General features: G+C 38.4%; 4 protein-coding genes across 8 annotated transcripts; 3 read left to right on the forward strand and 1 right to left on the reverse strand.

Annotated features, from left to right (window-relative positions):
• Positions 1 to 15,120: 15,120 nt before the first annotated feature.
• Positions 15,121 to 21,387, forward strand: LOC147863373 (putative WD repeat-containing protein C2A9.03). 2 transcript variants are annotated; one of them, XM_087321038.1, is made up of 10 exons: positions 15,121 to 15,255; positions 15,984 to 16,165; positions 16,532 to 16,702; positions 16,815 to 16,901; positions 18,871 to 19,008; positions 19,105 to 19,221; positions 19,301 to 19,392; positions 19,479 to 19,584; positions 19,726 to 19,812; positions 20,611 to 21,387. In XM_087321038.1, the coding sequence occupies exons 2-10, from the start codon at positions 15,992 to 15,994 to the stop codon at positions 21,022 to 21,024; spliced, it is 1,386 nt and encodes a 461-aa protein (XP_087177164.1). In that variant the 5' UTR covers positions 15,121 to 15,255; positions 15,984 to 15,991; the 3' UTR covers positions 21,025 to 21,387. The 2 variants fall into 2 exon arrangements, with proteins under 2 accessions (XP_087177164.1, XP_087177165.1); XM_087321039.1 differs by having other exon boundaries at positions 16,535 to 16,702.
• A 2,051-nt stretch (positions 21,388 to 23,438) lies between these two features.
• Positions 23,439 to 36,605, forward strand: LOC147863374 (uncharacterized). Its single transcript, XM_087321415.1, has 7 exons — positions 23,439 to 23,707; positions 24,220 to 24,355; positions 32,686 to 32,767; positions 32,990 to 33,165; positions 33,698 to 33,835; positions 35,859 to 35,995; positions 36,193 to 36,605. Exons 1-7 carry the CDS (start codon positions 23,590 to 23,592, stop codon positions 36,462 to 36,464), a joined length of 1,059 nt encoding a protein of 352 aa, XP_087177541.1. The 5' UTR covers positions 23,439 to 23,589; the 3' UTR covers positions 36,465 to 36,605.
• A 906-nt stretch (positions 36,606 to 37,511) lies between these two features.
• On the reverse strand, positions 37,512 to 51,784 carry LOC147863375 (flowering time control protein FCA-like). Of its 3 annotated transcripts, none has more exons than XM_087321048.1 (21): positions 51,551 to 51,784; positions 49,618 to 49,679; positions 46,062 to 46,140; positions 45,057 to 45,139; positions 44,896 to 44,947; positions 44,746 to 44,813; positions 43,891 to 43,957; positions 43,525 to 43,604; positions 43,375 to 43,439; positions 43,230 to 43,289; positions 42,976 to 43,141; positions 42,038 to 42,133; positions 41,195 to 41,638; positions 41,052 to 41,096; positions 40,476 to 40,646; positions 40,061 to 40,402; positions 39,587 to 39,634; positions 39,455 to 39,505; positions 38,521 to 38,601; positions 38,395 to 38,437; positions 37,512 to 37,942 (listed from the first exon to the last, which is right to left on the reverse strand). In XM_087321048.1, the coding sequence occupies exons 1-21, from the start codon at positions 51,729 to 51,731 to the stop codon at positions 37,935 to 37,937; spliced, it is 2,292 nt and encodes a 763-aa protein (XP_087177174.1). In that variant the 5' UTR covers positions 51,732 to 51,784; the 3' UTR covers positions 37,512 to 37,934. The 3 variants fall into 3 exon arrangements, with proteins under 3 accessions (XP_087177174.1, XP_087177173.1, XP_087177175.1); XM_087321047.1 differs by having other exon boundaries at positions 49,618 to 49,682; XM_087321049.1 differs by lacking the exon at positions 41,052 to 41,096 and having other exon boundaries at positions 49,618 to 49,682.
• A 12,562-nt stretch (positions 51,785 to 64,346) lies between these two features.
• LOC147863376 (protein IQ-DOMAIN 17-like) lies at positions 64,347 to 70,065 on the forward strand. Of its 2 annotated transcripts, XM_087320992.1 has the most exons (6): positions 64,347 to 64,363; positions 65,541 to 65,756; positions 66,071 to 66,304; positions 66,906 to 67,139; positions 67,827 to 67,958; positions 69,180 to 70,065. In XM_087320992.1, exons 2-6 carry the CDS (start codon positions 65,628 to 65,630, stop codon positions 69,951 to 69,953), a joined length of 1,503 nt encoding a protein of 500 aa, XP_087177118.1. In that variant the 5' UTR covers positions 64,347 to 64,363; positions 65,541 to 65,627; the 3' UTR covers positions 69,954 to 70,065. The 2 variants fall into 2 exon arrangements, with proteins under 2 accessions (XP_087177118.1, XP_087177117.1); XM_087320991.1 differs by lacking the exon at positions 64,347 to 64,363 and having other exon boundaries at positions 65,512 to 65,756.
• Positions 70,066 to 72,089: the final 2,024 nt, after the last annotated feature.

Below are 72,089 nucleotides of genomic sequence, written 5' to 3' on the forward strand. Positions count from 1 at the left end.
CTTCCTTTGCTACGTTGGATGCAGCTACATATTCAACTTTAGTGGTTGAAGTGATCGTGCACCCTTGGAGTTTCGACTTCCATGAGATTGCTCCATTGCCAAATTTAAACCAGTATCTGATTGTTGATTTCTGATTGTCGAAGCAGCAAGTGAAGTTTCATTAGGTGTATCCGACTACACCTGAAGTCTTGTTTAGGCCGAGTAGGATGCGATGGATCTAAACACATACTTTACCGTGTTCCAATGCAACTAGTGGAGATTATGCATAAATCTCTTGACGACTCCTACGACATGAGCTAAGTTCGGCCATGGTGTGACCATCGAACACATCAAGGAGCCGACAACCAGTGTATAAGGTACCAGCTTCATAGTTTCCCCCTCTGGATCGGATGTCAGCCAGTCTCTCTAAGAAATCCGAAGGCTAATCGAGAGAGGGGTCTATAGACCCACTTGCACGGAAGAACACATCGATTTTTTGGTAATTCGACCAAATCCTAAGTCTTCTTTTGCTGGATGGAGTTCATTTCAAACTCCATCGGTAGATGCCATGTGCTCGGCAATGTCTATAAAGAAGATTCCTGGAGAATATCTCTCTAAGGGCTACCATAGTTTTTCTAATTTTCTTGTTATGACCGGGCGTGCCAGATCAGGTATCTCAGTGAGATGGTCTAGAGCTGAAACTTTCGGTTGGAGCCGATTCAGTGTAGAGGATTTGTTTATCCATGAAGGTGACCTCGTGTTGTCGGTTGGGATGTTATGAAGGGTCTAGACTTCCGAGAAAGTTACCCTTCATACTTCAATAGGCCTTTTTTCCGTCTTGTGCATGACCGACTCATTGAAGACAACATCCAAACTTCGGATGATCTACATGTTCTCTGGGTCCTAAAGTCAATATCTAATTTCGCTATCTGCTCCATAGCCAAGGAAAATCATTTCCTGGACCTTGGTTTTAGTTTTCGGCGTCGTGTTTCGGTACGAGGGCGTATGTGTCACATTTGAAAATCTTCAACTTGTAGTAATTTGAATTCCTACTGGTCCATAGTTCTAGAGGTATTTGGAGTCCTAGAGCCCTATTGAGCGACATATTGATTATGTGTACTATTGTAAGTAGAGCCTCTGTCCGGAAGCCATCCAAGAGTCCATAGTGTTAGAGCATAGCGACGATTCATTCCGTTCTACTCCGAACTGTCAGCAATAGTACTAAAACAGAGAGAGAATTACTACTAGAGAAGGGAAGTACTATTAGTACTAAGAGGACGGGACTGTGTAAGACTCCCAAGAGAGAGGAAAGAGAAGAGAAGAGAGAGAAAGAGAGAAAGTGAGGACGAGAGAGAGAGATGAGGATAACATATGATATATTATAGAAAGAGTAAGTACAAGATGGTTATGAGGCTTAAGACTGGCATTGAACCAATTTGGTTCAACATAATGCCTAGTGCCTTCTTTTATAGTGTTCTCAGGAATAATCCTGAAGCTTCTAGAATATTCCAGAGAAATCTGGAATATACATTAATTTCCTATAATAAAACTTAAATGAAAATAATATCTTACGTATTACAATAGATGGTATAATGGTCAAGAGCTCGACCCATATAACATAAGGTCATGGGTTTGAGTCTTGCCATATCATGACACTATCTCCCCCTTAAGACGAAGAGTGGAACGAGTCGGGATTGATTGCGGACCGGGTTTGTTCGGATACTTTCGGTGGAACTCAGCAAGAAGATCCAGAGCATTAGCGATATGCTTGACGGGTTCCCAAGTACATTCGCTCGGACTATAGACGAGCCTATCGACCAAATAATAAAGTTTGGAATCGAGGACGGCAGCAACTTCATACTTCGGGCCGACTTCCAACTCAAGTAGGGGCGGCGATGGTGTAACACGATCGGGAATAGTGTTTGCTTTATAAGGTTCACGAAGAGAGCGGATGTATCTGAAGATGCGGAGGGAGATCAAGGCGGAACGTGACATCATTAAACTTACTAGTAATACGGAAAGGACCGAGTCGTCGATAATCCAACTTGTCGCACGGTCGAGTAGTCTTGATGTGACAACGTAAGAGTCATACTCAATCTCCGATGGCAGAAGAGGAGGGAAGCCGATGACGATGCGCATAAGTCTTCTGTGTATGTTGAGCATGACGAAGATGAGTAGAGAGATCCATCTGGATCTTGCGTAGCCTCTCCAAATGATCCGCAACACGAGGGTTGGTAGGTAGCTCCGGGGTGTCGATCACCGACCAGCCAGGATGAGAACCGGTATAAGCGTAAAATTGGGAGACCCGAGTCGAGGAGTGGAGAATCTTGGCCCAATCGTCCTGTTGATAACTCAGAAAACACCGGAGACATTGTTCCAACGTTTGGTTGGTTCGTTCTGCCTGCCCATTGGTCTAGGGATGGTAGCCGAAGGAGAGGTTGCAAGAGACCTTGAGCATCTTGAAGAGATGCTACCAAAATTTGGAGACGAATTGAGGTCCTCGGTCACTGATGATATTGTCTAGGAGGCCATGATGCCAAAATACCTCACACATGACAAGGGCAGTGGTTTCCTCGCTAGTGATGGCCTTAGTACACGACACAAAATGTGCCATCTTAGTATATTGATCAATGACGGTTAAGATAGCATCGAACCCCTTCAAGACCGTCAAATCTGTGATAAAATCAAGACAAATAGACTGCCACGGCTTACTTGGAATCGGTAAGGGTTCCAACAAGCCATATGGATGGTGTCGGGCCATCTTTGCTCGGCAACAAGCATCACAAGTCCAAACGTAGTCGTCGACAAAATGTCGCGTATGGGGCCACCAAAAAGATCGTTGAACGAGATCCAATGGCTTAGTACTACCGAAATGTCCCGTCGTATGGTGTCGTAACAATTTTGAACGACTTGAAGGCAACAGGAGCAATCAAGGACATATACAAGCTCTTTAAAGAATAACAAACCATCATGATATTTGAATTGTCGGTAGTCCATACCTGGTTGTTGAGATTGGGAACAAGATGCCCGAGAGGTATCAATGTGCGCCAGAATGTCTTGAGCAAAATTGTTTGTCTTCAAGTTCGCACGTATGGCATCGGTAATCCGGGAATCCATTGGGGTGTGAAAAATCCGTGTTGTGTGCAATCGTGTTGGTCCCAAGATTACTTGGTTTTGATTATCAAACGCTGGATCACCAGGACGACGTGCAAGATATGAACGTCGTGATAGCGCATCTGCTTTTCCTTGTTGCTTCCCCAGTCGATATGTGATTTTGAAGTCGAAATGCGTGAGGAATTGAGCCCACCAAGCTTGCCGTCGATTTAGCACTCGAGCATTCTAGAAATACGCAAGATTTTTGTGATCACTAAAGACGACGACCTAATGTGGAGAGCCTCTAAGAAATGCCGCCATTGCACAAAGGAATCCACGATGGCTAATAACTCCTTGTCATGTATTTCGTAGTTGATTTCCGCGGCATTGAATTTGCGTGAATGGAAAGCCACATGATGTAACTCTTCTTTATCTCCTTGTTGAGAAAGGATGCTACCGAGGGCGAAATCCAATGCGTCGGCCTCCATGATGAATGGTTTTTTTGTATCCACATGAGCTAGAATAGGAGCTTATGTAAAGGCTTTCTTAAGATGCCGAAAAGCCATGTCCGCTTCATTGGACCAAAGAAATTATTGTCCCTTCTTCGTAAGTTGTGTGAGAGGTAAAATAATCTTCGAGTAATCCTATATAAACTTGCAGTAAAAGTTAGCAAAACCTAGAAAACATTGTACATCTCGTACCGATCGTGGAATTTGCCACTCTAGCATAGTTTGGACTTCAGCTGGATCCATGGAGATGCCCTTTGAGGAGATGACGTAGCCTAGAAATTCCACTTGCTTGCGGTCGAAGCTACATTTTTCTAGCTTGGCATAAAGACCATTCTCGCGGAGTCGTTTTAGTACTAATAGTACATGAGAATCGTGCTCTTCCTGGGTCTTTGAATAAATCAATAGATCATCCAGATAGATGATCAAATAGATATCCAAGAGGTCTCTAAATATATCATTTGCCATGTGTTGGAAGACTGCGGGTGCATTGGTTAGACCAAACGGCATAACAGTATATTCGAAATGCTCATACTGCGTGCGAAAGGCGGTCTTCCATTCATCTCCCGGTCGGATCCGCACGAGGTTATACGCTCCTCGTAGATCGATTTTTGTAAAAAACTTGGCACCATTAACTTGCTCTAAAAGACTTGATATAAGAGGAAGTGCATACCTATTCCGGATGGTGACTTTATTCAAGCCGCGGTAATCAACGACGAGACGAAGTGAGACATCTTTTTTCTTGACAAAGAAGATGGGTGCACTAGCCGGAGATTTCGAATGATGAATAAACCCGCTTGCCAAGTTCTCCTCTATGTAGGCTCGAAGGACTTCTAACTCGGTGGGTGACAAGTTGTAAATTGGTCCCCATGGTGGCTCTGCTCCTGGTTGTGAATCGATGGGACAATCATAGGGACGATGATGAGGAAGAGTACAGGCTTTTACCTTGTCAAATACATCGGCATAAGGATGATATTTCGCCAGAAGTTGCACTAAGGATTCCTCCTTAATAGTGTTGGAAGGATGTACTGATATTGCAAATAGGAACATTGACTCCTTGTGTCCTTCTTCGCATAATTGACGTAGTGAAATGGTCGAAACTCGATGAGTAGATTCTTGGGGTTGTCGATGTCGGACTTCTCTTGTTCTCCAATCTATCTCTGGATTATGTAATTCAAACCAAGGTAATCCCAGGACAATGGGATGCTTGGGACTACTAATTATATTAAATGCTACTACAGACACAAAACTACCTAGGACAACTTGAATGGGTTCTGACTCTTCTACAATATTCCTGGAAGCAATGGGACGACCATCAATGACTACTACAAATGTGGGGCAAGGAAGTTTTCTTAAGGATATCTGAGAAGCTTGGGCAAACTTTTGATCCATGAAACAGGAATTAGCTCCAGAATCTAGAAGTGCTAGGACGTGTACTGGGGGAGTACTTTTAGTACTAACCATAACTTGGGCTAAGAACACATTGCTAACTTGCTTGGAGGGAATGGAACCACTAATGGGTTGTACAGATCTAGGGTTGTCCAACCAAACGGCTCCTATTTTGGCTGGATTCAATCATTTAACTCTTCATCTAATTGACTAAGGATTTCAAATTTGTTTGAGATACTTGGGCTATTAGTACGATTAATACTATCAAACACTCCTAAGGGAAGAATTGACTCGGGTTTAGTACAGGCTACGATTTGATTTACCTGTCTTCTTGGCCTATGGGGACAATCGATTGCGATATGCCTTGGTCCACCGCAATAAAGACATAATCGGTTTGCACGTCGTCGTTGATTTTCTTCTTCCGATAACGGGCCACGTCGACGCATGGTGTCGATCTCCATCGGTGTCGGAGTATTTGCTTGAGGTATGTCTCGTGCATATGGTTTAGCCGCGACTGAGGCGTAAGTGGGCTCCGGCCTAGAGCGTGGTATTTGTAATTGACGTTCCAAACGCCGTTCAAAAAGGCGGTTGTCACATTGGACCGCTCGACTTATTGCCTCCGTAAGAGACTTTGGTTCTTCGGGGAAGGTTAGAAGTAGATCTTTGACATCGTTTCGTAGGCCGTAGCGAAACTCCTCCATTAGTGCCTGATCATCCTAGGGGATTTCTGAAGCGAGTAGACGGAAATCCACCGCGTAGGTAGAGGTTGGACGATCGCCTTGATGTAATCGTCGGATTTTGTTGATCGTCGTCCGGATGTTGTCTGTATCTCCAAAGCAAGCTTTAAACTCACTAATAAAGTTTTCAAAGTTATTAAGTAAGGGCGATTGTTTTTCCAGAAGCGGAGCAAACCATGCCAAGGCTGAGCCGCTAAGCAACGTGCCTATGAGGCCGACTTGGGATGCATCAGTGGGGTATCGAGAAGGATGCATTTGAATGACTAAGCGTACCTAATTGAGGAATCCCCTAAATTGCGATCGCGTTCCATCAAATTTCACAGGAAGTCCAATCTTGGGCTCTTTATGAAATCCTTAGGGACTTGATCCTTGTTGTTGTTGTAACGTTGCTTCGAGTTGTTGCACACGTAACGCTAACTCCCCATGTTGTTGCTGCATTTGCTGTTTTTCTAGGGCGATTTGTTGAAGATCCCCTAACAACCGTTGGTTTTCTTGTTCCAAGGCAATAAATTTTTCTTTTAGAAACTATAGCTCGGAGAAAACAGATTGGTATTCTTGGGCGCTAACAGAAGCCATTGTATAGAAAAAGGATAAGAGGATGAGGGAAACCAAAAGAAAGACTAGAGAGGAAATTTGGTTCAAACTGTCAGGAATAGTACTAAAACATAGAGAGAATTAGTACTAGAGAAGGGAAGTACAATTAGTACTAAGAGGACGGGACTGCGTAAGACTCTCGAGAGAGAGGAAAGAGAAGAGAAGAGAGAGAGAGAGAGAGATGAGGATAATAGATGATATATTTTAGAAAGAGTAAGTACAAGATGGCTATGAGGCTTAAGACTGGCCTTGAACCAATTTGGTTCAACATAATGCCCAGTGCCTTCTTTTATAGTGTTCTCGGGAGTAATCCTGAAGCTTCTAGAATGTTCCAGAGAAATCTGGAATATACATCAATTTCCTATAATAAAACTTAAATGAAAATAATATTTTATGTATTACAATAGATCGTATAATGGTCAAGAGCTCAACCCATATAACATAAGGTCATGGGTTCAAGTCTTGCCATATCATGACACAGACTATATGGTGTCGTATATTCACGTTGAATGCCGCACTGCCAGCAAAATCTGATGAATACTTTTTATTTGAACTCTCCTCAGTTGTTGATCTAAAAGCATTTTAGCTTCCGTCCGGACTGGTTTTCCACCAAGGCGAGCAATTTTGGAAAGATCGAGAACACTCAGTTTTTGGTTCTGGCCGGATATGCCCACACCTTTCGAGACGAATTGTCGATGAAGTTGATGAAGTAGGAAGCGCCGCCAAGAGATTGATGTGCCATTGGGCCACAAATGTCCAAATAGACCAATTGAGAGGATTTGATTCTCTTGGTGTTGTCATCGGGTGTGAAGTCGCGGCTTGTTTATCGTATCGGCAATGCTCACAAAATTGGTGGTCGAAGAAGGAGAGTTTGGGGATATATCCGGCTCTAGATAAATGCGTCATGTCGGCCTTGTTGAGGTGTCTGAGAGGTCCTTGCCATAATGATGACACATGAATATCAACTGGGACAAGTTACCCTCTCTGAGTGTGACGTATAACGAGTACAAAGAATGTACTTTCAGACCTCAAGTAAGCAAGAGGTTCCCCCAGTGGAGTGTCCAGCATCCTGATGAGAAGCCGACACATATGCTATCTTCGTCAAGTTCTCCAATCGAGATCATTGGTCTTGAGAGCTCAGGTACATGTCAAAGATTATGTAATACCAATGTAGAACAACCCGAAAGGTTGAGCTCGATTGTGCCAATTTCAATTATAGCACAATGTAGTGAATTTCCAACTCAGACTAAGTCGAAATGGCGGGTTGAATATTGTGAGGGGTCACATGATCGGAAGCACCTGAATCCAAGAGCCGCGTGTTCGATTCCTTACTTGTCATAAGCAAAAATTATGATTCAACTGAGTTCTCAATTAATAGTATGTTCGGGCCGTCCGTTAATACTTCTGTTGATGAGCCAACATAGTTGACCTCCGCTTGCCGACTACCCTTCGGATCAGCTCGTTGAGCTTTGTCATTCTTTGCTTTAAGGGTGCAGTCGTCGGCCTTCACAGGTCCAGGCTTTTTGTAATAGTTGCATATTCAACTTTCTCTGGACTTGCTTCGACTTCGCGGATTACTCGACGGTCAAGAATAACTTCTTCCCATGTTGTTCGGTCAGTCAACCGAACTTTGTACTACAAAAGCATCCTTGGCCGAATCATTAACAAATGATCTCCTCTAAGCATTTTTCGTCAAAATTGAGCTCTTTGATTCAGAGTAGCTTACGATTGTTTTGGATGTGTTGCACACAATGGTGACATAGGTTTCCCAAGATGGAGGCAACCCGCTCATCAATACAGTTATAAAATTTAGCTCATCTTCTATGGTGACTCCCTGAAGTCGACAATTGGGAACTCAAATTCCCATATTCGTTTATATGTGCCTGGACCAAATTAGATTCTTTCACCTGAAGGTTGTAGACGCTCCAAATCAAACATATATTTGTTGCGAATACCTTCTTTTCATAGGTGTTCAACAGTGTCTTACAAAGTTGGAAGGCTATTAGACATGATTGCACTGTGAAGTGCACCGACTCCGACAAGTGCATCTGAATGGTGGCCTAGACAATCTAATCTAATTTTGTCCACTCATTCGGCGTATACTCTTCTGGAGGGTTTCCGAACTCGATTAGATCTATCTGACCTTTGACAATCAAATAGTCATGCATTTGTCCCTTCCAGAAGTTGAAGTTCGACCCGATCGAACTTCCTTAAACTCATCTTGGATGAGACAGATGTTGAGTCAGCTTGGGAAGCTTTGTCCGGAGTCGGCTACAAACAATGGTAGAGTGCATCCTGCTAGTTCACCCGAATTCGTTCTAGCCGGATTTGGACACGAGCCATATCGATTTGTGTTCGGTCTAGAGTGGCTACAACAGATTTTATGCCTAGCCGAATTGGGCCCGAATTTGTCGATTTAACCAATTAGGTTTCGTGGGGTGTTGAACTAAACCTGCCCGAAGTGACTACAACGGTTGGAGAGACATAACCAATTGTTCTTCCCAAATAACGTCTAGCTAGATTGGGCATGGTTATTGTTGATCCAATTCCTTATGTTGGTTTCAAAGCCGATCACAGATTATATGCCATTTGTGCCTTTTCTAACGCCGATCCCGTACCGAGTGGCTCAGCATGTGGATGGAGAATGCCAATTGGCCTATCCGGATGCTGCCTAGCCACAGATGGGGTTCTACTTTAGGCCTGATCTTCTTCAAGTAGTTACAATGAGCGAGTGAACAATGTTTGGATGACCTATCCTATTGTCATCTAACCTATGAACCACGATTGAAACTATTTTGATAAAAAGTTTAGAGATCTTCAAGGGGGTGAAGGAAAGAGTATTGTTAAAGACAGAAGACGGCCGACAACAGAATACTAAACCGAGCTCTAATACTAGATGTTATGAGTGGCCATCAAATGCGGAACAAAACCAACACTCTATATGATGACGATCTTCTAGTTGATGGTGAGCAAGATCAGGAAGAACAGATTGACTAGAGAAGCAAAGGCTACTATAACAACAAACAAGATCAAGATTCAAGTGCAGAGAGAGAGAGAGAGAGAGAGAGAGAGAGAGAGAGAGAGAGAGAGACAAATAGGCACAAACTGTGTAATTGTATTATTATCAAGAAGTTATAATAGCAACAACTCTCCAACTAGGTTACAAAGTTCAGTTTAAATACAAACTGAACTAGGGCAACTAACCTTTCCAATATTTACAAATATGGCCTAGATTTAGTTTGTGTTGAGAAACAAGTCCCTCCAGATGAGCCGGATCAGACGAGACGAAGGGAGGAATCGAACCGAATGGATCCAAAACGGGTTCGGCCAGATCCGGTATGAACCAACAAGTAGGAACATATTTGTACATATGATCAGACGTGACCGTTGAGGTCATATTTGTAAATAGCCCATAAGTTATATGAGTATAAATATAACTAGGGCAAATAGTGTTTTATGAGGTTATTATTGTTATTGTTGTAAAGACAAATAGTGACAGAGAGAGTGAGAGAGAAACAGAAAGTATTTCCTATTGTAACCGCCAGTTGGCGAAGACATAGAGGTCGAGGTCATTGCCTCTGAGACTCACATTGTATCCTTCCTCTCATAGTGATAGTTGGAGTCTGTGGGCTCTCGTGGTTTTCTCGATTAGGGCTTTTTACACATAAACATTTGGTGTAGTCTCTATTGTCTGTGCAAGTGCATTGCTATTTTCTGTTTATTTCTTCCACTGTGTGTTCGAGACTTGGTTATGGCCGAGTGCTATTCCGCTCTGTGGGCTCTCGTGGTTTTCCCGATTAGGGCTTTTTACACGTAAACATTTGGTGTAGTCTCTATTGTCTGTGCAAGTGCATTGCTATTTTCTGTTTATTTCTTCCACTGTGTGTTCGAGACTCGGTTATGGCCGAGTGCTATTCCGCACAATCAATGTGAATACGTCCATTATGTACCCATATTTGACATCCACAACTAAAAATCCGGTTGAATAATGCGAGTTGCTTGTGATTTTTACAAAGGCTCCATGAATGAGGAAGTGGCCAATAAACATGGTGAAGAACTGAATGGTTTTCTAGAAGTCCTAAATGTGCATATGAAATAACACATTCAGTAAGGCAAGGATGCCCACTTGCCTTGTACCTATTCATTTTATATGCAGAGTCTCTATTAGCAAGTTTACAAGTTGTTGAGCCACGGATTTAAGGCCTGCGATTTCCAATGCATGATAAAAAGTTGATTATATCAGCCTTCACTAATGATACGATGTTGTTTGTCAATAGGATGCAAGAAAACTTCTGTAGATGTAAAATCTTATTAACAGTTTTTGTAGAGTTTTAGGGGCCAAGATAAATTGTCACAAGTCCAAAGGTTGGTTGATTGGAGGCAAATCTAAGGGTTGTAGATATAAAAACTATAGTCACCAAAAACTTCAAAAATCAACGGATCTAAACAAGGACTCAGAGATAATTGCTCTTGTTCAGTGGTTGGCAAAATACACCCACAATGTTTTTCGATAATTAACATTAGAGTCCCTTAAAGTTAATGTTAATCCATCATAATACAAACACTGAACCTTCTCAATCTCACATATGAGCCACCTCTTAGCACAATAAGTACCTCTCTGTGTCTTCATGTGTGTGTTCTGGTATTGCTTGGGGAACTGCCAATAAGTTTTTGCGAAATTTCGAGCGTGACTCCTCTTTTCTTACGATTTTGTTGCATCCCATTTATTGACCTCTTTCTCGCATATTGGTTGCCGTCGATGCACTGAAACTATACAACTTATTTCATAGAGTTGTCATTTGTTGTAGACAATCCTCAACATAAACCCTGTCGATTGATCCTAATCATTGCTCTAGCCATTTCGTAGCTTCTATAAGCTTATGTATTTGAGACTTCCATGATTCCTACCTCTTCTACTTTTGCGTTCATCCCCACTTTTGTTTCTACATTCATCTCCATTTCTACGTCTGCATTCATCTCCACTTTTGCTTCTCCATTCATCCAGCGTAGGTCACATGGATTGCATGTACACAGTGATGTACAGAAATATATTGCCCTGTCATGCTTATAAGAGTTTGTCTATTTGACACTTCACATAGTTACTAGTTTTTATGTTGGGTGTTCACTTCACATCTATGGTGTCAAAACATGGCTTTGAGGGGTGTACATGGTTGGAGTGCTTCAATACCAAAGGGAATATACAAGACATTAAATGAGCTAATGCAGATGTTGAGAGCTCTACAACAATGGTATAATTTCAGGAATGGATGCCAATTAGAGTGTTTACTAGATGCAAGAAACAATCGGAAGTAGACCCAGACAACTGCAAAAACGATGTAGCTTCTAAAATCTAGGTATTGGAAGGTATAGGCCTAAAGAACTTGATGTGGGACCTAGTAGAACTAGGATGGAAAACTCCACAAGGTACTATTCAGTTTTTTCAATATTCGTCTAAGCTTGGCAACAATATTCTACGACGCAAGAACATGGAGCAAGAGGGCATTCCTAATAGGTAGACCAGGGAAGAATTGGATGACAATTTCCTAAAACTATATGGAAACAATTCAGGGCCACAAAGATTGTAGAAAAAATAAAAGCATTCTTATTGTTATGTAGCCACTGATCTCTCAGTAGGCGCTTGGTTGCAGAAAAGGGGAATTGATGGGAAATGTAGCTTGTGCTCTTTTGGAATATATAAAGATTACAATATATTTTTGTTGTTCATGATCATTATCGATTTTAGAGGAGTTCAATGATAAATAGAGAGGAGTGTGCCATATAGGGTGATGTGGTAGATAGAACTATTGAGTGTCTATGATTACATTACTAGTGTATATATTGGATTGTAAATACACTTTACTTAACTAATGGGAAGCACCCTTTCTTCGGAAAAATAAAATAAAATCTAAAACACCAATGGGTAAAAATTAGAAAGTTTCATTTTATTATTTTCTAAAAAAACTAGTTTTTGTTTTCTTTTTCCCAATTTACCATTCAAATATTAACTCATACATTTGGACTCACATATCATGAATCGCGGTAACCTATAATGTACCTCCCAAAACACTGAAGCTAAAAATAAAACCTTGGTCGTATGTGTCTTTGTTAGCAAACCTTGCCAATTGTTTATTCCTCTCTTTCTCTCTCTCATAAGGTTTTCTTGTCTTTACAACTTTTATTTACTTACAAGTGTTTATTTTATATGTGTTTGGATCAAGTTTTAGTTGATGATAGTCCATGGCATGGCTGAATTATAGAAAGTGATTCTCTCTCCGATTAAAAAATGCACTCATTAATGGTTGATTCGTCAATGTCACGATATGATGACCAATTGCTCGTCGACTTCACAAGGAGATACCTTTTTCTTTATTAATGTAATGTCGTGGTTTAGGGGAGAAACGTGAAGTGGTAATCGTTGACAATCTTATTGATAAAATAAATGAATCAAATTTACATTCAAGTCGGCAGACAACTTAAGATAACATTGTCTCTACTTTCTACTTTCAATATTCTATATTCAATGATTGTAAGGATGAAACTTTTTCCATTCTCCAATCAAAGACCATGTATATGAAATATAGTTTCCATCTATAAATGGAAGTATTATGTTCGACTTAGCATTGACATTAACACTTAATCAAGTTGAGATATTATAAATTATTTACTTTTATACCAACGGGTGATTTATCTCGGGGAGTATGTGAAAATTATGTTCACGTATCCACAAATAAGTAGAGGTATGCATCTATGTGTGTGTGTGTACATGTGCAAAATATTCATTGTGTAAATATGCGACAGTTGCGAAAACTTATCATAAGGACTAGTGTACAGTTCTAATGCTTGTACAAGTTTGTCATAATAGCCACAAACAATGTACACACAAACCTACCATGAAAGACCCCAACAATGTATAATTCTAGCAGTTGTCTGGACTTGGTACAAAGGAAACCTACATGATGTGTTCCACATCACATATTACATCTAATTATTAAAAGGCTTCCTAGATAGTTTGGTGACGCACACCACATTTTACCTCCTCACACACATATATGAATACATCCTCATGTGTTATGATAGTGTTCAAACTTTTCAAAGGACTCGTGGATAAGATATATCCAAAAACTTTCATTATAAAGGAAGCATGTACATAATATGTCCCATGGATCAAATTATTCGATTAAAACACATGTAATGTCTTTCATAGACCATAAATTGTTTAAAAATTAAATATGCCTAACATCTTTTGTGGAGGCTTTGGGCATTCTCTTCTAGGTTCAAACCCTTTAACACTTGTCATTTGCCTCAGTTAGCGAAGTGCTTATTAATGATATTAGTTCTAATCAAAAGCTTGCTATTGTCATTGAAGAGGATTTTTACCTGTGATAATATGTGTTCAGTCCAAGATTAGTGGCAAGTAGACATAAACTTTTACCAATTAGAGGTTTCAATGACTAGGTGATGTCCTTTTATTCCACACATGGTTTAGATGTGGCATCAATGGCAATCATACATTGGCTTTCACCGATTTGATGTTCTATTTATATGCATAAATATCAATATAATAAATCGCAAGGTTGGATCAATGGAAGACATACTTCGACTTTTCTCTGAGTCATGTACAACATATGGGATCAATGGTCCTTAAACCCAACACATGTGTTTTCCACGTATCACCAATATAAAGAAAACATTGACTGTTATGGGCTTGATCTCACATGGTCATCTACTCATAGCGAATATGTACAATTTTGAGGGAGTGAAGTCTTACATACAAGCACGATCTTTATCGACTATATGTCTCATTGATTGGGATCAAAAGGCCCTAAAATGTCATTTCATGGTTTACACATGCGGTGAGGGTAAAGCGAGCATCATAATTTGCCGAATTGATCCCATGATGCATGGTCAGGCAATATACCAACAAACCATCATGGTAGATAAAATGATGTTGATGCGATTCCAATAGGGGGTGCAAACTCCAAAACCAACACTATAACTATTCAAGGTTCCTTTTCATGTTTTTTTTTTCATATACCTTGCCAAGAAAACAAACAAACCGAGGGAGGTCTCCAACCAATCACACACTTCCTTCCACAAGTCCGCCCATGTGGATGGAACGAATTGCAGATATCGCGCACACTCTTGAGTTCATGCGGAGGTTACATTTTCACATAGAAGGAGAAACCAAAGAGGAGAGGCATTCATCCAACTAGATATGAGGAGAAAGAAAGAAAGAATTAACATCTTCTAACACCAAAATTGGCCCGTGAGACAGTTGGTTTACAACAAAAATGGGGTATTTACCCATTCATCGAAAGTAAAAATAAAAAATAAAATAGAACTTAAGCTAAAGAGTTCTAGTAAAAAAAAAAGAGCATGTACGATGGCTTTATACTAGGCCTAGTTTCATTTCCATCCAAGTCTCTCGAAAGAGAAGCGGGAGGTCAAAGGGTTTCGATGTGGATGGTGGCCCGTGATCAAACACGATATGCTTCTTTCTTTGTGTTACATAACTAAAACATCGAGTAAATACATTCATATACCGTATACGTATACATATACATATATATATATACATCCAAAACTACATAAAAGGAGAAAGGATAAAATGATATGCTTCTTTTTTGGTAGATAACTAAAGCATTGAGTAAATACATATACATATACATGTACGTATACACATATACATATAGACACACATATACATATACATATACATATACATATACACACACACACACACACACATATATATATATATCATATATGTATGTATAATGTATCAGTATGTATGTATGTATTATAAAGTGGTAATAATAACTTGCCGACAATCAATCACCCCCTTCCCCTGTTCCTCCTCTGTTCCTCTCAGATCGCTGATTCTTCTTCTGCAGCACACACGCACAATCACAGATATTCGCCGCATCGATCTCCAGACTTCACAGCTCCCTCCCTCCCTCTCAGTCATCTCGTCCGCCTTCCAGGTTAGTTACGGTGGAAGATCAGGGCCGGGGTTTAGGTTTTAGTCTGTTTTTTTTTAAGATCAGGGTTAGTTTTAGGTGTAGGCGAAATCAGGTTTAGGTTATGGGGTCCATGTTAAGGTTTGATTTTATTTTTATTTTTGTCCAACACATCGTTAAACAGAGTGAATTTTTTTTCTCCAAGGTCAGGGTTACTGTATCGAGAAAACAGAGTGAATATTAGGATTAGGTTTTATTATTATTATGAGGACATCAAAGAAACAGAGTAAATTCTCCCCAAAGACGAGGAATGAGTTTAGGGTTACAATCAGGGCGTTCATTAAACAGAGTGCAGTTTTGCTTCTAAGATTATTGGTTTGCTACCGTATAAAAATAGAGTGAATATTAGGGTCAGGATTGGGGTTTCCTGCTACCATATCAAAAGAAATGGAATGGATATCCTCTTCTTGCATCAGGGATAGTGCATTAGCACGGTCAAAGTTAGGGTGCATTGTTCCTCATGAGTTTAGGATTATCTGTTATCATACAAATAAAACAAACTGAAGTTTTTCTTCCAAAGTTAGGGTTGGTGTCTTGTGGTTTCGATATAAAAAAGCAGATTGAATGTACCTTGTTTTATCTTTTAAGGTTATGCGTTGTGATTTTTGTCACCATAATTGGAAAATACTGAGTGATTTTTTTTCTTCTTTCTTTTTCTCTGGTACTTCTGTACATGGTCTTTTTTCCAGAGAATTGGCTTTCAATGGCGCATATTCAGAGGGCTGGTTATGATCATGCCATGCCAGATGAATTTGAATTTGCAGATTTTGATGAAGATGAAGATGAATTCTCGGAAGATATGCGAGAAGATCAATTTGGGTCTGATTTTGATGATGAATTTGATTCGGTGAGCATACTTTCCTTTGCCTCTTTTGGTTCAAATAATCTATTATAACTATATTCCTTGTTATATGTGATCACCACAAGAATGTTTTTTTGCTGTCTTATTTATTTGTCTATGTAACTAAAATGATAGAATTACTTGTGTGTATATTAGTATATTCAACCCTGGAATCAGCATGTGTATATACAGTTACTAGGACATGCACATACCAATTCCATGTATAGGTTGTTACAAGTATATCTTGGTAGATGTAACTGAAATACATGTGCTTAACAAGGATCATGCATATTCACCTTTTATTTATCTTGGTTTATGTATTCAAGGATTATTCATAACGTTAGGACTTACATATTAAGTTGTAATGCATAGCAGAGTAGCAGATTGATGGATACAACTGCTGCTCAGGCAAGGCGAGGAAAAGATATTCAAGGGATTCCTTGGGAACGCTTAAATTTTACTAGAGAAAAATATAGGGAAAGCAGACTTCAACATTATAAAAATTATGAGAATTTAAGTGTCCCACACGAAGAGTTAGAAAAGGTCAGATAATTTATTTGACCTTCTTCCACTGAGCATTTCATCTTCAAAATAGTTCATGGGTTAATGATTCAACAATCAAGTATCATTTATTGATTGTGAATCTCAATGACAGGAATGCCTGCATGTGACCAATGATTGCAAGTTTTATTCATTCAGACACAATACGAGATCAGTGAAGTCCACAATTGTACATTTTCAGGTAACCTCTTCACGAATTCTGTTATTATTCCTGATGACAACCGTTGGGTCAGTGAGTTGATAACTCTTCTTGGGCCATTTTGAATTATATAATGGCATTTAGAGATAGTTCCTAAACAGTTTACTCGTTGTGATGAATGGAAGTGCAAATAATTGATATGTTTGGTTCGAATATCTTCTGTATCATGCCCAATTAATGGTATGTTTTCATGTTCTGCTGCTCTTTGCAAACCCTTTTAGTATTTGCAACGTGATAAATCGTGTCGCTGTTCTTTTGCATTAATAGATGACATTTAGAGACAAGGGTGAAATTTAGAATTTGAAAGGCAAATTTGAATGTGGAATGGAAGTTTACCAACATACAAGCTATTTGTAGGATAAACCCAGGCTCGCCGTACCAATTAATTGCCCATATACATAATCTGGAACAATTCCAAGTACTTCTTTGGCTGCATTGCAGTAGTAAGCCGCATATAACTCTCGTTATTGCCATGCCCAATCTCTGAATAAGGAACGAAGTCCAGAAACATTTCTTGTTAAACAAGCCAAGAGGTTTCCATTTCTAGCTCTAATTTATAATGTTAGTAATTGAATCTATTCTACTATATGCAAAGGCCTATATGTTGGCTTGACATCACACAGAGACTTCATGGTGAATCTAAGATTCCCATGGTCAGTTGCTTAGTTGAGCTCATGTAAAGAGGTCATATAGGAGAGAATGTTGTTGAAGCATTACCATAGTTTGATCAAGAGAAGATGAAGTCAATATTGCTTGATAAGAAGTGTTTTAAGCTGTCATAGATGCGCTTGTAGTTGATTGGCACTTTAGCAATTGGCAAATCCGAACAGTTATACAACACTCGAGAGCAAAGGGTCCGAAGAGAGAAGTGAAAGAAGGTGATTAACTTCATTCTTTTTTCATTGCCACCATTTACTTAGTCATTTGGCACTTAACCCTTATGAAGTTGCGATGGACAAATTACGACTCCTTTGTAGAAGTCTTAAGTCACCAGAGCTCAGCTGTAGGCTTTAGCTAAACAATGTCACTTTGTAAATACATAGTAAAGAAGACCAGAAAGAAAGATATATTAATTCTTTTTAAGAGACCAAAATGGCCAATAAGACCAAACACAAGATTACATCTTATGTGTCGGCTCGTTTTTGAGAACAACAAACCAAAATAAATGTTATATTAATGTCTTTTAGGAGGCCAAAATGGTCAATAAGGCCAAACAAGTGGTTACATCTGAAGTGTTGTCTCGTCTTTCAGAACAACAAACCAAAATAAATGTTACCAAGTAAAAAGAAGTAAAACCAGATAAAAAGAGTCTAAAGAATCTTGTTATCTGTACATGTAAAATTTTCAAGTCTGATATATTGTAATTTTTGTCTTTGAAAGATCTCTAGCATAGGTTGATCCAGAATGAAGAGGTAATGGCCTTTATCTGTCGATGACAATTGCCATCAAAGAATCTGGGCATTGTTTAATCTAGAAATGTTTATTGACGCAATACCTGGAGTAGTTTTATTGCTCTTTTGAAGCTGAAAATGGAAAACATTATCTTCTAGAAAACTTGAGTTTTCTTGTAAGTTTTATTATCAGTTCCATGTGTAGCTATTCTTCTTGTAAGGTGCATCTTTCTGGATGAGCCTCAACAGGGCTTAATATTGATATTTTCTAGCAATCAGATGCTTCTTTGCTCAGGCTGTTTCTGGAATCAGCTTTTTTTTTTTGTTTGAGAAATTTCCCTTGTTAATGGAACTCTTACATTTTTTTCTGGCTTATTTATACCCAGATGACATCACAATGTTAAATGCTTGCACTCAAATTATTATTATAAATCTTGTGCTATGAGCTCTCTTAAGCATCTAATTGATTTGTTAAAGAAATTTCTCTGTTTCTTGGAATTGTAAGAATTTTCTATTGGAGTATTTAGAACTTACAAATGGCTTTGAAATATGCTGTACAGCTTAGAAATCTTGTTTGGGCTAGCTCCAAAAATGATGTTTATGTGATGCATAACTCATCTGTTCTCCATTGGTCTCCCATAAACCGGAAGAGAACCGAAGTTTTAAATGCTGCAAGGCCAATTGTCCCATCTCCAGAGGTATGGTTGATTCACAATTGTGCGAAATCCATCCTTAACTAGAATTTTTATTTCTTGGAAATTTTCCATTAATCAATGCGTAGTTTTATTCTGCAGGCAGAAAGAAGTGGATGGTCTTCACAACATGCTATAAGAAACTTGCAAATTAGTAGTATGTGTGTGAAGGGTAATCTTCTAGTTGCTGGTGGATTTCATGGAGAAATGATTTGCAAAGTAAGTTAAAGCAACCAAGCATGATTATGTAGGGCTTTCTTGTTCTCCTTCATTTTACTCAATAATTAATATTTCATAGTTTCTGGACCGTCCTGGAGTGTCTTTCTGCACGAAAATTACCTATGATGAGAATGCCATCACAAATGCTGTTGAAATATATGAAAATTCCAGGTATGATACAAGTAAATATACCTGGTTATTTCCTTGTTATTGAGTTGATGACATATTGATTACAATTTCACATTTTGGAATTACAGTGGTGCCACAAGGGTGATGACATCTAACAATGATTCTATCGTTAGAGTTTTTGAGATTGATAAGTTTGAAGTACTTCAGAAGTTTTCCTTCCCATGGCCTGTTAATGTACATGCTCCTTTGGCCTTTTTCATTGATATGGTGGTTTTATCGTGTTGTGTTCAATAAGGGTTTTCCAGTTTGTACAGTAATGTTATCCTCTTGACTAATATCTCAGCTAAAATACCTGCCTTACATGCTTTTTGACAGCACACATCCATTAGCCCCGATAAACGACTTTTTGTTGTTGTGGGTGATAGTGCAGATGGATTTCTTGCAGATAGTCAAACAGGCAAGGTAATGACCTCTATGAGAGTTTTGCTAAGAAATAGTCTTATTTCATATCATCTGTCCTCTTTATTAAATATACTTTATGTTGTAGTACGGAAACCGAGCTCATGGTTTTCTCCTAGAATGGATACTCTAGATAAGATTTTAGGTTGCTGGCACAATAACGAGAATACTGTATGTTGTTCGACATAGGTTCATATCCAATGACTCTGTATCATAGGACTTTATGATTTTTTGATATGATCTCTAATCCTAAGTCAATTTCTTTTATAGCTTATTTGGTATCTCTTTTCTATGCTGTTGAAATACCGTAGGGTTGAAATACCATAGGGTCTGTCAGCTCAGGCTGACAAGATTGTATTTTGGTTCATGATGCTACTTGGCACTGGTGCTGTAATGCTCCGGTTTGGTGGTTTTCTAATTTGTTATAAACATTTGTTTTTCTTTTTGCAGTTCTAGTCCATGCTTTGTGTGAATATGTTACAAAATGCCTTGGTTTTCTGTTTTTGAAAAATTTAGCTCTCTGGTTTTTGTTAATGTTTGTGACAGCGCAAACTGCTATATAAACTAGTTTATAATGGTTCAGGTCACATTGAGCAGGCTTACACATGCGAATTCTGTTAGCTAATATGTAATGATTTTTTCAATCAATCATGATTTTGGTCTATATCGATGTAAACTGCAATATGAAAGCTACATTGAACATTTTTTACTGAAATATTTTGATATTTCTTGTTATGCAAGATATTAGAAACTCTAAGAAGGACATATCTAATGTTTTCTTAAATCTTGTTGGTATGCCAGGTATTACAAACTCTAAAAGGACATTTAGACTACTCTTTTGCATCAGCATGGCATCCAAATGGGCATCTTTTCGCAACTGGAAATCAAGATATGTCCTGTAGACTCTGGGACGTTCGGAACTTAAGCTCTTCTATTGCTGTTCTGAAAGGACAAATAGGAGCAATTCGCTCTCTTAGGTTCACAACAGATGGCAGATTCCTTGCAATGGCAGAGCCAGCGGACTTCGTTCATATTTTCGATGTTTACCGAGATTTCACAAAATCTCAAGAGATAGATATTTTTGGCGAGATAGCAGGCATATCGTTTAGCCCTGACACGGAAGCATTGTTTATTGGTGTAGCTGATCGGACATACGGAAGCTTGTTGGAATACAATCGACGCCATGTGAATACTTACTTGGATTCCTTATGCTAAATGGAGTCGCAACATGGATTTCATTTGGTTTCTTCTTTGCCAGGGGAAAAAGGAAAGAAAGCAAAATTAAGAGTTGAAATTGTGCTGTTGGAAAAACCCACTTAGTAGTAGAGGGCGCTTCATCAAAGGAGAAGGAATGTTCAGAGTTGAGAGTTATAATAGAGAATGGGTGTAAATGAACCATCTCCTTATATTATTTCTTCAGGCGACAGGCTCTTGGGAATGTCCTCTTGATGTTATAGCTTTTTTTGTAAAAGAATGTATTTATGGAGTCTGTAGAGAGATGTGTAAAACTCAATTTTAATACTGATTGTAGTGTTGATACAGGCATGGATTATCATATTATAGAACCGTTTTTCTTTATCGGATGTCCCCCCCGTCTCTGTTATTGTTAGATCTTGGATTTGGCAGTGTTGGCAGTGAAGCAACCCACTTCTTTTCTATAAGAAATATTTGTATATAGTGCAATTAATCTATTGGACTTGCTGAAAGAAATTGTGTGCTTAGCGAATATGAAATATGTATGACTTCTTTACCATCACAAACTATTTATCTGAAGCTGTGTGTGATTCAGTTTTTTTAGTGGGATAGCAGAAGTATATGCCAGAGGACAATTGATACATCTTTTGTTGGTTGACCTCTAGAGAAAGGCTTGGAACTTTTTACGGTATGTGATTTCTAACAGCAAACGGTATGTTGGGAGTCCAAAGCCCAGCTAATCTGATCTGTACCTAAACAAAGCTTGCACGACTTGCCATTTGTCATCTTTCCTAAAAATTGCAATGGACACCTATCAATGTGCTTTCCATGTGGTTTTATATCCCTATGATTTGTGCATAGTTGATGCTCATGCACATTGTTTGCATTCTTAGGTCGGTGCTATAAATGTAAAGCATGAAGTGGAAGAATTGGTTCATGTTTTGTAATCCCTTATGGTCGCAAGTATTGGGAAACGATGCCATGGTTGAAGTAATATTTTAACTACTGAAATTAAGACTAAATGGTGATCATAGTAGTTTCTTAGTTGCAACTTTGTCACATGATACTAACGTAACTTTACTTACATATTGTGATTCGTTACATGTTCATAATTTGATATTTGGCTTTGACGTGCTCTTAGATCAACAATGTTCATAAATTGCTAACCTGCACGGGTGAAAGTAGCACTTCCAAAGGATGATAAACACAATTTTTCTCACCTCTACCAAGAGAAACCTCATCGAAGTTTCCAAATATGTCATTGTGCAAGTCCATTCTTGTGGCAAATCATCGTATGGAACTTGCATGTTTAGTTGACTTGAGGCATAAAGTGATGTTATACCGTACTATGAGCATTCCTTTTTGTTTGACAAATGGCACACAACATCAAGGTTATGAAGCATGGGTATTAACACTAGTCTACCATGTATCTAATGATGGGTTTAAATAATGTAACTTGTGCTTGGTTTAATCGAATTGTTAGAGAGAGGGAATAGTCAATATAGTGCAACACGTTCATTAAAATCATGTGGTTTGCGCAATAAATTAGGTCAAGAAGTATGTTAGAATTTTGTTTGTTTACTTTGACATGTTGACATTCACCAATGGTGAGTAGAGGTATGGACCCATTTCACATGGATCAAAGACATATTTATCACAAGAGAGTAGATCTACATAAGTCGAAATCTCTAGAGTTTGCACGGCTCCCGTGAGCCATGTCCTTCGACCCTCGAAAGTGTCAAAGCCCATCAATGACCGAAATCGGTAAGAGGGGATCACACAAGGGGTGCCCAAGATTCCCAAGAGTTAAAAAAAGAGAGATCAGCACAATCATATCCGTCGAACGAACAATGCAGGTGTCCACAATTGGTTTCTTCTTCTTCTTTTCTTCGTGGGAGGAAATGTGCTCACGGTCAAGAGCAAATTCTTTTTGTGTCCAGGGAAATGGCCGAGCAAAGTAGGGTTTCGACTCGACATGTAGTAGGAATAAGCAGGGACTCTGGGATGGGCGGGCGGGACAAGCAAGGCGGACGGATTGCTAGGGATTCTGGAGAACTGCTTGTTTTGTTGGAGGAGACAAGAGGTGAATGATTGATGAGCCCACAATGTGAAGCCATAGCCATAGCCATAGCCATAGCCATAGCCATAGCCATAACCAAACCCCAACTTTCTTCTACTCGGCCAAATCTTAGGAGAGCTTGATTCCAAGCTCAGTCTCCCCCATGAAATAACATAACACACAGAGAGAAATAAAAAAAAAAGCCCTTCTGAATTCCTTCTTCTTCTTCTTTTCCCTGTCTCTCCATCTTTCTGTGTCAACCCTAAGGCTTTTGTCTCCTCCGCGACAGAATCATAGAAGACTGAGAAAGATAGAAGAAGAGAAGAGGAAGAAGAAACAACAAACCCACCAATACAAGTTCTGACATCAAGAACCTGGAAGTTTTCTTCTTCTTCTTCTTCTTCTTTTTGCCCTTTTTCTCTATATTGTTTCTTCTTTCTTCTCTACATTTCTCTTTCTGCGGAGATTTGTTTCTGAAACCCCTAAATAAAACGAGTTCCTTCTTGTTTTTCTTTTGATTTGAATCGATGGAAAAGAAGAAGGTTCAGGTGCCTTTGGTTTGCCATGGGCACTCGAGGCCCATTGTCGATTTGTTCTACAGTCCCATCACTCCGGATGGATTCTTTCTGATCAGTGCTAGCAAAGGTAAGGCCAAATATGTAATATGATGTAAGACCGGAGATATAAAAGTATATGATGTATGCGTATGCGTATGTCTATGGTCTGTGTGTGTGTGTGTGTGTGTGTGCATGTGTGTTGGGCGGTGCCTGTATGTCTTGGTTCATATCTACTGCGTAGGTTTTTCCATTGATGTTCCTGTATTCTTTTCACGCCTTCCACAATATGATGGGCATTTGTATGCCCCATTTTTATGAACATTTCTAATCTAACATGCTATAAATATTCTTTGTGGGTTTTAACCTTACTTGGAGACAACCAATTAATAATATAATGCATCAATAAGAAATGACTGGTATGCACATTTCTGTGCCTATATGTATGTGTGTATGTTAATTGTGTCCTGTAATGGAGTATTTGTCAAAAAAGTGTGTATGTACATAGCTTGGAATATGAAGACTTTAAAAATAAAGTCTATCTGTTTACTTCTTTTTATTCTTGATTATATATTGGTTCTGAATTTCCTTCTGTGTGTGTAGATGGAAAGCCAATGCTCAGAAATGGTGAAACAGGGGACTGGATTGGAACCTTTGATGGTCACAAAGGTGCTGTTTGGGCTGCTTGTCTGGACACTCCAGCCTTCCGAGCCGCCACTGCATCGGCAGATTTTAGCTCGTAAGTTGTTTCGCTTGCCTTAATTAGATTTGGTCATTTCTCTTTTTTGAATAATTTTTGTGAACTTACTGAATCAGCTAAGAAGTCTTGTAATTAGTATAGGGGATCATGAAAGTATTATAGTGAAAGGGATCATACACTTCTTGTAGTAAAAGAGATTGTTTTAACTTGTAACAATATAGAAAGGATGATCAAAAACTTAAAAGTATGAAAGTGTTTTAACTAAATGGATCATAAATGTCTTGTAACAAAAGATTTCAACTTGTAATTACAAAAATGATTGTGAAAGTTTCATAACAAACTTTTTCTTCTGTGTGGAAATGACAAGAATATGTCACCTGTTAGAGGTGGGTGCAATTCAATGCCTTAAGTCCAGTAGTCACTGTCATGGTGACCCAATAGATGAGATGTAGACCAGATATCCTGTCATGCCATTCATTCCTCTATCACATTGCATGGGTGTCCATAGTCTTATCTCTCTCTCTCTCTCTCACCCTTCTAGGATGCTTCTCTCTTACTTTCAGGCAGATTTACATGGTGGAGCTACCCTGAGAGGTGCTTCCTACACTACAGTTATGATTCTCGTTCTCTACGAACACATAGTAGGCTTCACAACCAACATATCTTTATTATTTTTGGAATGCATAACAGGTCCCCACCATTTGTTTTCCTTTAGTGCCCTTTTGCATCTGTAAAAATACTCACTTCTTCGGCATCTCAAACATTGGTGGTTCTGTCACGTATACCTCCTCCTTGAGATGCCGATTTGACATCCATTTGATAAATTGGCCATCCTCTTGAAGCAGCCAACTTTATGACCATTTGAATTGTCATCATGCGAGCTGTCGGGGCAAATGTTTCTTGTACATCGAACCCTTCGAACTGCGAGTACCCTTGCGCTACTAGCCTAGCCTTGAATTTCTCCAAAGAACCATCAGCTTTATACTTTGCTTTCCACACCCACTTGATGCATATCACCTTCTTCTTTGTTGGTCTCTCTACCAACTCCCACGTGTCATTTTTTATGATGTTGTCATATTCTGATATCATCTGGGTCGGACATGGCTTCCTCCACCGAGGTCGGCTCATTCACTGAACCTATGATGTCCACCATCAAAGCCATGTGGTCAGAGGTTCTCCCTTGCTCCTGTATTCTTCTTGATCTTCGTAATCCATCAATTGAAGTTTCAGAAAACTCAACTTTAGGAGTATGATCATCGAAGAGTTGTTGAGCCCACTTAGGTATTTTCTTTACATGTGGCACTGGCACAGGCTGAACCAGTGAGCCATTTCCATTGGATAGTTGGGATTGGGTGAATACTTCTTCAGTTGATGAGGTAACTTGAGACTCTCTGTTCTCAGCTAGCTGTGGTCGTTCCTCATTGAGCACCACATTGCGGCTTGTCAATATCTTTCTTGCCTCTGGATTGTAGAGTCGATAGGCCTTTGACTCTTCACTATATCCGAGAAAGATACACTTCTTGCTTTTAGCATCCTACTTCTTTCTGCTCACATCTGGAACATGTGTGTAGCACGTACACCGAAGGGTTCTTGCCTGAATAAGCTTCTTGGGGTGTTTTCCCTTGAAGTGCCTTTGTGTAGCTCTGATTGAGGATGTAAACTGCTGTATTCATTGCTTCAGCCCAAAATGGGTCGGGCAGTGCTTGTGCCTTCAACATACACGTAGCCATATCAACAACTGTTCGGCTCCGACATTCGACAACTCAATTTGGTTGTGGGGTGTAGGCAGTTGTAAGTTGGCGCTTAATTCCATGCTCTTTGCAATACTCACAGAATATTATTGATAAGAATTCTCCACCTCGATCAGAGCGTAACCCCTTCACTAACTTTCCGGATTCCCACTTGACAAGCTTATGCCATGTTTTGAAGATTTTAAAAGCATCAGCCTTCTCCCGAAGGAAGTAAACCCACATCTTTCTACTGAAGTTGTCGACTACTAGCATATAGTAGAGAGATCCACCCATTGCAAGAGTCACCATTTTTCTAGAGAGGTCGATGTGTGTTAGCTGTAGAGGAGTCTTTGTCCAATTTTGGCTCTCTTTTGGAATGGCTGATCTTTGATGCTTGCCCATCATACAAGCATCACAAACATGACTTAAAGTCAAATAGGGTTGGCAACCCAACTACCATATTCGACTTCTTCAACTATAAGACTTCTGCAAATGTGCACATTGTCTCTCGAGAGCACCAAGGGAATAGGATAAGTTTAATGGATCGTGTTGCTACTGTGACAAAAAGGGTCACACAATCAAGGATTGTCGGAAGAAGATGGCGGATGAGAAGAATGGATCTAGTAAGACTTCTTGGAGAGAGCCCGAGTCCGCCAACAATGTGGTAGATGAGCTTGAGTTATGGGTCACAACTAAAGAAGTGTGTTCTTCAATTGACACTCAAGTTGTCGACGACTCTTGGATTCTCGATAGTGGAGCATCCCAACATATGACTTGTAATCGTGATTGGTACAGCTCATGGACACCTCTACAAGAGCCCATCAATGTTGTCGTCGGGAACAATGCTCGATGTCTGGCCAAAGGAACCGGAGTTGTCTCCCTGTAAGCAACAACCGGTGGGACAAAGCATCTCTCTCCCGTGTTGTACATGCCAGATCTCAAGAAGAATCTATTGTCCATTTTTGCACTGACCGATAAGGGTCTTGATGTTAGATTCAAGAAGTCGGGTGCAAAAATAATAGATTCTTCTAGCAAGGTTGTAGGAATAGGGGTAAGGTGCAACAATCTCTATGAGCTGAGCGCGTTTACAAATTCTACTGACCACTACACAAGTACTAACACAAAGCAATGGTATGAGAGATTTGGGCATCTCAATGTTGTTGTGTTGAAGGAGTTGAAGAAGTCGAATATGGTAGTTGGGTTGCCAACCCTATCTGACTTAAGACACATTTCTTACATACATCGGAGGATGGATTTTACATCAGGCCACCTTATATGCACATACATCTATCCAATGCGCTGCGTAGTGTGATAGGGCAGCTGCGAATTTCATCACATCAGCTACAAATTGAGGTAGGAAGATATACACGACTACCTCTAGAAGAGAGAATTTGCCAATTGTGTCATCAAGGAGTGGAATCTGAGGAACACAATGTTTGTCATTGTAGTGTCTTTTATGAAATCAGAGGGAGATACCATTGCCTCTTTAAACAAGGCTTTGGCCCACTACGCAAGGTAATGGAATATGAGGACCAACGATGCCTAGGACTTTTCTTGCTAGAGCTCAAGAGACATCGGGAAAAGTTGTTGAAGAATACAGCCACACAAGCTTATCCACAGAGAACAATCACAACTTTCTTTAGCCCCATCACTCCTAATGCTACAAGTCCAACATGGGATACACAAATGGGCTCCAGACCAGGACATAACAAAGGGGTTACAATTTATTGGGAAATAGCAATTTGCCATGCACATAGGCCCTGGCCCCATGGACCACAACCTCGACACCCTTGTCATCGACAAATAAAAGCCATTATCTCCTGCCATCGTAGGTGCTTCCCTCGCCTCGAAGACATTTCCATTTTGGATCGGCCTATGTTAGAGATCTTTCGAAGACAAAAGCTAAAATATACCTAACTTGGGAATCTCACATGTGGCAAAAACTAGATTCCCTTGTTTCTTTTCTTTTCATCTTATTTACTTTTATATTTATTGTGTGATATTTATTTTATTTTGATTTGTTCTCAAAGATGAGACAACATTTAAGATGTAATCTCTTATTTGGTCTTATAAGCCATTTTGGCCTCTTAAAAGACTTTAATATTTCTTTTTTTCTTTTTTTTTCTTCTCCATCAGCGAGCTTCCCTGGAGCAAGCTGATTTTCGAGGTTTTGTATCCTTGTATAGTTTCTGGTCTCATACTGGCTGGCCAATATGCTCCAAGCTTCATGTGCCCTGGTTGTATGTTGCACTAATGTTAGTACAGAGTCACATGCACCAGTGACTACGGTACACAACACATCATCATTCCTTCTCTTCCAGGCTCGAAGTAGATCAACATTTGGATGGATTGATGTGGTAGGGTGCGCAGGGTCATAGGTCACCATGGGCTCAAGGTCTCCTCCTATGGGTCCCCATGATTGCCTCCAACAACTCGTAGGAGTCCAAAATGGTAGACATTTTGAACTTCCATAGAGTGTAGTTGTTTCCATCTAGCTTTCCATCAGACAATGGAGGTGGGCGAATGCGCAGTGGAGCAACTGCAACATTCGTGGACAAGGCCATTGATTCTCTCTCTCTCTCTCTCTCTCTCTCTCTCTATTTCTCCGTGCTGCTAGATAACAACTACGAGCATAGATTGACACATGCGTGATATTTGTCATATTCTCCATGCGTGATATTCTCAATATTCGAGAATACAAAATGGCCCTAAGAAAATTTAAAAACCATTCGTTTTGTAAAATAAATATACAAAAAATTAATTAATTAATTAATTAATTTAAAAATAAATAAATTTAATTCACTAAAAAAAAGAACAATTATTCATTAATAAATTATAAAAATATGAATAGTATAAACTCTCCTTTCTAGTGTCAAATAAAAAAAGAGGAGAGTTTATGAACCTTTATTTTATTTAAAAAAACGAATATTTTTATATTTACTATGAAAACATGATTAATGTGAAGTCTCAATTTTAATGTCAGGTAAAAATATCCATAAATTTTGGGAAAAGAAAAGGTGAAGAATTAATGAACCTTTCTTTTATTTTTTTTATTTATTAAAAATAAAACGAAAATTTATTTTATTTTATTTATTTATTTAGTAAAGAATCAAGATCTCCAATGAAAATTTATTACTATCAAGTCTCTCTCAACTCTCTATTTTATTATCCCCTTTTTATTGTCAAGTCCCCCTTTTTTTCCTAAGAAACTAAAAGGAGGGAGTTCATCTCCTTTTTTTTCCTTTTTTTTAAAAACGAATACTTGACCACACGAATGTATGCGTATTCGTTTGCATTCGAATGGAAAATCCCACAAATGCGAATATGTCAATCTATGACTACGAGTATATACCTAATCTAGATCAACCTCTCAGCATTGATACCATGTTAGAAATATTGAGAATCGATTAGATAGATATATAGAGTTACAATCACCGAGATGGATATATGAAAGCAAAACTTCTATTACATAATAGAGTAGCTCACAATGGTAGTTCTTCTATGGGCTCACACTTTAAAGCTTAGATGGCATCTGGGCCAACTCACTACAATATTAGTTGAGACTAATGATCATCACACCATTGTGTAAGAGAGTGGATTATATTCTCTGTTTGGTCAGAGTGTAATATCAAATGTGCATGTTAGTTGATAGTAGTGGAGATATTCCTCTCAACTGACTTGTCATTTAATATGACCCAACTCCCTAGATACAAGGTAGTGCTACATAGTACTCATCTTAAAGTCAATGACACATACTTTAAGACTAAGTACATTGTAACTTGACCACAAAATATTCTTCTAGTGGACTTGATTAGCCAATCCTATTAGCGTACTTCGCTCTTTCCTAAATGCATTGTGTCCTATGTATCTAGGGGTTCCTAGATTGGCACCTTATCGACCCATATGGTTGAGTTGCAGAATAGCAACTCCTCATTTGGGGCGCTATCACAAAATGTGCACTCTTATGGGGATAGATTTACAACTTGGGGTTGATCATTGTTTATATCTAACAACCACCAAGGTTTGAGATGCCGAATTCAGAAAACAAAGTCTACAAGCTGAAGAAGGCTTGTATGGTCTAAAGCAAGCACCAAGAGCTTGGAACAAGAGGATAGACAGCTTCCTACGATCAATCAAATTTAAGCAATGTGCTTCAGATGCAAGTATTTATGTCAAATGAAGGACGGGAAACAATTCATCATCATCATTTACGTGGATGATGTAGTACTTACTGGTGACCACTAAGAGTGTATTGGCCAAACACAAGAGTGTTTGAAAACTGAGTTTGAAATGACAAACTTAGGGATTCTACACTACTTCCTTGGAATTAAGGTTTGGCAAATCTCGGTTGGCATCTTCATGTCACAAAGAAAGTATGCAACAGAGATCTCGAAAACCTTTGGGATGATAGACAACAAGTTGAAGCCAAACTGCAAGCTATCCCAAGAAGACCCGTCACCAATAGTCGACATAAGGAAGTATAGACAACTTGTAGGAAGTCTAATTTTCCTATGCAACACTAGGCTAGATATTTGTTTTGCAGTCGGTGTGGTGGTTGATTCAACAACAAGCCGAAGGAGACTCATTGGAAAGCTGCACTACGTGTATTAAAGTACATTGTGGGTACTTTAAATTACGGAATCTTCTACATGCTGACAATTGACGAACTTAGTGGGTATTGCGACTAGTGATTCCAGAAAATCAGTTTCTGGATATTGTTTTTCAATGGGTTCTGGAACTGTTTCATTCAGTAGTAAAAAACAACCAACAATGGCAGTATCTTCAACGGAGGTGGAATACAAAGCGGCATGCAAGGTAGTTTGTCTAAGAAGAATCCTTATGGATGTGACGGTTCCAATAAGGACAGCAACGGTATTGAGGTGTGACAATCAGAGTTGCATGGCCATTGCCAAGAACCCCGTATTTCATGCACACACTAAAAACATAGAGATTCAGTATCACTATGTGCGGGAACTAATAAATGATGAGACCGTGGAGCTTGAGTACTGTCTGATATCAGAAAATGTTGCGGATATCTTCACAATGGCGCTTGGAGCAGAACAGCTACAACAACACCTTTGACGACTAGGAGTTGGCCCAATTCCAAGTCAACTCAATGGGTTGACCATTGACGGGGCGTGCTAGATATAATCAATGATCAACCCCAAGTTGTAAATCTATCCCCATAAGAGTGCACATTTTGTGATAGCGCCCCAAATGAGGAGTAGCTATTCTGCAACTCAACCATATGGGTTGATAAGGTGCCAATCTAGGAACCCCTAGATGCGTAGGACACAATGTATTTAGGAAAGAGCGAAGTACGCTAATAGGATTGGCTAATCAAGTCAACTAGAAGAATATTTTGTGGTCAAGTTACAATGTACTTAGTCTTAAAGTATGTGTCATTGACTTTAAGATAAGTACTATGTAACACTAGCTTGTATCTAGGGAGTTGGGTCATATTAAATGACAAGTCAGTTGACAGAAGAGGAATATCTCCACTACTATCAACTGGCATGCACATTTAATGTTACACTCAATCCAAACAATATAAACCTCTCTTACATAGTGGTGTGATGATCATCAGTCTCCATTAATATGCAATGAGCTGGTCCAGATCCCATCTAAGCTCTAAGGTGTGAGCTCATGGGTGAACTACCATTGTGAGCTACTCTCATATTTAATAGAAGTTTTGTTTTCATATATCCATCTCTGTGATTGTAACTCTCTATATATATCTAATCGATTCTCAATATTTCTAACAGTTTCGATGGCGATTTTGCTGAATAATATAGATAAAAATTCTTACCTTATGCATATAATATCTTTTAGAGAAAATACCAAATTTTGTCTCAAAATGTCATTATTTTTCCAATCGCCTTTCCTAACTCCTAAAAGAGAAGTCATATGTGCTATTTAAACGTTTATGTGGTAAAGTCTGTTTATTTTTTAAATTATGTGTATTTTGATCAATTATATTGTCAAGTTGTCACCTTCTTTTCACTTTTTGTGGTTGATGAATGTGTTTTTGGGTAAGGAGAAACACGCAGACACACTTCTGTTCAAAGCAGATGTAAGTGGTTTGACATGCATGGCCTCATCCAGGTTAGCAAGAAATGCTTAGTGAAATAGCTGATAAAAAAACGACAACGTGGTAGAAGTCATTGGATGAAATCTATGTTCAATAAATATTTAAAGCAAATAAATTTTCTTTGTTTAATTTAAGATTATTCCCCAACAATATTTTAAAATTCTAGAATGGAAATGCCACGGCACATCTCTCATCTCTTGATGAATGTGTGTAATTTATAGGATTCAGAAGAGGTATCTTCCTATTTGTTTTTTTCATTTTGTCTGAGCTAGAGTTCAATTGTTGAGAAATGCACATAATAGCTTATTTGATTGAAATTCCCCATCAAGAATGCGTATCTCTTATCTTGAGACTCTGAAGATTGATAAGAACTACATGAAGCATGCACAATACACATCCTCATCTAAAACCAGATGTCTAATCATCCAATGTCTTAGCATTGACTAAGCTATCTTCCCTTCAGCCTTCCTGGGTATACTGTGTGCTGCAGTTCTGCCTTGATTTTAGTCACTGTCTATTGAGATTGACTGGAAAAAGTTTTGTTGCAGGAGGGTTTGGGATGCCTTATCTGGGGATGAACTCCATTCCTTTGAGCATAAGCACATTGTTCGCAGTTGTGCATTTTCAGAGGTATTCTCTCAAAATATTTTGTTTTTGTTTATTTTTCTACATCTTACACTTCAAGGTCTTTGTTAGTAATTCTGCATTTTCTTATGGAAAATGTTATTTTTTTAATGCATTTGTTTTTACAGTTCTATTTGTGTGTGCATTAAACCAAAATGCTCTTGCAATGACCTTGAAATACGTATTTTGTATTGATGGCTTCAATTTTTGTTGTCTACTTTCTTGAAGGGCACTACGTTCTTGCTGACTGGAGGTGCTGAGAAAGTGCTTCGGATTTTTGATTTAGGGCGTCCAGATGCTCCCCCTGCAGAGATTGAGGGTTCTCCTGGCTCAATAAGAACGGCTGTCTGGCTTCACAGTGATCAATCTCTACTGAGCTCTTGTAGTGATGCGGGTGGAGTTAGGTACTGCATTGCAAGTCTTTTTTGGCATTTTGAGTCATTCTTGCAATACATCTGTGAAGAAGACACATAAAGGCTTGGTTGTGCACGGTGCTGATGTATGTTGTTTCCCTCAAGCAAGAAGTGCTATGTGGAGATAGCCTATTAGAAATATTCTCATCAATTGGTGTTCTACTTTCTATAGAGATGATGTGGGATAAATTGTAAGCACTACTGTACTTAAACTGGAATGTTTAAATGAGGAAAATATATCAGACTTCAATGTGCAGAAGCGTTATGTGGAGATAGATTATTATCAACAATTGGTCTTCAACCAGATGCCATAGGAAGGGTGTTAATAAATTGTAAATCTACAATGTGAGAGCTAAGGTTATAAAAGAGTATTCAATTAGTTTTCTGCTCAACTATATTAGTGGCAATTACTTTTCATAGCCTTGTAATTTATTGTTTGATTATTTGCATTTTGAGGATCCATTTGGTTATTCTGCACTTTATGTATAAGGCTATTTTTCTCAAGCTTGTGTGCTTGATATAGGCTTTGGGATGTCAGAACCAAGACAGTTGTACGTAATCTGGAAACAAAATCTCCCTGCACAAGTGTAGAAGTTAGTCGAGATGGCCGCTACATCACCACTGCTGATGGAAACAGTGTCAAGTTTTGGGATGCTAATCAGTAAGTTGAACTTTCTCAACCTCAAAAAAATAAATATTCTTGGATGTACCTGTATAGTAGATTGATAGATATATAGACATTTTTTAGCGTCCATAGAGAGGCCAATATTGACCCATAGGACCTAAGTACAAAAGTTATCTTGATGTGTCTCCTTCCTAAGAAGGGATATTCATACTTTGAAGCACCAAGTCTTGGTGTGCGAATAAGGCATGCACATATGAGCTTAACCTTCTAGGTGTTCTCTTTAGTATGATACTCAAGTTGTCAACCCCTCTTAATATATCATCATAGCTTTCCCGAACTGCACTATGTGCAGAGCATGTAAAAAGCTAGTGATATTCATCCTCTACTAGCCCTTCCTTGCATACCTTACATGTCTTCATATTTGGCTGATTTTGCAACTTCAATACCTAGGTTGTGTGATTGAGTGCGAAGGAATGTACGGGCTCTACGAGAGTTAATACTCATGTTAGTAATGAGGTGAGGTTGAATATGATCAATTGGCCTTCTTGCCTTACAAAGAATCCAACAGTCAGTAGTATTGGTAAGGGAGGAAAATCTATTAGAGGAATAATTCTGAGTGTTGAGATGCATGAACTGCGTTACGTAATCCATTTACAAAGTACTATTAAAAGTAATGATTAATAATTAAAATTCATGAGCTGTAGGACAGAATCCATTTAAAAATTTCTTCTAAAAATAGTAATCAATAATTAAAATGAGGAATAATTCTGACTGTTGAGATACATGAACGGCGTTACGTACTCCATTTACAAAGTACTATTAAAAGTAATAATTAATAATTAAATTTCATGAGCTGTAGGACAGAATCCATTTTCAAAATTCTTCAAAAAATTGTAATCAATCATTAAAATCCAAGCCCCAGTCTTTGTATGTGCCCAGAATGATCAACGTTACAAATATATGATCAACTCTATTGGTAGAGGCTCTGTGGATGTGTCTGCAATGAACTCTATTACGATCTAACTCAATATGGTGTCCAACTCTGTAACTGGTATCTCTATTTTATCCCAATGAATAGAACTGTTGAAACACCTATTTGCATGCAGAAATTGTATATTTTGAATCTTTTTTCAATTTCCTTCTAATTCACTGTTAACTGTTGGACTGTTGACTGGGCATAAGTAATGTTTGTATTTCTCAACCTCTTTATGTTAGTATCAACTTGTGTATGGCATAATCTGACTGTAGTTATGATCCTCCTTTGTTTGCCTCAATCTCTAGACTTGTCAAGGTAATTTTTCACATGGCTAATCCATGATTTAAGTAGTTGTGGACACTTGTACCCATTAAGAGCTTAGGTTCTCACTCCCACATAAAGTTAGACCCGTCATGTGGTTCATTCATGATTAAAGCTGCCGTTGACAATTGTACTCGTTAATAGCCTAAGTTCAAATTCCCATGAATCTAGGATCGATCATGGTATCCTATCTATTCTTTTGGTGCATACCCACCGAATATATGCCTCAACCGGAAGAGAAGCTTCTGTAATAAAGGGCTAAAGTTTTCGCGAGGTGCTGGGACTATTGCTACATGGCACCAATTATGCCGTGTTTGGGGCCAAATTTCAGATCTGATCCTACATCATAGAACATGGCTACAGTGATGTCTATAAACGTGAGTCCATCTTGTTTCGGTAAGCTTGATGATGTAGTCCTTATCTTTTTTGTCTCTTTTCTTTTGATATATTTATTTTGTGCATCCTCTAACATTACTTGACCGAAATATCCTACGTACTCTTTAGATACTTTTGACAGCTATCTTGTTTAGATTAAATTTGATTTATTCTATAACCGTTGATAATGTTGAAACGGAAGTTGATCATCAATGAGCTCGTCAGTGAGTTGAGGTGTTATAGCTTATAGAATATTTCACCATAATTATATCAAGGCTTTGATAGATGTATTACGCTGCTTTTATGATGAAAAACATTTCCTACATTTTTGTTGCATTTGTCCACAAAATAGCTGACTACATTTGCCTATTACAATGTAAATTTCAGTTTTGGATTAGTGAAATCTTACACCTTGACAACACCGGTGGAATCTGCATCATTGGAACCTTTTAGAAGCAAATTCATAGCAGGAGGCGATGACATGTGGGTTCGGCTCTTTGATTTCCACACAGGAGAGGAGATAGGTAAAGAATATTTCCGTACTTCAATAAATAATGGAATAACAAAGATACATTCAGGTGAAATAATCCTCAAGTCAAATGCTAGTTATGTGTATAATCTGAATAATCTTTTCTTAAGCTACCAAGCTGGTTTCTATGTATTATGCAATATGATATAATGTAAATAACAAAGAATCATAATCTTTTTTTTATTTATGCAGAGTGCAACAAGGGGCACCATGGTCCTGTGCATTGTGTTAGGTTTTCTCCGGGCGGAGAGTCATATGCATCAGGATCTGAAGATGGAACTATTCGTATATGGAGAACAGTTGATCCCTATAATGACGAAAATGTTACCAATCCAAATGGAATTGCAAACGACGTAAGTACTGCAGCTGTCCCAGCTGTAGATGAGGTGGTGAGAAAGGTTGAAGGCTTTCATATCAAAACAGAGTCAGAAAATGAAGAGGTGGAAAAGGGGCGTCAGGAATGAAACCTTTCTTTATTACTACTCCTGGGCCCCTGCTTTGGATTGGCACTGGTTTATATGTTTGTTTCCAATGATTATGTAAGTGAATTTTTGACAAAGTGTTATGCTTTTTGAAAATGTAAAGCACTTCTCTTTTTTGGGTTATGTTGGTTTAGGTATTTGTTTACAGATATTTGGTGGACTCACCACTAAATATTGACAAGAGATCATGCATACAAGGTGTATGACATGTTTATAAATTATATATGTGAGTTTGTATATCTATGGTTACAGCATTTGCGGCAACCTCTATTATGTTATGCTCATTGCATCGAACGCGAACCACATCCTCATATTGGCAAATTTCTGTCATGTGTCAAGATGTCTTCTATAAGAAATGCTGTATATCTATTGACACAAGCGTTTACCGCAACATGTATCCAGTGAAGCTAATGTTGAATGTTGTGCCTATATGATTATGTGTAGCCTTACAATTGACTTCTTTCCCTATTTGAGAACTATTTCTTATGTGGATCTTACCCATTTTGTTCCTTGAGCATAATGAGAAGATAAATTTACCAATTAGGTCATTTGGTTTCTTGCTAACGCAAACATCCATAATAATTATCCATTGATGAAGATTAAATACAATTGGTTATAAACTCTATGTGATGACTCGATATTGTTTTCAGCTGTAAATTCACTTAGTTCAACTCTACGTTCATACCATCAAACTTTAGTTCAACTGAAAAATTCTTTATATGGGTTGTATACTATGGGATATAATCAAATAAAGTTTATGCCAACACTAATATATACAATAATTATTCATACAACTGAATTCTAGTCGTCATCTCATTTATCATTTTTTCTCATTATCTTACCACTTATCGTTTCAATACCTATGTCTTTCATCAATGCCAATGTGATTGTTGTATAATGGATTACAGCTTAAGTTTAGTACTCTTGAGACTGAATAGCCCTTAAGCTGTACCCTCCACAATCCATGGTAAAAAATGATGATATAAATAATAATAAAAGACGTGATCGAGGAGAAAAAAGACCTAGACAGTGGAACTATATATCCTTTGTTGCACATCTTATTCATGCATTGATCTGATTTCTTTACATAAGGCAATGCATTAAGTGGTTTTTTTGGATATGAAATTTTCCGGATCTCATATAATATAGGTAAGTACTCTTCTTCCATGACCATATGACATAGGTGAATGAAATAGGAAAAATCCTTGTTTCATCCTTAACTCAGATGTAAGACATTACAATCAGCGACAACAGTACTCTCATACAGTGTATAATTTGGTAGCGACATTGTGATAAAAGTACTCTCAGTGAGTCTGTATATTTCCACAAGAATTGCAGTGTATGTCAAAATTGTTCTGCGGGATTTCATTCCAGCTTTGAAAATTGCCTTCCGGCCAGCCAAAATATGTCATGAATTGCATAAAAAATCAACAGCAATTATGGCTGATCAAATTAAGCACCTGTGGATGATCATAACTCATTAGAAACTTTTTGTACCATTCACCTAAACCCGAAAGCCTTGAGTCTAAAACTAAACCGTAAGTGGTTTATAAAACTTTTACCGAAACCCCTTAATGGAAATTAAACTCTTTACAAAACCTATTCCTAAGCCCTCCATAAACATAACCATATTCCCACGAAACCGCTTTATGAAACATCTTAATGAAAAAAAAAAGTTTCATCAAACCTATATTACCCTAAACCTTTCATGAACCTATATACCCTAAACTTTTCAGGAACCTTAAACCTTAAACACTTCATGATACCGAAAATCAAAACTCCAAATCCTTTAAGAATCCAAAAGCCTGAGCCCTTTATGAAACCTAAGAGTAATGCTAAATAACCAATGACTCCAAACCAATAAACATAAACCAAAACCCCAAACACTCACTGAAAAACTAAAGCTTTTTACCAGAAGGCTTGGATTTCCACATCCATTCTTGATTCGGCACACCCTGTGCAAACCCAGAATATTTTGAACATGAAATGACAATATAAGGATCACGTGCTGAAAATAAATTTGGTTTATATGACTCACCTGTTGTTGAGCTGCTGGAAGCCACTGTCCCATTCGAGCTTGGTCAGGTATACTGTTGGATGATGGAGCTTGCAAGAGCACCTGTGCATAGTCCACAGCTTGAAATTTACATCAGGCAGAACTTGAACCTCAAGAGCACCCTATATGCAATGCCATTGTGTAGGTTCTAGTGTAAGGGTGTCTAATCACAACCTATATGCAGTGCTTTTGATCATCTAATTTGAAGAAGGCTCAGAATTACAAACCCTCCTCAATTTCTAGTTCAAATGAAAAAGTTATGGTTTTTTACTCTAAAAACTAATTAGGTTAAAGTGATCTCCATCTGTCATCCTTGTGCTAAAGGACTTTTTGAAAAACATTTTTGTCCTTAATGATCTGGAAATCTTCGCTCAATAAAAATGTGAAACATCAAGCGTTAATTTGACTTCATTAAAAAGTAGGAGCCCTTGGCCCAACACCCAAGCCCTAATTGGACAAACATTCCCATCATCCAAGATCACAAGTCTGTTTTCTGGTTCACATTCAGGCAATTTTATCACATTTTGAAAGCAACTAATTCAGTGTAAACTACAATTCTGAGTGAATTTACAAACCCAAGATAGATGTTTTAACTTTTTTCATGCATGAGACCACAAGATCAGATCCATTTATGAGAATTATTAGAGATTTAGGAATGCAATAGCAAAATGCAACAGTCATACAAAGAATCATATTGTTGTAAACTGTAACATTGAAATCATTCATTCACTGGTAAATTGTAATAGATTACTGGGATTTAAACCAAGACTGCAGATCAATAAAAATACGATTTACCAGAAAGGTGGTAGACAGACTGAAAGACATATTATATAAACAAGTAACAACGGCACGTCCATAACATGAGAACTAACGATCATATAAAAGTTCATACATTATAAGAAAATAGGAAATATACCGGCTGGTTTGGCATTAACTGCTGCTGATGGGTGGGAGTGGAAGTTTGCATCTGAACACAACCATTTTAAACAAAGACTAAGTGATTTGGAACCACAGACAGCATACAAAATCAGATCAAGTGAAATAATACCTGGATTGGTGGTTGATATGATCCTCCCGCAGCAGTTTGTGGGTATTGCTGCATCACAAAATAATATGACACGGTTATAGGCAAGGGAAATGTGCATGGTAATTCATGTTCTTTTTACCATTTCTACTGGAAAAAGATGTTATATACCTTCCACATTAAATAATTCATGGGGAAGGAGGTGGGGGTTTTTTATTCCCCCCAATGCCCCTAAACTTAGGTTATTTCCAAAAATACCCTTTGGCAACTCTTTAAAGAGAAATTACATGGTCAGTTTATGCTTTTTCCTCGATGATATCTGCTATTTGACCAATTAACCGGTCAATTAATCAACTTTCTCTCTTTTTGGGGATTTCAGCAATTACGTTTAGGCCAAATATGGAAATTCCAGAGCATTGGGGAAATAAAGAAAACTCGAGGGTATTTCATAGTATTTCCCATATTTAAGTCTATAAATTATGAAGTACTTATGCATACCAATGGAGCTGCAGGAGACTGAAACTGTGGTTCTCGTGTTTGGTGCTGAACCAGAATATGTTGCTGCTGTTGCAACTGAGGCTGATGATACTGTTGAACTTGTTGAACTTGCTGAGTTTGTTGAGATGGATTTGGCATCGCCTGACTAGTTGAAAGGTGGTGCTGAGGCTGAGGATTTAACATGAGTGGCTGCCGATATTGCTGAGTTGCAAGCTGCGGTTGTAGCTGTTGTTGGTCTTGCAAATTGTTCTGACCCTGTGGTTGTTGCTGATGATGATGATGATGATGATTGGAAAGTTTCACTTGTTGCTCATATGCTGTTAGCTCCTCTGGTTTCTCCCACTACAGAAAAAACAAACCATGAGTCCATCATGAAATATACTAATCTTGCAGAAGCCAAATGAACACTTCTTACCCTGCTTTCACCCGTAGAACTGTTGTAATAATATTTGTGACCTTCTGGAGATGTATGTTCTGTCCAGTCACACGTGGCAGTTGCCGGTGCTGGGGCAACAGGAACAGGTACTGTAGTGGGTGCTGGAACTGAAGTGGCAATGTGCTGTTGTACAGGAATGGTCCATGAAGGCTGTAACATGAGAAAATATACAATTAATGTACTGTCAAAAAAACTGTAAGGTGTACGATGAAAGCTTGTAACAAGAGATCATCCCTCCATCACAAGAATGAACATTTAATTGGGACGTGAAGGAGACGTATATATGACCCCAACCCCTCTTATTGATTGTGGAATTATTACCATCTTGCACTTCTTCCATTCGTGGCCTTGTCCATACACCACTATGATGTGGGTATGGGATGCCGTCAATGTATGCTACAGAAGATCTGAATCCTGATATATGGGCCTTAACCTCTTTCCAGGCCACCCTTCAACTGAGGGTATGTCACATCTCCTTTTACAGGCATCTCACAACTAAACCCAACACTACAGTCACCCATCAAAATATCAACCTAAAATTTTGATTACACCTACCTGCATTGTCACTGGTTGCTGCTGACTAGTCATTTGAAAATATGCCTAATAAGACAAATAAGACGTCAAAAATACCATTTACTCATGACAAAATTTAAGGATAAATATGAGTGAATATACTTCTCCATCTCATCACTTCTCACCTGTTGCGATGCTTCTTTCCCAGTTCCTTGTTCCATCTGGCTCTCAACCGGAAGCACCTGACGTTGCAATGGTTGACTGGCGTGCATCATAGTAGGCTGTTGGTTTGGTTGAGTCTCCTGCTGACGTACAGGCTGTATTGTAATCTGATGTTGCTGCATTGCCAATACTGGTTGCTGCATTGTAGTGACCACCTGTTGTGCTTGAGGATGATGTGGCATCGGACCCTGATTATAGATCTGGCCAGTCATCTGTGGAGATGAGTATTGTCCTATGGGTGCCTGTTGTTGCTGTGATCTTGTATCACTGGGTTGTGTTAAGGCAAATTCTTGCACAGATTGAGGTTGATAAGGATGCATGGGATGGGATAAATGCTGCTCAGATTGCAGCTGATGCAATGGTATCTGTTGAGCAAATATTTGGCCTGGCTTACGATCATTAAAACCCTGTGATAACAAAAGCCAAAGGGCTTTTTATAGAGTTTTTTTTAAGTGAGCCATAAGACACCAAAACAAACTAAAATCAATTAAATATGCACATGCAGAAGTTTTCAATCTGGTATAAAAATCTTTTCTTCGTTATAATCTTCCTAGTTTTCAGCTTGCGAAGTTCCAACAACTTTCAGAAATGAAATAGAACACAGGTATACAGCACTTTCAGAAATGATGTTGACAATAGTCGATGAATCTCAAATCCAGCACATTTATATTATGGGTCTTTACACACAAATGCCTGAATCGTTCAAATTCCATAGCAAACATTGATCATATGATTGTGATCTAAAATTAGAGTATGAACATTCAACTGAAACAATTTAATCTCTTGCTAAAGAGATGTGTCCTTACCTGCTGGTGTGAGAGCTGAGGACTCATCCCTGGTATAGGAAGTGAACCCGAAATGGATGGATTTGCTGGAATGGGCGCATTAGCAACCCTCATACCCTGTATACAGAGTACTATATAACTAAGAAACCTTAAAATGAATCTAAGGTTAAAAAAATAGATGCCGACGTGTAAAGAAACTTCTGTAGATTTGATTACTAAAATGAGATCTAGATGTCCATAAATGAGAAAGAGCATTAGAAAGTAGCAGGTCTGTTACACCCACAAGTTTCGATGGCTTTAGCAGTAAAGAAGTTTTGATAGATGCTAGTAGTAAAGGAGAGACTGGCCAGTATGAACACAACCACATCCTAGCGGGCATCAGTGAATAAGGCTCACTTCATTATTTTGCAGATAAGTTGTGTGAATCATCAACAGACTATGGCCTATTGTCGTCCAGTCAATGCAGGGGCTAGCCTGCTAATGGTGAGCAGGAAACCAACCAAAATGTCTGGCGCTTAGCAGTCCCCATGAACTTCCAGTAGAAAAACAACCATCTCTAGAACTATGATGCACTAATCACCATTATCCAAACTGAGCCAAAGAAGTCTCTAGAAATACTTTTCCACAAAAATTAGTCCATCCAATTGCTTTTACAAAATGGACAACAAGGTTGTGGTTCTATCCAAATTTCAAAATAAAGGATATGGAAGACAGGGCGATTAAAGGATATGGAAGACACACTGAGCCAAAGAAATCTCTAGGAATACTTTTCCACGAAAATTAGTCCATCCAATTGCTTTTACAAAATGGGCAACAACGTTGTGGTTCTATGCAAATTTCGAAAGAGCTTAGAAATTTAACTTTGACTGCAGTTGAACTGCTATATGGATGCATTCTAGGCAGAAATAAAACATTAAAACTGCTAATTTATACATAGAAATTAATTTCTAATAATTTACCATTGGCATGCTAGGGCCTTCCGATGGTCTACGAGGAGAGGGTGATATTGGTGTTCCCAAAGGTGGTATTCCTGTCTGAGGTGTCAGCCCCATGCCACCTGGACCTCCCCCTTGATGCCAACCATATATCGGACTGCATGCATCCATTGGTGGTCCACCAGAACCTCTACAACATATGAAAGTACAAATATTAAAACTAAATCAAACTGAGAGATAATATTATAAAGAATGTACTAAACAGGAATCCATAGTACCTAGGTCCTCCAGGTCCTTGATGTGAACGAGGACTATAATTTGTTCCTGGGCCTCCAAACCTAGACAATTTTTGTATTGAGAAAACACCATCCCGAAGAAACCTTATAGTTATAAGATGTGTAATTGATCTGACAAGTTCAGTACCTTTGGTCCCCCGATCTAGGTCTCTTTGGATCAGCAAAACGAACAATAATGGGCTGGCGACATCCCTGAAAATCCATAGTATAGTAGGTCAATGTGATAGCACATGGCAGTATTTTTATACCTTGTCATATTGTACACTTATAAACTTACATCCATACGAAAGACTCCATTTAACGCAGATATGGCTGCAATGGCCATGTCCCTATCGGGGAAAGTGACAAAAGCACAACCTGAACATAACAAGACAGGACTCAGCCAACAGTCCCATATTTGAGAAACCTTCATCTTTACTCAATTATGACCATTTCTGTGATTCTATTCTCTCTAATTGAGAACCTTTCAACATGCATCTCATTAGACTACTTTTATTTCAACATAAGATTGCCTTTTCACATGAAACACCATAAGGTCACAGGTCAGAAACATGTGCTCTTTTCTCATGAAAATGGTTCAAGTGCCTCTTGGATAGCAGCTTTGCCCTCTTCTGTTTTTGGGGCATCTCCCTTTTATACATACCTCTGCTTTGCTTGTGCTCATCCCGAATGACATAGATATTCTCCACTCGGCCATAAGGTGCAAAGATCTGCAAATGATTGAATTAAATAAAGTAAATACAACCATAACATGTATACAATCCATCCAGAAAAAATGCCACGTGTAGAATTCAGGAATCCAGATCCCCATACAAAGTACAGATGAGGATGCAGAAAAAGGGAGTGCAGATATGAGGATCAAAGTTCCTTGACGATAAATACTTCAATGTGACATGATTGGATAAAGTTATACAACATATATTTGTTAACACACATACATATCATACTGTTGGCGCCTGAGGAATTAAAATGTAAGCATTCTTGATGACTAGATGTTCTAATAGTCTCAGCACTCTGCATGCAATCCTCTGACCTCTAAATTGTGTTTTGAGTTTTCACATTGCTGGAGCCTTAGAAATCAACGTATTTGACTACTCTTGATGATTAGATGTTCTAAGAATCCTTGGGACTCCACACACAAACCTCAGGACTCCACCTGGGTTCTAAGTTCATAATGTTGGAGCCTTAAAAATTAACCTATGGGCACTCTTGATGACTAGATGTTCTAATAATCCTCAGCATGTGCGATCACTCTCTAGATGTCCAAAGCTTATACCGTGTTTTTAATTTAAAAGTTCATTAAGTTATTTGGCCTCCCCAACCATCTTGCTTGGTCTTTCTAGACATCTCCAAGTCATCATAACAAACTGTTCTTATTCTAAAAGCCACTAATCACGAAAGTTTTCACATGTCAAGAATGCTTGAAACTGTCAATAAACAGCAATTCAGTCATAGTTAAACTACCCACAGAAAATTCCCAGTTTACAATAAAGAGTACCTCTTCGATTTCTTGTTCTGTTGCCTGCTTATTCAGTGATCCCACAAATAGTTTATGTTCCATTGGCCCTATGAACGCCAAACAATAAAAACATTTCTTGTTATTGAAAATCATTTCAGATTCAGCTTATGAATCAAAATGCAAATTTACCAGAACGATCTCTTTCACTATCTGCAAACTTCACTTGCAAAGGTGCAGACCCCTGTTTAAATGATAAAACAAAAAAAGGGAAATCTTTTAGATCTTTCTATCTAACTCTTGATAGTAAAAAAACAAACGAAACTAGAATAATATTGCAAATCCAACCCTACCCCTGGTAGGGTTTGTTTGTTATCCAATTCCCGAATTGCTCTCTCAGCTTCAACAGATGTTGCATACTTTATGAAGCAACAACCTGAACAAAAAGAGGCACAGATTAAGTGCTCGGATTGTATGATGCATACATACTCTTCCCTTTTATCCGATTAGTATGTTCCAATAATCAAGTACAATGGTTTCAACCATATGCTACAGAAGTTGTCAAAAAAATTGGAAGAGGCTAATAGAACTCTTTTATGATAACCTTAACACCCCCTGCACTATTATTACGATTGATTATACCACTGTCCATATTTTGAGTATCAGGAGTAACAATTGCAGATGCAAGAGTTGAAATCTACATAGTTCTTTTTGCAAGCCACAATATAAAAAATTGCTCACCACACGTGAAAATCATAGGATGATGTAAAAGAATATCTCAGCATAGATCCATATGACATTCTCATAAGACAAGTAAAACAATACATGAGACATTAATATTTGCAATTGTGAGCCAAAACAAGTACCAAACTGATAGATGAAATGCATAACCCATATTCCGGTTAAACACACTCCAATATAAAGAAACTACTGCCATTGATGAATCATGAGACATAAAAGAAGCATAAATTTATTGAACGTTTTTTAGAAGAGTAAAAAATAACACTAGACATGAATATAGAACCCATTTAATATCTAATCATTTGGAAACGTTATTACCTTTTAAATGGAAATGCAGAAGACACATACTCTGATAAACCACTTCAATGGGTATACTTTAAAATCAAAGTTTTGTTACCACTAACGATATATACCAAAAAAGTATATGGGTTCAGTGGCCATATGCGAAATCCTCAAAATCATGATTCAGAAGAAGGAACCCCACTCTTCTTCGTTAAATATTTAGCTGAATCGAATAAGTGTTTGCCAGGGAAACGTCACAATTAATTTAACAAGAGACTATTCTATTCAGCCTTCATGTCTACAGTTCAGTGCCGCTTCAAAAAACTGGATCATACCTTGCGGCAACCCTGTCACTTTATCTTTCAAAAAAACCACCTCTATAACATTGCCATATGCACCAAACAATCCCCGTACCTGTGAACACAAAACATGATTGACAAACACAAAAACTGCCACTCCAACTGAAAAGGGGAACAACTGGCTATGACAAAAATATTTGAATTAAACTTAGAATAAAGCTGCAGTGACAAAAACAACTTTTGTGCAAAATAGCAATTAGTTTCCACGTTGAATAATCAGTTTGTACAACTAGAAGTTTTGCAATGCAATGCAGAAACTAATTCATACATAAACAAAGGCATATTTGAAGTCAAAACCACAGGCATGAACATTAAATTCAATCCATAATATAACAAGAAATGTATATGTATTAAATAAATTATAATCATTCTTTCTGAAACAACGAATTGCCAATTTCAGTTTTTAATCAGATTTAATCCGCAAAACAGCATAAAAATCCTACTGAATCGCTTGGAGTCCTTTTCCCAGTTGATCAAATTGATAATCTATTGTCTTCTAAACATCATATTTAACACATAAATGAAATGAGTTGCGTAATAATTTGTATGTTCTAATTGGTGTACTCACATCACAGACCCTTCAACAATTATTATGAATAATGTAAACAAATATGAGATAAAAATGTCTGCTCTTTCTTCATAATGTAGTTGGTAAGGTATTGCATCAATACGAGGCACAGATTTAGCAATAATTTTTGAGATTGATTTTACTAACTGGACAAAGAGAAATTCTACAAGCATACAATATTGGTCTAGTTATGCATATATATGTCCCACATGAAACCAATATGACACAAGGAGAAGGGATATAAATGAATCACATCAAACTTGCTTCAAATTTTCAAATTAAGATTTCCAATCAGAATGACAAATAAGAACCTTGCACAGCATCTGATTAATCGTTATGTACATATAGCATCATATTAAGTCCTTACAGGTCACATAAAGAGAACACACAAGAATAGTTAAAGCTAAGTGAAAAGCAGTTATACTTTTCATACAGACACATTAACTAGGAGCATTGCAACGAAGTATTAATTAAGGATCACATAATCCAAAATGTTTTCTGTTGCCAATAGACATTAGGCAAAGAAAAGACTGGCATAATCAACATAAATTTATTCAAGAATCCACAAGACCACATCATTTTCAATGATATGGGCTAAAAGTCTGATTTTTGAGAAACACAAAATAAATTAGCTTCTGTATCGTTAACTATGCATAACAGATGTTGCATAGTATTGTTCAATAAGATTTCAATCAACCATTTAATGGTGTAGCGATTGAAATCTGAAGAACACTATATTCAAGTACAAAATCCTGGACCATTAAATGTCCTGCACCATCTTAGGAAGCATGGAAATTGATATGGATGTAAATATGAAACGAGACCTTACTAGCAAGTTGGCGATACAACTTTGATATAACTACAAAATTTTGATTCCCTCCCATCTTTAACCTCACATAAGGTGAACAGTGAGGCCTCTATAGATCACATAAGATGGAATTACACCTAAATTTTGAATAATAGCAATTTAATTTAAAATATTACATAGATAATTAATTGTATTCACACCCTATAATAGACTACTAGCACATCACATTGCTATGAAACTGAAAATCTGCATTGTCAAAGAATAATATATTGCCACATGGAATCAAGAAACAAGGCTTTTTTAAAGCATATAAGCTGCAAACGTTTGAAAAGTAACTATTCATTGCTGAAAGGTTGCATTCTCTTAAGTTACACAAAATCTATTTTATCAAAAATTATAAGATCACAAAAGAACAAGAAATGAGGATTTTATAAATAACATAAGATGGACACATGAATTGAATTATGGAAAATACCAATTCTGTTTTGTACACAGACTAAAATCCTGCAGCCAACAAATATTGAAAGATATAAGACTATGCACAGAAAGTATTGTGACTAATTTGTATCTTTCATAACCCAACAAATTTCTTCCTTTAACAGCTAACTCATGAGTTAACACTCCACAAAAAAATCATTCAGATACACTTTCACTTTCAAAAAAAATAACACTTTAAGGGCATTCAATAATAGTTCATGATATAAAAAGAACAGATATGATTCCAATTAAATGCAAGACAACAAAATTAATAATCAATAGTTAACATTAAAATATTAGACTCCCATTGTAAATTTATGAAAAATCATTATCTCTTCAGGAGAAAATGGTCCATGGAAACAAATCTTTATTCCATCACTTACATTAGGAAGTGAATATTTAATAGATTCCCTCAGCTGTTCTAGCAAGGTATTTGCACCAATTCTAATATTTGGAATTAAAATTCAAAAAACTTTGCTGGCTTTTGTGAATCATGGTATACTATGCATTAAAATATATAATGAATGCATCTTTTCCATGTCAAATCTTCCAATCAGGAACTTTCGGCCACTGGATGTTATGATGTTATGAATGCCACTCAAAATTTCTATAACTTTAAATTGACGGCCTTATATGTTACTCAAAAGTAGTCAAATACTTCCTTGAGATGCAATACAACTTTCAACAAAAATCTTATAAAGTAGTGAGTGGCATCATACATAATGCAGCCACTCACTACTCAGTTCTAATATCATAAAATATAGGAGTGTGAAGGATTTATGTCATATCAAATAATAAGACAATATATACACATGCTCCCATATCGTATCATTGCACTCCTAGGCATGCTAGAAACTAAAAATATTCTGCCCACGGTTCACCCAACATGATTTGACTTCAATGTGTCAACAAAGCTACAACATAGGTCCCATAAACAGCCAAAGGTAGAAAAAGAAGGGTCTGTCATCTCCCACAAATCTCATGTGAAAATCAAGATTGTGTAAGGCCAAATATTCATCACATTTAAGACAAATAGTTTGAATGCTCTTCAACTTATCTCATATAATTCACTGTTATACTTGGAGATAATATATATTTCCATATGCACAACCTTATTACAAATAATGATGAATATAAACCACAAAAATTGTACCATAGACAGGTCAGGCAATATGCAACAGTAGATAGACGTTTCTGCGTTATTATTCTTAAATATATCAAAAAACTGTGACGATGTATGTTTTCGGATGGGGCATAATTTTATATACAATTATATTGAAAATTCCAGGTCAGTATCTGTTTACGCGTAGTCAGCTTTTTCTAATGAGTTCAGAGAGTATTGTCAATGAAAGTGATGGTTCTGAGCAATCTTTTGAACCCTAGGATAAAAAGGGAACGCGATCAAGGTATACACTTTGATTTGAATCTTGAATGAATCATAATCTCTACGATGTTCTTTGGCTGCAAGAAATCTCCTCACGCACATTTCAATCATGGACCCAGATGTTCATCACTATTGTGGCATGCACCCTTCCAATGGTAACATGATCATTCAATAGTCTGGTTTTGGCATGCTTAAAAGGAAGACTGAGATGCAGTACCTACATTCTAAAACCCTAAACTAGTATAGCATTGCTTTTGCAAAGTCTTCAATGAAAGAAAAAAGAAAGCATAAATACCTCATCTTCAGAGATCTTAGGTGGTAGCGAGCCAACAAAAAGTTTTGCAACCCCCCCTCCATCTGCTGCCATCACAAAGAATCCAAATACAGAGAAAAGTGAGATGAATCAGGTTTTGAACAAAGATTGCAATGTTATAACAAGTGCAGAAATCATGCGAACTGATAATTTTAGGGTCAGAACATCACAGGGAACCCCAACATGCAGAAATCCAGAAGTCAAATCACCTAAATACAGAATAAAGTGAGACGAATCCAGGTTGAACAAACATTGCAGTGTCATAGCAAGTGCAGAAATCAAGTGAAGTGATAAATTTAGGGTCAGGTCATCACAGGGAACTCTGACATGCAGAAATCAAGCAAAGTCAAAATTACCCAAATCCAGAGTGACGTGAGATGAATCAGGGTTGGCACAATAATTGCAGTGCTATGGCAACTGTGAAAATCAAGTGAAGTGATAAATTTAAGGTTCAGTAACCACAGCGGACCCCAGTGTGAAGAAACATGCAGAGACAAATCAAATAAGAGTAAGGTCTGTTATCATCACGGAGACACCAAATGCATAGGTAAGCACGAAAAGAGAGAAAAAGACAAATACAGAGAAATTTGTGATCCAGACAAGATCACAAATACAGATAAAACGCCAAACTGCATGGAAAAACAAAAGTGTTACCCACGTACACTAAAGATAGAGTGAATAACGAGTGGCCCAATCATTTCAGTTGCACATGCCGAAATTCGGAAAATAAAAGTGGCAGAGAGGTTCAACATATGAACAAAGATCTAGATAAAAGAAATGAGATGAATAAAAGAAAAATATGTATGGCTAGGCTTCAATAAGCACATGCAGAAATCAACACTAAAAATACAAGAAAAAACATCTCCAAAGAATAGTTGGCATACAATACGCATAGAATACTGCGTAAAGTATTCTACCATTTCTGTAAAATACTTCGAATATGTATTCTACAAATAAAATACATTACATACGTAGAACACTTGTAAAATAAATTAAATACTTCTTAAATAGTAAAGTTTTTGAAAAAATAATATTTTCTTTATTTATTTGTCTTTTCAGAAACGCTAAATACTTGTAAAATACGTAGATTATGTGAAAAAATATAAAATGGCAGTTCTAAAACGTAGAATACATGTAGAATACTTCAAAGTATTCTAAAATGTTCTCTAAACAAAAAAAATACACGTTTTTTAAAACTACAAAAAAATGGTTACGGTTTTAATAATCTATGCAGAAATCAAGATACAGAAATTGAATTTAGGCTGAAGTCTTAAGAGGCATATGAAGAAATCAATACATGGAATGAAATAAATATTAGGGGCAAGGGTTCAGGAACCATATTTCGAACACAATTGCGAGGAATGACATAAAGTGAAATTAGGATTGGTCTTAGCAATGCCTTAGTGGAAATCACGAAGCAGTCAAATGCAAAAATTGAGTTTATAATTTACATAAGCAAATGCAGAAATCAAAACAAAACATCGGATAAGAATCAAATTTTAAGTTAGGATTAAGATTTTAGGAAGCATATTGCAGAGCTAAAGCAAAACGAGATACAAAAAATAATAATTAGCATTTCACAAACATATGCATAAATCAAGAAAAACTAGTTACCTGAATTAAATTGGGGTGAAGGCCAAGCAAGCGTGCATATGCAGAAATCAACAAATACAATGAGAAAAAGTTTAGGTTTAGATTTTAGGAAGCATATGCAATTTACCAAGAAAGAGCAAAACACAAAAATAAAATAAAAATCAGGGATAAAGTTGAGGGCCATATGCAGAAAACAGGGAAGAAAAAAGAGATAAAAAAACATAGCTTCAAAAGAATGCTGAGTAAACAAGCACAGAAGGAAATATTAAGATAAATACTAACAAAGAAATATATATATTAAGAGTTAGGGTTTTAGCAAAACCTGGAGAGCGATGGTGGTTAAAGGTTCGTTTCTGCCCTGACAGGGGAGGACCCATGTGAGGATGCGGCAGAGGTCGAGGGTGGGGAGAATCTCCGCCATTGCCGGCCCCGTTTTCTCTGAATCCGCTCTGGGGGTAGAAGGGAGGAGGAGCGAACTGGTGATGGGGGCGACGACCTTCCATGAGAGAGACAGACAGACAGACAGAGCAGAGCAGAGCACAGAGACAGAGCAGAGAACAGAGGAGAAGAAAACTGAGGGTTTTTCTTCTGTTCTCTCTGTTGTTAAATAATATACATACATATGTATGTATGTATATGTTCTCTCTGTTTTAACACTATGTGTTTGTTACTACGCAACACACACAAAGAAAGGCTACAACAAAAGCATGAAGGTTCTCTCTTGAGGATACATTGCACTCCTTGGCCTGACTTGACTTGACTTGACTTGGTTTGGCTTGGTTTGGCTTGGCTTGACTTGGCTTGACTTGGTTTGGCTTGGCTTGACTTGTCTTAACTTGTCTTGACTTGACTTGACTTGACTTGACTTGGCTTGGCTTGGGTTGGCTTGGCTTGACTTGACTTGACTTGACTTGGCATGGCTTGGCTTGGCTTGGCTTGACTTGCCTTGCCTTGCCTTGCCTTGTCTTGCCTTGACTTGACTTGGTTTGGCTTGGCTTGACTGGGCTTGACTTGCCTTGCCTTGCCTTGACTTGCCTTGACTTGACTTGACTTGGTTTGGCTTGCCTTGACTTGGCTTGGCTTGGCTTGGCTTCACTGACTCCCCATGGAGATTGGTTGTATTGAGATTTTGGTGGTTTGAGGATGTCAATCCATCCATCTCCCCTCTTGCCAAACCTCTCTTGCATTTCCTACGTTGTTGATATATATCCATCGAGCAAGGGACTCGGAAAGCCTCAGCTTGAGTTATTTTTCACATCGAACTTAAGAGAGTGAAGGATTTATTATTATACTCGTTTGGAGGTCAACTCTGACCTATGAACCCAATAGGGAATCGTTTTCACGTAGTATGCATGGAATTGTGGAGTGACTCTTGATGTTCAAGAATTTTACTAAAAAACATTGCAATTGAGCGGAATGTTTGTAGGCAAGTGGTTCGTGGACTATGAAAAGCAAACTTAAATGCACAAAGAAGGGGGATGGAGCAACATGATTGTGATTAAATGTATTAATGTCAATGAGAGGGGGGAGGGGACTAGCTATATGGAGAGAAACTTCAGGTTTTTTTTTCCGGACACAATTCTCACAATGTTGTAGAGTTAATTATAGATTTGGTACAATTATTATGGTATCGTGTAGTCATATGTCTACACCTAGCGAGTCCTCATTACGATCGAATAAAATTCACCGTACTATCGTGTACAAGTCACACAAGCAATGAAAGAGTAAACATATTCAATATATTCTAATCCATACATTAGACATACACGAAGTTTCAACATATAAATATGTCAAAAGGAGAAGAATAATTATAAAGCCAAAGTGTTATTTTCATATAGCTTGACAGACCATCATTTAGAAAAACTCATATGTTGTAGCTAGCACACATCGAGTGCAATTCCAAGGATGATCGCGAATACAATTGTCAAGTGCCTATTGTACATAGCACAACCCATGAAGGCATTGCCATGACACTAAAGGCTAAGTGTGGGACAAAGAGAAAGGGTAACAAAACAAAGTAGATATGGAGCTTTGAGCCAAATGGTCACCCCAATGTGAAAAGGGACAACCAAGTTGTTTGTTGATTATTGTATCATTTTTAAGCTTTTAGGTAATAAGTTACCTTAAATGAGTCTTTAAGCATCCCAATATATATTTGGAACACAATGAATGTAATCTCCCACTTATAAATGGCATGTAGATCCCCTTATACACATCAAACACTTATTATTCACGAACACTTACGTGCAGACACAAATGGTTCCATACATGCTTACATAGTTTTATGTACACATACACCAACCATGAATATTAATGTACCCACTTATAATCACATGCAAGTATGCACACGCTCGCTTGATCACATAATTATATGAACACGTTCACCTTATACTCATTGCAGACTTTAAGGAGTAATAGCCACAAACCCATCTTCTTTGGCTCGAGATTCTCTGTAGTCCTCCTACTTTCCCACATTTATTCTCCATTTTCGTGATGCCACTAAACACCATGGTTATGAATTTGCAATATTGATCTGAGGCCTCAAAGTTGCTACAACAAGCCTCAAACAAACTCGATGCAAAAGACGAGCCCACAAACTAGTTGTTAGGTACACAAACACCCATGAGCAACTTGTCAACCTCACCACATAAAAGTGCACATCAATTGACACATTGCAAGACAGGCTACATGAACCTCGTATATCACATGCTCCTAATCTATAAGCCAAGTTGTTGAGGTCCTAAAGAAAGAGGTAAATGAATTTTTACATTAATACTAGTAAGAGTAGATCGAAGAGAAGACCAAGTTTTATCAATTAATCTATCAACATGCTCATAAGATGTACAAAAAGGAGACTAAGAAAGAAGGGGTTATGAATATCCTTATTATTATGATTTGTTTACAAACTTGAAATTTTGTGATGTTGAACTTTAGGATTCACTTTGCAATGTTTATAGTTTAACATCATATTATGTTGCAAAAACAACACCAAAAATCTGTAAGTGTTGTTTAGTGTCACTTGTAGCGTGACACGTTTATTAAAATGTTCTTAAAACTATTGCGGTGCCAATGGCCTCTTATGTTGTGGAAGTTGTCTACGATCATCAAAACAACCGCTTTTCCAAAAATGCTAAATTCCTGAGTTCAGAACAAGCTTGATAGTTATAGTAATTTATATGTATCTCCTAGGGACACAACACGAAAAGTAGAAGCTATTTTTTACACTATTATACAATACATATTGTAGAATTTGCGTTTGATTATCAAAAGCAAGTTCTTTAGGGTCTCACTGATCTACTCTTGATGGTAGAGAATAGCTTTGAATAATATGTGCATTCTAACAAATTTATTCCATTTGTATTGATAGTTTTGCCCAATATATCTTAACACTTAAAGCATATTGCGCCATTATGTTCGTCTTACTCAATATCCATGTGATCTGAAAATACTATAAAAAAAATCAATTTGTATGATGCATTTCTCTTTTGAGACAATCATCCACACGCCCCCTAGTGACTCTTTTAACTTAAGATTTTGAGGTACTACCATGGTACACTAATAAAGATTGCGAATTTTGGAGTTAGTGATACTTCAAGGCTACTTGTCCATAAGTAAAATAGATCTCATTTTGTGATCAAGGTCCATGTATCGCACTTTGTGATGTACGTTGCTAAACTAAGATGCCTTGACATCGTCTAGTTTTTCATGTTCATGAAAATCCATTTTCATCACAAACCTCTCACCTCAAAGTGTTTAGATGTCATCCACACAATGACGGAGTGGGTTCACTAAGATGGTGCATTTTTTCCCATGCATCAAGACCATCAAATAGCTAACGCTCTAATGAGTGAAATAGTTGGACATCATGGTTTCCCATATTACATGATCAATGGTTGTTGGCCACAATTCATCTAAAAATTTCAGAAACATTTGCTCAAAATGTTGAAAATATATTGTAAACTCTTATCAAGCTATCATCCACCAAGAGCGGTCTATAGTATATACAATAAGATGATGTAGCAATATATTCGTTGCTTCATCAATTATCAACTAAATGTTGGGTTTACTTCATTCGTTTTGTAATTATTTCTTACTACAATTCAAATATTCCCTTGATCACAAACATATTTGACTTGTTGGAATTGTAGCATGGAGATCAAAGAAGCGAACAACAAGTGAGTTATCCTCCACGTGAGTGGAATATGTAGTTGTTGCACTATTGTTAAACGATAAATATGAATCCACCCTATCCTCAAAGAACTAAACACCTTTGAGGTTTCTACACTAAATCTGTATACTATATAGTGACAATCGTTCATGTAAAGGCTAGCTTTTTAATCCAAAGATTAATGATAACATTTCTCAAGTTTATTAATTAAAACAGAGAGATTGGATATGAAGCACGTGCCTATGATGTTTAAGTGGATAGATTTCTTGATGATGCTATTGTCATGAATAAAACATATGGTATGTCATTGAACGATTGGTTTAATAATGTAAACATCACACACATGCTCATAATTGTTGTTGAGAGATCAAGCTCAACTTAATTTAGTTAGTTAGTCAACCATATAACTTCGTAGTTACTTAGATAGAATCTAGTTAGAAGTGTTGACTATAACGCCTTAAATAAGACCTTGTACTTAATGAGATATTCTAGATCCTCCACTCCTAAGTACATTTAATATAGGACTTACACCTTAGTACCTATATTCCACTCACACATGTGCACCCTTGCACATGAGATGTATATATACCTCATTGTGGGTATTTTTGTATTTGATGATGTTGTTGCTAATTTAATATATAGTTACTCATCCCCCATATTGTATTGTTCATAAGTGTATCTCTCTCTCTCTCTCACACACACACACATATCATATAATCTTTCGTTTATCAACTAATCACATAATTAGGTACTAATTAATCATTGCTTAATTACTTACCTAATTCTTAACATGGTATCAGAGCGTGTGGTTTAGAAAATCCACTAAGCCCACCAACTCCGTGATCGTGTGTTCGAGACGCCGATGACAAAATCTGGCTATTGGCTACCGTAGTGCCACTACGTAGCACATGTACGTGATCGAAGGAAGAAAAGCAAAAGAAAAGAAGACACAATCAATATGAACACGCAAATGGGTAACTCGCTCCCTAGTGAAAAGCTAGATCGGAGCAATTATTAATCTTGGGAGTACAAGATGACCCAATACCTCATTGGCCAAGGGTATTGGAGCTACATCAACGACGCTCAAGAAAATCGACCCGACTCAAAGAACGTCGACTACGCAACATGGGAGCAAGCGGCGAGTTGAGTCATGTATTGCTTGGCAACATGTGTCCACGACCACATGCTTAGCCACATTCGAGACGCCAAGACGCTTAAAGAAGCGTGGGCGAACTTAAAGATAATGTTTGTTATCAACACGACTGCCCGAAAGCTTCAACTCCAACAAGAGTTGAACAACATTTGGCAAAAAGATATGTCTGTGTCGGACTACACCGCCAAGATCAAGAGCATTTGTGACTTGCTCGACTCCATCAAAATAAACATCGACGAAGACGAGATGGTTCAAGTATGCTTGGGCGGCCTCGCACAATGATTTGATCCATTATGGACAGCAATCTTGGCGAGAGAAACCCTCCTTCATTCTTCAACCTCCAATCAATGCTATTGGTCAAAGAGAACCACGTCCAAACCAAAAGCAAGACGTCGGAAGGACAAATGTTCTTCTTGAATTCGGACGGTGGCCGAGGAGGAGGTCACGACGGTAGAAGAGGTCAATTCGGTCCATCACACAAAGGGAACGCAAACCTTCAAGAAAGCCATCGAGGAACCTTCGGAAGAAGGGGGAGCTTCCACGCCGAACATGGTCGGCAAACGAGGCCCGCAACTTGCAATTATTGCGGCAAAATCGGCCACTACGAGGTGGAGTGTCAAAAAAAGAGAAGTGAGTCGGCTTCAACAAGTTGACACCTCACAAACTACGCATCAAACTCCGACCACGACAACCGTAGCGGAATGTTCACGAATCACGCGTCGAATTCTGACTACGACGATCATAGTGAAATGTTTACAAATTACGCCACGAATTCCGACTACGGCAACCGTGACGGAATGTTCGTAATGAGGCATAGAGCGAACTCTATGTCGGCCTCCAACTCGGAAGACGTGTGGTTCGTCGACTCTAGTGCCTCACATCACATGACATCTCACGAGGAGTGGTTTCGTGAATTGCGTACACCGGACTGACCCGGCTTCATAGAGACGGGAGACGACACCACACACTCCATTCGGCAAATCGGCAATGTCCCATTCGGGAAAGAAGGAGAACAAACTTGCATCAAGAATGTTTTGCACGTGCACACAATAACGAAGAATTTGGTCTCCATCAGCCAAATCGTGGAGCAAGGCATGCAAGTCCGCTTCAACAAAGAAGGATGCTTCATCGAGAAAGATGGCCGACTCATAGCGAAGGGGCAGGAGATGGCCGAATGTTCATCCTCAATTCGAACGAGGTGAAATCAACAATGTACGCTAAAAGTCTCAAAACCGAGACAAGCATCGAGTTGTGGCACAAGAAAATCGGCCACATAAACCTCCAACGGCTTCGAGCTATGCAAACAAAGGGAGTCGTCATCGGACTTCCGACATTCGAGTCGACCAAGTATGTGAAGCGTGTCAACTCGGCAAACAACATCGACTCCCATTTCCGAAGGAGAGCTCCGCAAGCAAAGGCCTCCTCGACGTCATACACTCGGATGTTTGGGAACCAGCTCAAACGCTGACGATCGGCGGATGCTAATACTACGTAACCTTTATCGACGATTACTCACGTTACGCGCGGATCTACCCGATGAAGAAGAAGAGAGAAGTGTTCTCCCACTTCCAAAAGCTCAAGGGGCAAGTCGAAAAAGAAACTGGTCGGCACATTCGATGCCTACGATCGGATGGAGGAAAGGAGTACTTCTCCAATGAATTCACCTCCTACCTCCAAAGTGAAGGCATTCTTAGAGAATTCTCATCTCGACACACACCCCAACAAAATGGAGTCGCCGAAAGGAAAAATCAGCAAATACTTGAGGTAGCACGCGCCATGATGCATGAGAAGCACATGCCAAATTTCTATTGGGCCGAAGCGGCATCCACGACCGTCTATCTCATGAACCGGTGCACCACCAATGGAGTCCATGAGCTAACTCCATACGAGCTCCTCATCGAAAAGAAGTCGATCCTGTCACACCTCAAGGTGTTCGGAAGTATTGCGAATGTACGCATCCCAAACGAACAATGACAGAAGCCCGACACGAAGTCGGAGAAATGTATCCTCATAGGATACTCGTTCAAGAAGAAGGTGTACAAGTGTTACAACCCTTCTACCCGAGCGGTTTGGGTAAGTCGAGACGTAGTCTTTGACGAGTTCGCATTGTGGTACGCACCAGAGGCAACTTCGACTCTGACTTCGGTCGACCCGGAATCCGCCGAACAAGAGGTAGAAGATGGAGATCACTTCGAACACATGTTCAAAGAAAGTCCAATTACATCAAGGCCTAGTGGGCCACAAGAACCCCCACGCGACCCAAGCACGTCGCGACCAAGTACGAACTTGGACAAAGGCAAAGGTAAGATGCCCGAATACGAAGTCGACCACCCCGACGACAATGATTCAGATGGATCGGCTCCCTCACTAGACAATGAGTTCGGTGTACCCATCATGTGAACACCCGAAATAAAGAAGGCACTCACATGCGAGCGAAAAACTTCGACTCTCATCTAGAGCTAAGAACCTCGTCACTCGGCACAACTACAATGAGTACATGGCCCATCATTACGCCTTCGCGATGAAGGTAGCAGGCGAACAAGAGCCCAAGAGCTCCACTGAAGCGGCTCATAACCCACGATGGGTGGAAGTAGTCGACCTTCACCCACACACTACAAGCCTTCATCACCGGTTTGAGGGGGAGGAACCGAGATTGCCATGGCGAAGAAAGCCAAAGGCCGGACGGAAGCACACAAAGTCGACGAAAGCCAAAGCGGATGTCGGACGCCTCACACTTGAGCTTGAGGGGGCGTGTTGAGAGATCAAGTTCAACTTAGTTTAGTTAGTTAGTAAGCCATGTAACTTTGTACTTACCTAGATAGAATTTAGTTAGAAGTGTTGACTATAACGCCTTAAATAGGACCTTGTACTTAATGAGATATTCTAGATCCTCCACTCCTAAGTACATTTAATATAGGACTTACACCTTAGTACCTATATTCCACTCACACATGTGCACCCTTGCACATGAGATGTATATACATATACCTCATTGTGGGTATTTTTGTATTTGATGATGTTGATGCTAATTTAATATATAGTTACTCATCCCCCATATTGTATTGTTCATAAGTGTATCTCTCTCTCTCTCTCACACACACACACACACATATCACATAATCTTTCGCTTATCAACTAATCACATAATTAAGTACTAATTAATCCTTGCTTAATTACTTACCTAATTCTTAACAATTGCTATTTTTTTTTCCGCAATGGTAGAATAACCAAGTTTTATTATGGCCTTGTGTTAAGGGTAACATTGATCCCCTTTGTATTGTTTTTTTCAGATCAACATATGAATCTAGTTTACCCCATGTGCTTTCAATAACAAATTTAGTATTTTGCAAATCATTTGTTAGTAGGGATGCTACAATTGGAACTTGCATGTTATAATATTTATTTGCAGGTTATAGTGGCAGTGATTAATTAATTAATGATCAATATTGTTAGAAAAATGATTGTTAATATTAATTACCCATGATTAGACTAGATTATTGTTAAGTCGACTAGTTATCAAATCTCAATTAATGACTAACTACTCATTACTCTAATCGTAACCATAATTATAGTTGCACTAATTACAACATCGTTGATGTGCGCATTATATTAATGTGGGTGACAACAACCAACTAATCTCATCTCAATCATGTTTCAATGGCTACTCATAACTAAACCCTTAATAAAGACATGAATAAATAATATACCCAACTTATCTTGTGAACGACATATTTTGTCATACATTATAATATGAATCTCAAGCACGTGGGGGTATACCCACTTTTTGACGAGATGTGTACACAAATTATATGTTACCAATACTAAGGTTAGTATCAAAATATTACCTTCTATATGAATGTTCCAATACCCACGGGGGTTTAATAACAACATTCTTAAGGTCATTACCATCGCCTTTTAAAGGGTGATCTCTTATTGTATTAGTTCTCAAACAAGTGTCAATATTGAGAAAAAGGTGCCAATTTCGATATTCGCAAGGTTTGGAGAAATTCGATAGTTTGGAGCCAATTTTGCAATGACCTTTTGTAATGCACAATGCTAGTTATTTTAAACCCTTGGGCCTTGACCCTAACATTATTATAAAGCGCAATCTTTACAACCACTACATCGTCATGTTTATGAATATAAATTTAAGAATTCCAGTTCGATAAAATTTAATTTGTGTGCAATAATTTATGACACATTACATGCTTTAACACGTGTCGTCCTGTTTTATAGCCATTACAAGGTTATTATTATAACCTAATTAAGGCTATTTGATGACCTTACACCGAAGCACCCACTTATGAATCAATCCAAAAAGTTTGCGTGAGAAGGGCACATTAAACTTTACAAATGGAAAGGTTCCATCGTCCTCTAATAAATCATTAAAACAGTTAAAAAAGTCATAGAACTTCTACTCAAGGACCCATCCAAAGTCGTAGAATCGACAACATCCCAATAATAAAATACAACATGCTAAAAAGCTGAAGTTTTTTTTTTGTATGAACCCGAGATGGTCGCAATTACAAATCCAATAAAGATTGCAATGATACTTTCTGAACTAGAAGTTAACTATTCGAAGAGTAGATAACAAGTTTTTTTTTCCTTCTAAAATCCAAATGAAAAGCCTAGCTTCGAATATGTAAAAGCCTTTAGTACCGATCATTATTTCATGTGTGTACGTTATATGATATACATATTTAACAAAATGATCACAAATAAGTGTCAATAGTTTAGTCATAAAATTGATGACGAGTGCGTAACGAGAAAGAAAGAAAAAACTACAGCTCTCTGCAAATATTTACAATAAGTAAATTTACGTTTACCTTTCTTCAATGTTGGCAATAAATGTTGGTTTAAATTGCTACAATAACAAACGAAAGTTTACATAAATGCACTGAGGTCCATACGAAAGGATTGTGTCCTAATGAGTATAGTTGACGAGGTTGCTATGGGCATGATCAATAAGGAACAGGCTGCTCGAAATGATGGGAGAACCAGGAAATGTTGGACATGTTAGATTTGTGGAATAAACATTGATGGCGAGATAGGGTAGAGAATTAACACGAATGTATGACGATGGACAGGGGGGAAGATGTTGTATTGCATAATTGGACATATAGAAAGACGAGTTGTGACAACAAAGACGATGAAAGGAAAGAAGAGTTGTAACCACGAAGAGCAGGAAAGGAAGTGTTACGAGTAACATCTCCTAATGAATTAATTAAGAGATCGCGCTCCTGATAGGAATGAAGATGAAGTGAAGGTATTGCTCATGCCAATATTCAATCACCTCATTGCTTTCACTTCTAATTGTTGTCGTTGCAATATTGTTCCCGCCATAAGGCTTGATTGTAATAGTAACATTTCCTTGAAAACACATGCTCCATATATGCATAAACTTTAAAAAAAAAGATGCATACCCCCAATCGATAACAATGCCACAACCTTTGAGTGCGTGCTAACAAAAAACCATCGACACTCAATAATAAATATGCCTAGGGGATACACATGTACGATGGATTGAATGTATGTAGATACACATCATGGATTGGATATATATATATGTATATGCATGTACACATGGATGGACGTTGGACATTGTACACTAGTCACACATAATACAAATGATTATTTGCTTACACAAGAAACCTCGATATTTCCCAAGGTTAACAACCCAAGTAAGTTCCAAGAATGCCTCTCAAAGCCTTCTAATCATTCTTAATGTGAAGGATTTACATCCCCGAGGTTTTGTTCTGTGTCTCCGGCTTTCTCCACAACCCTCTTGTGAAATAGATGATCTAGGTGACCACGCCACCATGCTTTAACAACATCATCTCATAGGCATGTTGTTGCGAAAAGAAGGCCTTCCTCATCATTAGAACTCCCTTGGATATCTGCACTGGATCTATTCTCGTGCTGTTGATTGAATTAAACGAGGAGCTCTAGAAAACACCATTTGTGATGCGGTCATTGCACTGAGCCCCAAGTGGAATAAACCAAACCTTGGAGGACGCGGATGTGTAGCCAGTTTCGAACAAGGTAACAGGATATCCTTGGCATGATCATTGCTAACATAGAAGGATGATGGTCAAAGAGGGGTTTGCAAAGGGTGTGTGCATGTGTGTGTTTAGAGAGAGAGAGAGAGAGAGAGAGAGAGAGAGAGAGAGAGAGAGAGAGAGAGAGAGAGAGAGGTACGAAGTAAGTAGCACGCATGACATTGACAATTGGAAGTACGAAGTATCGTCACATCATCGAGCCATTCTTGCTATGGGCTCGTTGCAGATAGTCATGAAAGGCGATTTAGCCAAGTGAACAATGATCTTCGACTGCTTTCTCAGCTAGCCGGTGGTGGCCGAGCGCCTCAAGATGATCTCTCTCAATCTCTCTCTCTCTGAGTGTGTCTCTCTCATTGTGATCGTTGCTTTGCCACATTATGTATGTACATACATATATGATGATAATGCCCGATGGACGAGAGGACCCAACGGGCGGGCGGGCAAACGTTATGTGAAGCCATGTACCCCCATCCATCATATCATTCATTCATTCATTGACTTGTTCTCATTCTCTCTCTCTCTCTCTTATGATGGATGGATGGATGGTTAGTTGGCAAAACGGCCCACACACACACACTCTCTCTCTCCCTCTCTCTTTCACGTACAGAAACACACACACACACACTCTCTCTCTCTCTCTCTTTCACACACACACACACACACACACATTCTCTCTCTCACACTCGTTCTCTATCACAGACACACACACACATTCTCTCTCACACTCGTTCTCTATCACAGACACACACACACATTCTCTCTCTCACTCGTTCTCTATCACAGACACACACACTCCCTCTCGCTCTCTCTTGCACACACACACACACTCTCTCTATCTATATCACTCACACACCGTCTCTCTCTCTCTCTCTCTTTCTTTCTCACACACACACTCTCTCTCTCTCTATCTCACTCACACACACACACTACACTCTCTCAGACGTTAATATATCTTTCTTTCTCTCTCTCACACACAAACACTACACACACACACACTCTCTCTCTCTCTATCACACACACACACACGCACACACTCTCCTCTCTCTCTCTCTCTCTCTCTCTATCACACACACGCACACTCGTCTCTCTCTCTCTCTCTCCCTCTCTCACACACACACACTCATCTCTCTCTCTCTCTCTCTCTTGCTCTGCTCACACACAGACACTCTCTCTCTATCACACACATACACACTCTTTCTCTATCACACACATACACACACACACACACACACTCTCTCTCTCTCTATCACACACACGCACACTCGTCTCTCTCTCTCTCTCACATACACACACACACTCATCTATCTCTCTCTCTCTTGCTCTGCTCACACACACGCACTCTCTCTCTATCACACACATACACACACACTCTTTCTCTATCACACACACACACACACACTCTCTCTCTATCACACACACACACACACACACTCTCTCTCTCTCTCTCTCTCTCTTGCTCTGCTCTCCTCTGCATTGCCTGGTGGTGTCTGTCTGTCTGTCTGTCTGTCGCTGCACACATACATACATACACAGTTACTTCATCACCTCCATCTCCATCTCCATCTCTTCTTCTTCTTTCTTCTTTCTTCTTCTTCGTCAGTCTCCACTCGCCATTCCTCCTCCTCCATCGATCTTCTCCCGAGCTTCTCACAACTCACTCACTCACACTTGGCCTTCTCCATTTCAACTTCAACTTCTCCCTTGCAGATTCTGGCTATGGCGGAAACGCAGCTCTCCTTCACAGCTCCTCACATGGTAGAGCTCATCTGTATCCTGTATTTTTCTCCAATGCCATAGCTCTCGAGCACCAATCATTCTGCTATTTCTTCTCGCATTTTTGGGTATCCTGCAGCAGCTTTCCATGCTTTGTCTCCATTCAGATCCACCAATCTCCTCTTGGGGAGGGGGATTTCGATTGGATTTCATCAGTTTCTTTGTACAAAGGCTCTCTCTCTCTGCTCTGCTCTGCCGCCATAGCTTTTTTTTTCCTTTCTGAAGTCGCAATGCCAGCTTTTTCTTGCATTTTAAGAAATCTCTCTTTTCCCAACAACCTAAGTTGCTGCTTTCTGAGCCTTCTCTTTCTTCCTTTTTCCTTCTTGCCTGCGAAGAATGCTTCCTTGCACTTACGATCTATCTACTTTACTTCCTGATATTGCCTAGGATTATCCATCCTTCTCCTTCCTGACCTAAATTTGAGATATCTCAGTAGTATTCTTCACTCTCCATTGTAACCTAATTTGAGAATGTCTATCGAGTAAAGCTCTACTCTCTTTACCTTTCTTGTATTCTCAGGAATGTTTGAGAGAGTTTAAACTAGCAGTATTCTTCCTCCTTCTCTGCAACCTAATCTCAAATTTCTAGCTGGTAAAACTTCCTTCTGCTCTGCACTAAATTTGAAATCATTAACCTTAGTATTCTCCGTTCTTCTGTGTGACCTGAACTCGAGATTTTTCTTCATTCTCTTCTGAGACACATCCAGCGAATCAGTCGCCCTTATCTCGTGAAATCAAGATTTCAGACAATTCCAGCTAGATTCCTCCTTATCACTTGGACCTAAAATTGAGATCTTTATCTAATAATTTTCCTTCTCCCGTGATGCTTAATCCGAGTACTTTCAATTAGAACCCTTCCTTCTCTCAAATTTTCTGATCTATTTTGATGTCTGTAAAATCTGATTTGAGAACGTGAACTAGTAATTTTTTTCTTGTGTGTGACCTGAACCTCAGTAACAACGGAGTAAACTTGGCCTACATTTGAGACCTTCAGCTAATTATAATAAACGTCCTGCGGTAATGGGACATCGCTTGAGAATTTGACCTAAATTGCATCTCATGTGCTCTTAAGTTTGATGAGGTCCTTTTTCTATTAAAAAATCCTTACCCTGTGATGTAAGATGGAGATCATTAACACGTATTCTTCTGTTACGATGCAGATCAAAGAACATCTATTGGAGTAGTACTCTACAATTTTGAGAAAGCAATATTTCTGTTCCAGGTACTGAGACAATTCCAGGAATAGCATGGGTAAGAAGGGAAAGTGGTTATCCGCAGTAAAGAATGTGTTCCGTTCGAGCTCGAAGGATTCCGCACAGGTTAAGGAGAACCTAACTCCTGTTAGCAAAGAGAAGAATGAATCTGAATCAGAGGAGGTATGGGGATATTACCCGTGTCTGTTTATGCATACATTTATGCATGTACGTCTGTGTATATATATATATATATATGTATGTAGATGCAGATTTATTGCACGCAGGAAGATTGTTTCTGTATGTCTCTGTAAATAAATTTGTGTACATATATTACTTCTTGTGTCTGTTTGAATGCATGTATTTATGCCTGTACTGTATGTATGTATGTATGTATGTGGCATTGCTAAAAGAATCATGGCATGTATGCCGTGATTTATCTCGTGTCTGATGATGATTTGTCTGAGTTTATAAAGATCTATCTATGTGGACTGTAGAATAAACGCCCCAAAGATAAGAGGAGATGGAGCTTTGGTAAGACCTCGGATGTAGAATCTGCAGAAGCAAATGTGAATTCAGTCAAGCAGGATAAGAAACTTGGTCACATTGACAGAGCGCAAACTAAAACAGACGAATTTCAGTATGATACTCAACCTACACTTACTCTCGGCTTAAGTAAAGAGGAGCAGGTGGCTGCCATCCGGATCCAGACTGCTTTTCGAGGCTATCTCGTAAGTACTGTGATTTGACCTCAAATGTTCACTTCTTATGGAAAATCTGAATGTTTTTCATGCATCTTAAATGCCAACTTTTGTGCATAATCTGAATATCCATTTATGCTTCTGACGACCATATCTGTGTAAATTCTGAATAAATTCTCAAATATACATCTTTTATGCAAAATCTGTATAATTCTTTACGCTTCTCGAATATCCATTTTTATGTGAAATCTGAATAATTATTATGCTTTTCAAATATCCTTTTCTCGTGCAATAATCTGAATAATTCATGCTCCTCAAAGTGTCCGTGACACTGCAGAACCTGAATAATTGGCATGCTAAACCTGAATTTCATGCGACAAAATCTAAATATCTTGCATGCATAAAAAAGTCTTGCACTGAACCTAAATGATTGTCATGCTTGTGTAACAGCTGAATTTGACATTACAAAACCTGAATATCTTGTACCCATCGCAAGTCCTTCACTTTTACATAACGATGCATTTCGTTTTCTGAAATCTGAATAATTTTCATGCCTTTTCCTTTTCTTGATGCATTTGGGTTCCGACGCAATGTAAAATCGCTCTAATTCTTGTTTTCGATGCCAAAAAAGGCTCGGCGGGCTCTGCGTGCCCTCAGAGGTCTTGTTAGATTGCAAGCATTGGTGAGAGGTCACTCGGTAAGAAGACAAGCGATCCTCACCCTTCGGTGTATGCAAGCCCTCGTAAGAGTCCAAGCTCGTGTCCGTTCTCGGCGTGTCCGCATGTCTGAGGAGGGCCAGGCCATGCAAAGACAACTCTGGCAACGCCGCCAACAAGAGCTTCTTGCAGCCAAAGGAGATGTTAATGTATGGATATTTTATCTTGCCCCTTGAAAGTTGTGCTAGGAAATCTGTTTCTTTTCGTTTTTACCAAACTTTGAGAAGGCTATGGTGACAGAGATCTATTTATTTATCCTTATGCTTTTTTGATTTAGACTTAGGTTTTTTTTTCTGTTTTACTGAGAACTAAAAAAGGATCATTTTGCAAAACACAATATATTGCATTTGCCTCTTATTTGGCTGAACCATAGGGAGGGATTAGCCCTTAGAAAGAGAAGCAATAAACCTCAAATGTGGTGAAGAACTTTAAATACAAAAGTTTAAAACAGGAGCATAAAACATTAATCAGAATAGAAGCTTTTTGTCCCCTTGGTTTTAATGCTTCCAGAACACTATATGTAACTCTTGCTTTCTTTCTCTTTCTCTTTCCCCCTAGTTTTAGGGCGTTTCAAATCATGGCTTACATCTGAGAGAGAGTGAGAGAGAGAGACGGTGCTAATAGATTGTAATCCTTCATCTAAAGTTCTTGACGTATGATCTAGTAACGCTCATGTTAATATTTTGAACATATTTGCTCTAAAATATATCATATTTTAGAGGTATATGTAATGTCAAAATGTAGAGGGGATCTTCAGATACTGGAACTGCAAACTACATTAAGCTTGAATTTTCTTAACATCTAGAGTATAATTTCTTTGGTTGATATTCATGCAGTCAGATGGGCAAGATGGCCAAGTTTGGGATGATAGTCTCCAATCGTTCGAAGAGGTCGAGGCTCGAAAACTCAACAAACAAGAGGCCGCAGTGAAGCGAGAACGGGCTCTAGCTTATGCTTTCTCTCATCAGGTGTGTGTATGGATTCTTAGTGTTATGTGCACCCACATAATGATGATTAAGCAATATTTAAGCCTAGAGGTCGACCTCCCATCATAATTCCTAGTACTTTGCAATGACTATTTATGTGGCTTGTGCACACAAATCTGTAATAAGGCTAGCGATAGCCCCCATGTTTAATGCTTCATAAAAAACTTTATACGCACACACACAACCTTAATTAGGAGCCAATAATTAGGCTAGTGATAGGCCCCAACCACAAGTATCTAGTTGCACGCATAACCTTGGTTATGAGTCAATAATAAGGCTAGAGATTGGCCCTAATTCCTAACACTTCACAATTACTATGTATGTGTACACACATATCCTTTGAATCACAGTCATTAATAAAGATAGAGACAGGCCCTGTTCTAATTCCTAACACTTGACATATGTGGCACATACACACATATCCTCGAATAGAAATTAATAATAATGTGCACAAGAACTTTATATGCACATTTACAACCTTGATCAGGAATCAATAACTAGGCTACAGACCCCAAATCTAACTCTTAACCATGACTATTTGTGCATACATAACATCGATTATGAGTTAATAATAAGGCTAGAAATAGGCATCTGCCCTGATTCCTAATACTTCATAATGACTATCTATGGGCACACACATCCTTGAATATGAACCAATAATAAGACTAGAGATAAGCTCCCATCCTAACACTTTACATTGACTATCTATGTGCACCTGCATATCAAATTAATAGGAGTCAACAATAAACATAGAAGCAGGCACCAACCATACTTCATTCTATGTGTGTGAAGGTTACTGTCCTATCACTTTGCAATGACCATCTATGTCCGCATTGATCTGAACTTAGAAGTCCAGAGATAGGCTCTCATCCTACCACTTTACATCCGTCTACCCATATGCACATGCATATCCTTTAATAGGCGTCAATAATAAACATAGAAGCAGGCACCAACCATACTTCATACTATGTGTGTGACGGCTAGAGATATGGTTCATAATGAGGCCAGAGATAGGACTGGGTCATTGTTCTGTGCATAATGGCGGGTTCTTTCCTCATCTTTTTTAGAACCAAGAGCTCCTTAATCATAGTTTACAGTGTTTATGTCTCCCCATATGTTAGTATTCACTAGTTCCTTATTCATTACTCGTAATTCTTTTATCTCCATATCATATTGAGTAATCACAAACGTGTGTTTCGACAGCTTTGGAAATCAGCATCACACCAAACATCGTCATTATACATTGACACCGAGTCAGATAAGTCACAATGGGGATGGAGTTGGCTGGAGCGTTGGATGGCGACCCGACCATGGGATCAACCTCGAGTTTCTGATAAGGATAATATTATTGTTGCTACAAAAGGAGAAAATGCTGTTATTCAGCAACACAATGGTACGATTACTGAAAACATAAAACCAAAGAGTCTAGGGGTTGATCTAAACAAACCAAAGCCTGACGGTGCTACAAAAGGAGAAAATGTTATTCAGCAACACAATGGTACGACTACTGAACACATCCAACCGGATGCGATTGACCCCTTAATGACCACCAAGCGTAAGCCACCAGCCGTCATCGCGCGATTGGCTAGCCCACGGGGCCCAAAAGCAAGAGACTCCGATGAAGCTCTGGAGGTCTCTACTGCACGAAGTAGTGCGAGGAGCGTATATTCTATGGGTAATTATACAGGTGGTGGGCCAAAGTTCCATATCCAGAGCTTGAAAATGAGGAAAGGGGGAACTTCTATTGTTACTGATGATGAAAGTCTTATGGGTTCTCCTTCAGTCCCTAACTATATGAGTTCCACTCAATCTGCAAAGGCTAAGGCTAGGTCTCTGAGCAACCCCAAGCAAAGACCAGGGACACCAGATAAGGAGCAATTGTTTTTTACTGCAAAGAAGAGGCTCTCATGTCCTATTACTGAAGGATCAATGATGATGAGCACTATCTCCCAGACAGCATCATCCAATGGTCATTGAATTTCTTCTCAAAGTCCACCCTCTATTTTTATATTTATTTTTGGTTTCTACATTGTGTACCCTTATATCTAACACTTTTCTAGCAATAAGAGAATTATGGAAAAAATGATCATACTCTTGTTTTGTTTGTGTGTGTATTTTAAGGCAAATGCCCAAGGGTAAGGTAAGTGTTTTCGGTAACGGCATTACGCCCATTGGCGTCGCCGCAAAGTGTGCACCATCCATTTGAAATGCATAGCCAATGGGTACGCCGATTGGGTGCAGTTCATCTCTATTGACAAACTGTGATAAATGTTGTGTAAACTGGCTATGAACCATTGTGGTTATCTATTGGGCGCGAGAAGAGGCTGTATTTCTTCCTTGTTAAGTTGTTCTGTACAGGAAACAGGAAGCGTCCACAACGCCCCGAAGAACGGACTCTTCTCCTCCACTCCCCTAACGATAAGGTAGACTTCCAGAACCATTGCTTAGGCCTACAGTTAACTTTGTGTGCATTCCACACTAACATGGTCACCATGTTATTCTATCTATATTACGAGATGAAGCAAAGATGTAGTTCCCCCCCCTCCCCCTTTGCCCCCTTTTTGCGATATATGCGACTTTCCCAACGCAGGCTTTCCAATTAATTGCATGGAATCTGGTGCCATTTGGTTGTTTGTCTCATGTTGTGTCAATTTTTTTCATAAAAAATTATCTGATTGGGGTTGAATGGGCATCCCACACAATTTGTTGAATGCTATGCTGGAATAGTAGAGTGATGGGCAAATTATTTAAAACATTTATGTCCAACTATTCCATGGTTGAATTTGCTACCCACAGCTTGGAATTTTGTGCTACAATAAGAATATCTAGTTTAAAATGCTTTAAATCCTTCCCCCAACTTCAATATGTTTTTTTTTTCTCAAAGACTTTTTGACAAAATGCTTTTATCTCCATAATTGCATGGAAGTGTTGATATGAAAAAGGTGAAGTAAAATTTGTAAATCACAATCTTACAATGTGATGGTCTTGCAATGATTTTCCACTAGCTCAACTTCTCTTTGATGTTTTGCAAGTTCTAGTTTGTTCTATCTTTGTCTCTCTTTGGCATTCCTCCTTGGTGATAACCTATGTGTAATATCAAATTATTTAGATTTGTAGTGTTGTCACATGATCATATTATAGCATGTGAAGTAGATAGGTTAAGAAGCACCTGGATTTCTTCGAATTTACACTTAAACTTGTGTAGTGCTTTATGATTAAAATATATTTGTAACTATTCTCACATCATTTCAAGGTACAAAATAGGTATAATTAACATTAATGTATGCGATAAAATGTCCACCATTGGGCATCATCAAATCAAATAGAAATCAATGTTCAATCACATGTGAGTTGCAATGGTATGTATGAAAATACTTCTTAAGAAATGCTATTTTTCAATCAAGAGAACATGGAAACGGGCTTCACTTATGTAATCGATATTATATCACCTTTGACTGTTGTATTTGAACAAAGACTAGCCTCATCATGACCGTCTCCTTACAAATGTCATTGGAATGTGTGGTGAATGCTATCCTCTTTGCAATTATGTATGGCTTGGTTATTATATTTGATAATCGTCTAATAATTGACCAACATTGTTTTTATGTGTTCCTATTGATGCGATTGAATTCAATTAAGTTCCCTCACATGAAATGGAGGGAGGAGAGGGTTGTAATGTTTGGATCTAGGGTTTTTTGAAACGTGAGACATTTGGTTGAATGTAACATTAATGTTATTGTTTGCCTGGTGCCTCTTTCCAGACCCGCATGGTTGTAGTGCAATGTTTAAAACAATGGGTTTTTGAGAAAATAGGGCGACACGTTTCCAAAATGTGAGGCTTCCAGTTGGACACATGTGGTGGTGGTGCCCACTTGACGTGAAGGGGAGTTCCTTTGAAATGCGAGACTTCCAATTAAACAACAATGTTTACGGTGGTTGATGTAAGGAAAGGCAAGACTTATCATTGGGAAGACAATGTAGTGGTTGTCAGTGTGATGAAACATGGGACAACATTTGTTTACACAAACATGGTTGTGAATAATGTGAGTTAGAAACTTCCAATTGGTCAAACATGGTTACATAAACACATGATTCCGCAAACTTGGGCTCGAT

The sequence above is a fragment of the Azolla caroliniana genome, unplaced genomic scaffold, assembly GCF_043228905.1.
Source record: "Azolla caroliniana isolate FFs.n. ecotype wild unplaced genomic scaffold, voAzoCaro1.0.p SCAF_6, whole genome shotgun sequence".
Taxonomy (NCBI): domain Eukaryota; kingdom Viridiplantae; phylum Streptophyta; class Polypodiopsida; order Salviniales; family Salviniaceae; genus Azolla; species Azolla caroliniana.

Bases quoted from the DNA above. Each gene is read 5' to 3' on its own strand.
- LOC147863373 (XM_087321038.1), top strand. From the start codon at position 15,992: ATGGTCTTTTTTCCAGAGAATTGGCTTTCAATGGCGCATATTCAGAGG. The intron at 19,393-19,478 runs GTATGATACAAG...TTGGAATTACAG, and splicing joins GAAATATATGAAAATTCCAG to TGGTGCCACAAGGGTGATGA. The intron at 19,585-19,725 runs GTACATGCTCCT...GCTTTTTGACAG, and splicing joins CCTTCCCATGGCCTGTTAAT to CACACATCCATTAGCCCCGA.
- LOC147863375 (XM_087321047.1), bottom strand. From the start codon at position 51,731: ATGGAAGGTCGTCGCCCCCATCACCAGTTCGCTCCTCCTCCCTTCTAC. The intron at 43,142-43,229 runs GTACTATGGATT...CATATGTTGTAG, and splicing joins CAAGGACCTGGAGGACCTAG to AGGTTCTGGTGGACCACCAA. The intron at 40,647-41,051 runs GTAGGTGTAATC...CTCATGTTACAG, and splicing joins AGCAACCAGTGACAATGCAG to CCTTCATGGACCATTCCTGT.
- LOC147863374 (XM_087321415.1), top strand. From the start codon at position 23,590: ATGGAAAAGAAGAAGGTTCAGGTGCCTTTGGTTTGCCATGGGCACTCG. The intron at 32,768-32,989 runs GTATTCTCTCAA...ACTTTCTTGAAG, and splicing joins GCAGTTGTGCATTTTCAGAG to GGCACTACGTTCTTGCTGAC. The intron at 33,166-33,697 runs GTACTGCATTGC...TGCTTGATATAG, and splicing joins AGTGATGCGGGTGGAGTTAG to GCTTTGGGATGTCAGAACCA.
- LOC147863376 (XM_087320992.1), top strand. From the start codon at position 65,628: ATGGGTAAGAAGGGAAAGTGGTTATCCGCAGTAAAGAATGTGTTCCGT. The intron at 66,305-66,905 runs GTAAGTACTGTG...ATGCCAAAAAAG, and splicing joins CTGCTTTTCGAGGCTATCTC to GCTCGGCGGGCTCTGCGTGC. The intron at 67,959-69,179 runs GTGTGTGTATGG...GTGTTTCGACAG, and splicing joins CTTATGCTTTCTCTCATCAG to CTTTGGAAATCAGCATCACA.